Source organism: Schistocerca piceifrons, chromosome X (assembly GCF_021461385.2).
Source record: "Schistocerca piceifrons isolate TAMUIC-IGC-003096 chromosome X, iqSchPice1.1, whole genome shotgun sequence".
Taxonomy (NCBI): domain Eukaryota; kingdom Metazoa; phylum Arthropoda; class Insecta; order Orthoptera; family Acrididae; genus Schistocerca; species Schistocerca piceifrons.
Genome location: NC_060149.1, coordinates 688,829,781 through 688,901,869, shown reverse-complemented (window position 1 = coordinate 688,901,869; position 72,089 = coordinate 688,829,781).

The following is a 72,089-nucleotide window of genomic DNA, read 5'->3' as shown; positions in this document are numbered from 1 at the left end:
ATATCAGGAATTGAAGCTCTCATACGAAAAGCTGAGAAGGCAGCTGCAACAAGTAACGGAAGTGGTCCCACAAACGCTCGTTCGCAGGAAACGAGGGTGGTTGGATGCAGGAGGAAAATTGCTGTAAACAGTGTTTGGAACCGCAGACGAGGAAGATATAAGGAGCTTAAATAGTACGGTGGGGGAGATGCAGGAGTTGGCGGAGGAGACAAAGTCGAAAGTGGATTGGCACTCGACACGTATAGGTAACATGGAGCAGGGGATATTGAATGCCACTAGAACAGTGCGGGAGTTGACGTCAGACCTAGAACGGTATGCAGCAAATACCAGGAAAGTGTTGAATGGGGATATAGAGGCTATACAGGCGAGATTGAGCAGAATAGACGGGAAAATACAAGTAGCAGCTTTATTGAGGGCATTAGCAGACAGGGTGGATGATCGTGTGTCGAATTGGAAGCGTTATATGAAGCTATGCATCACACAGTGCATGGGAAATTGAGTGCCACTTTGTTACGTCCAGATCAGATGCTGAAGGCGTTGCTAAAAGCGCAGAAAGAATTCTCGGAAGGAGTGCGTCATATCGTGCGTCCGGCGAAGCGAAATTTACCGTTATTCTATCGCATGTCTAAAGTGAGAGTAATTACGGATCAGGCGAGCATACACGTAGAAGTGCAAATACCAGTGATGGGTATCAATTCGCGGTACCAGTGTCATACAGTACACCCGTATCCAATTAGATGGGGTGCACTTGGGAAGTGGGTGCAAGTGCAAACACGGGAAGTGTTGTGAGTGTCAAGACGGAGGAGTGCTCATGTGGTAATGTCTAAGGAAGACTCGACAGACTGTTTCAGGGGAAGCGTTTTTATTTGTCCAGCAAAGGAGGTGGCAACCCACAATCATTCGCGTGAGATGCAGTTGTTCTTGGGGAATATGGGAACCTTAGAATGCGAAAAGAAGGTGTTACTTCCAAGACCGAAATTTCAGAAATTGGGGGAACATTAGATTTATTCTGTGTTCGTAGTTGCCACTTGTTACAGAAATGGTAGATTGACAAATATATCAAAGCTTGAATTGCAGGGTAGTGGGTTATTGATTAATGACACTGGATGTGAAATAGTGGGGAAGTATTTTCACCTACCAGCTACTTTCACGGGTACAACAATTATTAACATGACACAACCTACCTCGTATTATCCAGAGGAACCACCACACATATTGCCTCGCCAAAACCTAACGTTTATTAACGAATCCTTGGATCCCACATTGCTACAATCTTTAGATAGCCTGATTATCTCAGAAAAAGAGCAGATCACAGTCAATCAACTACTGCAGCACGTGCAGCAATATCGGGAGAAACGTAAGCAAAACACAATTATATTTGGTGTGTCAACGACTAGCACAATCTTAGTTCTAGTATTTATTTGTGGAACTTACTTTTGTATACGGAAAAAGATGTCTCTTTCTGAAATAACAATTGTACATCAAATACCTGTGGGTTGGATCGGGAATAGTGGAACGTAATATAAATAGATAACCTATGATAAGATTGGAATCAGTATTAAGTGTAAACAGATTATTAGCGGATAAGAAAAGTTTGACAGTGTTAAAGGAGTAGTTGTAAGATACCTGTAGACTATAAGGAAGTATGGCGTGCATAACCAGTAAGACCATAATTTTAAAATTCGGGACGAATGTTCTCAAAGGAGGGGGATGTGTAGTGTCGCGGAATAGTAAAGAGTTGGAAACGTGGAATATTGTCAAAGTTTCGTTGCCTATGCCGAGAGCCAGAGGCAGTAGGTTAACCAAGAGGTAAGAGGATTGCACATGTACCAGAATGTGTCGTCACGCAGGGGCAATGGCCCGGTTACACACAACAGGTGAGAGAGAATTGCTTAGCACGTGGGTTTGTGTTAGACGGAGACTTTCATAGAGTGTAAGACAGAGGTATAGCGTCAGCTGTACTACATTTCACAACTTCGCATCAGGCTGCCATAATAACACGTAACTCTGTCGCAAGAACACCTAAGGGGCGAGTACGACAGATGAATCAACAGTGTAAGTGGAGCGAATGCATTCATTACAAACGAGCATGACGTCAGGACGTCACTCGTGCTGCCTTTAAATACGCCAGATTTGATAGCAACGAAGCACTAGCAGTTAGATGTGTACTGGGTCGCTGTGTAGCGCTCAGCTCGGTGATCGACATGTTAATCTTTATTAAGGAGATGTTGCAGTAAGGGCGGCCCTTCCAGCAGCAGACGTGAGGGGACAGTACCAGCTCTGGTCCTCTCTGCTGCCTCTGTCAATCATCAACCCAGGATTAGCAGACATCGCGGCAGACTCGCTCGCTGCCAATGCTGACCACATCAGTGAGCCATCATCGAGATAGTGCGGCGCCTAGGCCCTGTGCATCCGTCGTCACAACCAGGTGGGCCGGCGAGGCTGGGGGATTGCAGCCCGTTCTGCCTGTCCACCACGGACGAGCCACCAGGAGGAGCAGGGAAGAAGACGGGGTGGGATAGAGTACACTCCACACTATGAGAACGCCTCTCATGCCGGCAGCGCCGGGACTCTTACCCGGAGCCTCCTACACGCAGCGGCTTGCTGTCTGCCAGCAAGCCGGCTGGCCAGCCGGACACCACGATCCACGCACGGCTGAAGTAAGGGCTTTCCAACGCTACGTCACAGCACGCGGTGCTGCGCTAGCAAGACTGGTGCGGCCTAGAGCTGGTATCATCGCTACAAGTCAGCGAGGACTCGGGGAAGGTTGTTGATATCACCAAGCTCAGCCAGCCTGTGTTACGCGGGCTACATTGTACTCGGCAGGAATAAAGGTTTTATGAATTAATTATGTTTATTTGGCATTTCTGACCGGTCCACAGTCATTTCCTATAATCCTGACAACTGGAGAGGTCACCGCTCTGCCTCCAGTCCACCGTAGGCGACCGGGACCACTGGGATGTCTACAGTACATCAGCCTCATCATGAGTTCATTCAGTAAGTTTGTCATCAATGTATCTAAACCAAACCAGGGGCTGAAGACTTATGGATCCCAGGAAAGTCCCTCCAAGCGACTCATGAAAAGGTTGGCATAGGATGGAGCCATCCTGGTTCCCATGGCAATACCTCTGATCTGTTTGTATGTCTGCCCCCTCAAAGGTGAAGTAGTTGTTGGTAGGTATAAAGTTGATTAAGGTGAGTAGGAAGGATGTCATAGGTTTGGAATCAGGTGGGCTCTTAATGAGGAAATGTTCAGCAAGAGACAGACCATGTACATGGGAGATGTTGGTATAGAGGGAGGTGTTGCATCAATGGTGACAAGCAAGGTCTGTGGTGGTAGTGGGACAGGCATGGATTTCAGATGATCTCGGAAATGGTTGGTATCTTTGATGTAGGAGGGGAGTCTTTGTACTCTGTGTGTTGCAGGTGTTGATCAACTAAGGCAGATATATGTTTGGTAGGTGCTTTGAAGCCAGCAACTATAGGACAGCCAGGATGCTTGGATTTCTGGATATTAGGAATAAGGTAAAAGTAGGGGCGTGTGTGGTTTGGGTAGGGAGTGAAGTTCCATGGAGTGAGGTGTCAGTCCTTGTGAAGAGCCTGAGGTTTTAAGAATGGACTGCAGGTCAGTTAAAATCACAGGGATAGGATATTGATGCCAGACACTATATGATGAGGTGTCAGACAGCTGGTGTAGACCTTCACTAACATACTCCTTTTGGTCAAGTGCTACAGTGGTAGATCCTTTGTCTGCTGGGAGGATAATGATGGGGTCATCAGCTTTTAGGGAATGTAGAGCCTAGATTTCTTCAGAGGACAGGGCCATGTTGTAGGGACCTGAGGAAGGGTTGTGAAGCAATGTTTGATGTTAGGAATTCTTGGAAGGCTTGTAAGGGATGATTTTGAGGTAGTGGCAGTGGATCAAGTTGGGATCATGGACTGAACTGTTCAAGATAGGGATCAATGTCAGGTTTGCTGTTGGAAAGATTTAGGGATTGGGTTGCAAAGTGATATTTCCAATGAATATTACGTGTGAGGGAAAGTAGGTTGTTCACCAATGCAGCATGATCAAATACTGGTTTAGGGCTGAAAGTGAGGCCCTTAGATAATACAGTTAATTCAGGAGGGGAGCATGTTTTACATGAGAGGTTAAGGACACTGTACTGTTGTGACTGGGTCTTGAGATTATGGGTTATTCTTGGTCTGGGAGGCAGTGTTGAAGGGTGAGGGATGTTAAGGAGTTTGGCTAAGCTCAGTTTGTAGGAGAAGAGTAGTGGTTGATGGTGTGGCTGTTTTGGGATTTGCAGAGGGACAGGAATGGAAATACCACTGTTCAGGTAGCTTAGGAGTAGGTAGGATAGCTTTTGAGGTGAACTCTGGCATGTTGTTGCAGTGGGACCATGGTCATTATCCACCCACTAAACGAGAAGGGGGATAAGAGCAATCCGGACAACTACAGAGGACTCTGTCCTAGACTGCCCATACAAAATTTTATCCAAGATCCTAGATGGAAGAGTCAAGGAACATTTAGAACAGGAGTTAGGGAAAAACCAGGGAGGTTTCAGACCATGGAAAAGCTGTGCAGAGCAGATCATTACTTTAAAATTGATTATGGCTTACTTCCAGAAACAACAAAGAATCTTGGACTCCACAAAAATTAATTCAACTAATAGGACTTACTCTAACCAATACCAAATAGAAAGTGAAGCTTAGAAGAAATTTATGAACTATTCATCATACAAAAAGGCTTAAGACAAGCTGACTGTCTGTCACCACTGTTCTGCAACTGTGCATTGGAATACATAATGGGAAAATGGTACAATGATAACTCAAAGAACATAAGAATTGGAAATATAAAAAATGATGTAAGTTTAAATTGCCTGGGATTTGTTGATGATCTTGCTCTCTTAGCCCACAGTATTGAAGAAACCAGGTAACAAGTTAAATCACTACAAGAAATAGCACAGAAAATTGGCCTTAGAATATTATTTGAAAAAACAGAAGAACAGGAGATGAAGACTACTGATAAATTTAAATAATTAGGTGAAATTGTAACGTACAGACCAAATGAGAAACCAAAATGGCAAAACAGGATAAAAATTGAACAAAGCAAATTATTACAAAAAATAAAAAAAAAAACCCTATCCACAGGGGCAAAATTGAAATGTTGCAAAACTGCCACACAACCACAAATAACATATACAGCTGAAACAATATTCAAAACAACTAATACAGCAGAAATTGACTAAATACTAAAGACAGAAAGGAGAAAATTAGAACATGAATAAATAAACAATGTCAGGTACATGGGTGTTGGAGAATAGTTTCAAATTAGACATTATACAAGAAAATAAATGCAATAATGAGAAAAATCAGGAAGAAACATATCTCATTCTTTGGACATCTGATGACAACATCAGAAAACAGAATTAGTAACGGCATAATAAAAAATTGTGAAATAGTAAGAGCAACGTCATATGGCTCACATAAATTAAAGAAGTTATAAGAGAACTCTAAATTACAGTACATGACCTAAAAAACATGACAGAGAAAACATGAGTACTGCAAGTTGCACAAACCTGACAACAAACAAAGATCAGTAAAAGGACTGCAGGAAGATTGATCTCTGATGAGGGAAGAAAAAAAATCTAAAAGAATGAGGAAATATTTGGCAGAAAGAGGAGCAAAACAACCTTCATGTTATAATAAACTGAAATAATCCTTGTATAACAATTGTACTACTGAACTGTCTTAGTTAATTATTACTGAACTGAACTGCATTACTGATTAGCAACAACATGTATAAGCCTATGTATAACTGTTAAGTATGGTCCAACGAAGGCCATAAAATAAAAAATAAAAATAAATAAAACCTCGCACAAATGGAAACTGCTCCTAAGGTGACCAGTTATAGCACAGATTGAATATAACATTATTAAACCAAGTAAAGTCATGTTGAGAGCATTATGGATGGAAATATCAGCTGAATCCAACGGGCTAAACAGTCATCTGTGACGCAGGAAGAACTATGTCCGTTTTGGGATCGCAATGCAAGAATTATTCACCAGCTCAAATTATCTCAGAGTTCAGCATGATGATTTATACAATAACCCAAGAGAGTTAATGAGTTCGAACTCATACTCTAAGTAGCAAAAAGTAAATGGAAAAGTTTAAGTTCAGCAATGGGGCACATTCAGACTGTGCAAAAGCATTGTAGTGGCTCTTTGCTGCCCAGGAATCAATCATCCACATGACAGAATATCTTGCTAAACCCCAGGCACTTCTGTCTTCTTCAAGGACTCACATGAAAGTGTGCAAAGTCATTCCCTTGAGTGTGGCACTCAAAAAGTATCTGTCTCTACTTGACTCCAGTAGTGTTCTACCACTGCCTACTTCTCCACTAACTGAAGGCCATCACCACCAAAACTATGTTATTCTTATGTTCTACAGACATGGTTATGACTCAACTTGACTACTTTCTGTATTAAACTAATACATTGTAACAATATTCAAACAAAATAAATGTTATAAACATAAGATCATATGCAGACTATTTACAATCAATATAAATAAAGGTTTATTCATAAATAAATAAGCTACCATTCTAATGCAAGTGCACTCATGTTAAACAAGAACAAAACATATTTAAATATTGTTTCAACAATTATTTACACTGATCAGCCACAGTATTATGAGCACTGACCTACTATCAATATAAACCAATCCAGTCAATAGCAGCATCACCTGGTGAGGAATGACAGGAAGTCAGATACATGCACGGTGCATGTTATATCAGTGAGCCTGCTGTCTGTGTGTAGAATGGAGAAGGCACATGATCTGCCTGTGTCTGACCAAGGGCATAGTGTGATGGACTGGAGGACTGGCATGAAAATTTCAGAAACTGTATGACTTGTCAGCTGTTTGAGGAGTTCTGTGGTGGGTGTCTTCAACATGTGACAAAACCATGGTGAAACCATATCCAGACATCATGGGGTTGGATGGCCACACTTCATTACAGATTTCAGATGTTGTAACCTGGGCAGAATGGGAAAATAGAACCGTGGTGGAAGTAACATCAGCCTTCAATGCTGGGCAGAGTACAAGTGTGTCTGACCACAGAGTGCATTGAACATTCCTAATAATGGGCCTCTGCAGATGATGATCCATGGTTGTAATAAAGTTAACACATTGGTTCAGTGACAGAACATTACATGGTCTGATGAATCTTGATACCTTCATCATCATGTCGATGGGAGAGCACAAATCCATCATCATCCAGGGGAGCAGCTCCTTGACATCTGTACTGTGGGTCGGAGACAAGCTAGCAGTGGCTGCATTATGCTCTGTGGAACATTCACCTGGATACCCATGGGACCAGTGGAGCTTGTGCAAGGTGCCATGATGACCAAGGAGTATCAAACACTGGTTGCAGACCATGTACACCTCTTCATGGTAATCATGTTTCCAGGCAGTAGTGGCAGTTTTCAACAAGATAATGCACAATGTCACAAGGCCAGGAATGTGATGGAGTGGTTTGAGTAACACATTGGTGAGTTCGAGTTAATGTGCTGGTCCAGATCCGAACCTGATCGAACACATCTGGATGTTACTGAACATGGCATCAGAGCTCATCGCCCCCTCCTTCTCCCCAGAATATACAGGAATTAGGTGACCTGTGGGTGCAGATGTGGTGCCAACTCCCTCTAGTGACCTACCAAAGCCTCACTGTTTTCTTGTCATTATGTGTTACTGCTGTTATCTTTGTCAAAGTTGGGTATACTGGGTATTAGGTAGATGGTCATAATGTTCTGGCTGATCAGTGTATGTCTAGTCTACTTGATACAAGTGCCTTTTGGTGATCTTTTTAGTAGTGGTGTCCGTTAACATATGTGTCTGACCACTTCTTAAATTACTATGGTTTTCTAATATCAGTTGTAATCAATGTTTACATCAAGGCACTGGCAAGATTAGAAAAATTTTCATTAAATAACTACACAGGTTTGACATGTGTGACAAGATATGAGGTATTCCTGCTGTATTCAGTTGCTGTGATATTGAGGATGATATGATGTTCTGACAAATATTTTGCCTAAAGAAAAAGATAGAAAACATAATAAATGAATAAATAAAATAGGCACAGATACAAAGCTTCGTGGATGATATATCAAATGCAATCAAAATTTAAATAAATGTACTGGCAAAACTAGCAAAATATTTATTAAATAACTACACAAGTGTGCCAAGGCATGAGAAATTTATGCTGCATTCAACTTCTATGTTATTGTGGAAGATATGATATTCCGACAAACAGTTACAAAAAGAAAGAGATATAAAACTTAATATATCAATAAATGAGATACACACAGATATACAACTTTCAGGGATGATGGCTACAGTGTAATGATGTCATCTGAGATACCATTTGTTGACATCACATGATGCAAGATACCATTTGTTGATATCACATGAAACAATTAAAAACTTTTTATTCTAAGGTTCATTGTGAAAACATTTAGTTACTGTAAAACATTAAGTTCTGCACTTTTTAGGTTAGTGAAATTATTACTCATGACAACATGTTGTCACTATATCCCAACACGGACACAAATGGTACAAAAGTGTTGCCACAGTTTGTGACATGGCTATACATGCTAAGAATTCCTGATGTGGGACTTAGCCATTTTCCACGCAAACAGTTTAGTTATGTTGACTGTATGTTAGGGAGCTACTATATGAGATAGAGCAGTGATTAAGGCAGTGTCAACATATTCGGAAGGATGGTGTTTGTTCTGTCTGATCACTCTGGTTTAGGTTTTATGTGGTTTTCCTAAATAGTTTTTGGCAAATTGTGGGATGGTTTCTTGATGAATGCAATGTCTAACCACCTCTCCTATCCTCATGAAGTTTATGTATAAATTCTGTGTGTATGTATACTTTGAGCTATTTATTATCATTGTATCATAATGGCAAGTCCAATATCATTCTAAATTATCACTGGATGAATAAATACATAAATAAATATTTTGGAAATTGCTGTTAATATGGCCTTTCTTGGTTCCATTATCTCAGTAAAAATCTGAATAGGTATTTGGAATCCAACCTGTATCCATGTGGACTGAAAGTAGCAGTGCTAGCCATTTGACTGTGGAGGCAATGGTTTCAATTTTTACAATTTTATATAAATCTACTTTCACAGAAAATTCCAGAAAATTGGATTGATGTCAATTCCTGAAATCACATTCCAAAATTGTTTATTTTTGAAATGTCAGATGAATAATGTTCATGACTAAATCAATATTTAGAGTAAATGTTAATAATAAAATTATTTCCCATTTTAAAAGTAAATTAGAGTTTTCTAAAATTAACTGTTGAGGTAACACATCTGATAAAGTTCTACAAGGAAAACAAATTTAACAATGATTAAATTGATTTAAAGATTATTTTCATTTTCTGTAGGACATATTTGTGCACCTGGATTCATGCAAAATTATCATTTTTATTCAAAAGTTTAGTTAGTCATATGTAGTAATTATGGTGTGTGACATTGCGATTGCTATACCTTGTTTATAATAGAGTGGCAGAGCATGCCATGCAGCTTAACTTAGTCCAATACAGTCTATGCTGAAAGGTCGTTAGGTTTTGTTGGGCCTTCAGACCATTCTACTCTGAAATATGTCTGTGAAGACTGATCTACTTAATGACTTTTGTCAATACAGTGAAGACAAAACCAGAATAAAGTGCACATCATTAGATTAATTAGAGTGCTACTATAACAGGATGTCCCTGATAGCTCAGTGTGGGTTAGGATTCTCTGGTGAGGGACGATGATGAGCAGCTGAACAAGGTCCAATGACAGTTGCAATGAGGTCTTTATTCAGGTTTCACTACAATCATTAGTTGGAGGAGTGGAGAATATGACAGCATCTCCCAAGAGGTGACAGCCTCTGGCTGCTGACTGAATGTTCTGCTGCTGGGCAGCTGGTGGTATGTCATCAGGTTCACGAGTTTCCTGCGTGTACTGAGTGAGGGCAGCAGTGGCAGCTGTAGAGACGTTAGATTGCATTATGTTTCCTGGCTCTGAAGGTAGCAGTCATTTGTTGGTATCCCAGCTGGGGCAGAGATGACTGGACCCTGGTCTAGCTCTCTCAGGATGGTAGCAGAGTGTGGAGCTACCCCTGGTGCTCAGAGGCTTAGACGACAGGCTGCGGTTTGGGTCCAATCTGTGTCAATGGCATGACATTAAGTAACACAGGTTCAATGCCGTGTCACAGCCCAGCTGTTCAATGATGACAAGATAGTTTGAGTGTCTTTAAATACTACTTCTCCGTGCCGATTTCTGCTTTTTACCGTAGTTAGTGTGTCATAACAAACCATTTGGAAGGTGTTGGTCACCTCCAGGCTGTCATAACTGAGTGTCAATACTCTTGCAGGCTACATCACAAGTCGGCAGCAAGTATCATCTGTCATCACCATGTTGTTGTGAAGTCACTGACCATGCAGCTGTGATTAACTTGGTGATGCCATGATTTTGTCATGACACTCTTCTTCCAATACCAAGAATCATTTATACCTTTATCCCTTTACACTCCTCCGTGCCATGAAGGAAATTCACCCTCAGATTTTACTGAAATCGAAATACTAATCATTTACACCTGTGTACAGTTTGGGTTATTTCCTCCACTTATGGTGTCATATTGTACATGCAGGATAAGGGCAGTTATGAAATAAAACATGCACAAGCCACGGATCAACACACCTCATTCCCAGCTGCTCCAGAGTGCTGTGGAAGAAGTTTTGTACAGTATATAAGCATGTCATTTTACTGGTGTCCTATTCACTTTGTTATTTATCCCTTCTCCCAAATTTTTACTATTGTGGGGTTTTAATACCATCCTCTGTGATTGCTGACACTATGTTCTGGTGTAACCACAAGCACCAGAATGAAGATGCAGAATGCAAGCAAGGGTAGAGAAGGCAGTGGGGAAACGGCAGCCAATGGTGCGCGGAATGTGACTGTGCCACGCCAAGAGCAACAACTGGCAGGAGGGAATATAAGCGACACTCCTGCTAGCCTCAGCCACTCAGATTGGCACCGGATATCGGATATTAGTTATCAGTGATGTGACTACTTGCCTTCATTTATTCTTAAAATTTCCATAAAGGATGATAAAACATTTTATTTGACAATGACTTAGAGGTTTCACCAAGCAGAGATATAATCCCCTTACCTAGGAGTGCTGTATTTTGGCAAAGCACTAAGAAGCTGTCATGCTCTATTCTCTCTTCACCCTCCAAGGTCATTTTACACTCTTCTTCTTTCAGTCTGGATTCTGGCTGAGAAAGTGATCAGAAATGTACATGAGCAAATTTTTTGGGTCACAGTGATTATTACCGACATGGCTGTTGAAATAAATAGACCTGTTCTGTTCAACAGAGGACCCAGACAAATTTTTGGTAGTGCAAATGAAAGAATCGCCTTATGCTTTCCCTGATTTCCTCATTTAAGTATGCATCTGTGAATTTCTGCAATGTAAGAAAGACATTTTCTGCATTAAAGAATGTCCCAGCAGATGAGTGCATATGTCTAATTGAGGAGAAGATTTTGGACAAAAGTGGTAGATAGTAATGCAGGATAAAGTCAGGTCAGATGAACTCAAGCAGCCCACTGAAAAACTCTTTTACAAATGAACAAATTATGGAATGTGTTGTATCCTGTACCTCTTATGCACTCCACAAACTCCTCCCCATCCTTTTTTTATTGGAACTGGTTTTCTTAATTGACTACCACCCAAGTGACCTGACTGGGTAATATTTTGCCATTTGGGTGCTGGTGATAGAGCATTGCACAAATTTTTTAAAAAATTCAAGCATCACCATTTGGGCAATATTTTTGTTGCTCCACATAATTTCTGGACAACACATACATATGAAAGTTAGTTTTTATGCACTGATTTTATTTGATGTTATTTGTAATGATACTTATCACTCCACTGCCTTATGAAATACCAAAATATACTTCCACTAGGCTCCAAATAACGAATCCAGAGCTAACATGAGACCGCTATACACAGGCAAGTAGGCTATTATAGTAGTGCACACATATTTTTAACTGATCATGACGCTAGTGGATGAATCAAAATCAATTTTCCTCTTATTTCTTGTTACAAAGTTATCAATAATTAGAAGCTATCACAACAACAAACAACACAAAAACAATAAACTGGAGCACTTACATTAAATTCAACTGCAAATAACAACTGAACTGGTGAACGAAACAACAACTGATCTCAAACAAGACCAACAATTGGTCTTGGCTATAGTAGGGACGCATGACAGATGATAGTACTATGGATGTATAGATAATTTAAATCTATCATTGGCCTTGCTGATTACTGAAAGTGTATATCCCTTTATCATCATATAATTGAAAATCAAAACACCTATCAGTTTCACTACAGGGCAACTAGGTCACATATAATTTCATTTACTGTTGAGGGGGGTCTGGACCTTCTGGAACCCACCTACGGCAACGGACTTCTGTCTATGAGCTGTCTTCCACTAACTTGGTGCCAAAAGCCTCTCCTAGCTGTTGTAACATTATTCAAGAAGTGGAGATGGTTTTACTGTGTACTGGCCACAAAGCATACCATGCACTCAAAGACTGCACAATGATAACTTGTTAGTACATGAATTGGTAAGCTGTATTACTTATACTTGAAAGGAGAGACAGCATTGGTCGTATATTTTTGTTTATTATCGCAAAATCGATTTTCGGTCACTTAGTGACCATCTTCAGTGCTAGAAGTTAAAAATTTTTTCACATTACGATCAGAGAGTATAAAACAGAAAATCACAATTACAACTGCATATGAACATAACACTTGTTAGGAACATACCTGTAATATATAACTTAAATTAGTAAGCACTGGTGTCAATAAGCTTACGGCGATCACATAGACTGAGGTCGCTGTTTACATGCACTTGTTCAGCAGACCTCGGTGTGACGGGGCTTCACACGCCCTCTATGTGACATGTGTCACGTGAAGACAAAGTATTACTGGTTTTGCGAGATATTAACACTAAATAACTCTTGTGCATTTGTAAATCGTGCAGTAATTCAAATTTAAAATGTACGTACAACACATAGCAGACGAGGGGGAAGGAATTATCTAAAATACATTGGTGTATTGCTTTTTTTTTTTTTTTTTTTAAAAAAAACTTATAAAACATAAAACAGATCGATGATAAGTCGTCAGAGTGCAGGACATATAAAAGAGCAAAAGATAATGAAAAAGAATAATAAATGAATAACATGAAATGAGGTGTAACACAGGTTTTTTAAAAGAAAACATAATACCCACCATCTGGCGTGGGAAGTTAGAAGTACAACGTTCGTGATTTATGTAAAATGTTACGTTAAGACTAAGGAGTCAAATGTATAAAAACTAATAACAGTACGAAACTGCCATTACTTAATAATTAAAATGCCGTGTAATACAATGTTCATTACAAAAATGTTTGTAGGTGTGGATAAACAATTTTGTTATCATACTTAACCGACATGCTGATGTACGTCTCGTTTGTCCCTTTGGGCAAGCTAGCAGTGTTATAACAGTGATTATAGGCTTCCGCATAAGCACTGGGTCAGAACCCATATATACATGACATCAAATATACACGGTTGCTTACTGTAAAACATAGCCCCATCATTTGGCGTGGGAGATTAGAAGTACATCGCTCTTGATTTATGTAAATATTATGTTAAAACTGTGAAGTCAAATATATAAAATAGTAATAGTCTGAAAAAGCCACTAAGTAACAATTCATATGCCATTAAATAATACTAAAAAAAAGTTTTGAGGGTGTAGAGTATCAATTTTGTTATCATATTTAAAGGCGTGATAATGTACATATCATTTGTCCCATCACTGTTTGTACACTTCCGCATAAGCACTGGGTCAGAACCCATACGTACATTCACAGGTTGATAAAACAGTAATGAAGTTGCCAAGCAACCGGTTTTGAATATTAATAAACTAATTTGATTTTACATACTTATAGTAGTAGTGGGACCCATTGACACCAGTGCTTACTAATTTAAGTTATATATTACAGGTATGTTCCTAACAAGTGTTATGTTCATATGCAGTTGTAATTGTGATTTTCTGTTTTATATTTTCTGATCGTAATGTGAAAAAATTTTTAACTACTAGCACTGAAGATGGTCACTAAGTGACCGAAAATCGATTTTGCGATAATAAACAAAAATATACGACCAATGCTGTCTCTCCTTTCAAGTATACCTATTATCTGGTCGTAGTGCACAGGACACTATGGAGTAGCCAATCAATAACTGTATTACTTAGTTTAAATTCTTGCCACTTTGTGAAGCAGTTTCTCTGCTTTTTCTGTTGTGTGTCTCATTTGATTATTAAATGATAATTTCTGGACAATATTTTCTCCCAGGAATCTTATCATTATTAACATTATTTACATTTATGGCTGTATGTATTTCGAAATTCCCTTTGAGTAATATGTTTAACATCATATTGCTGGCTGTTGACAACTTATGTTGTCAGCACCATTGGTCCATGAAAAGTAGTGTGTAAGCAGTTTTGGGTGTTTCATGCATTCTAGAATCCTCAAAAAACTATGATGAACCAGTTGTTCACATAAAGAATGTCTAAATCAGGACAGTGGTCCCCACCCAGTAGATGTAGGAGAATCTCAATGGCGATGTCCTGAAAGATGTGTCTATAGATAGCATTCTTTTCTTTATTTGTTTGGTGAATTTTTATTTCACACTTGTTATTCACCCACTCTGCCTTTACATTAGCCCTGCAGGCCCAGGAAAGTGACCAAACGTCTGAGAGCACCAAATAATATCAAAAATGTCTGCAGTGAGTATCAGTATCACAACTGGATATTTTCATTTCAAGTTTTGGTTAATTCAGAAGGCCTGATTTATTGTATAATTTAATGATTTATTCTTCCTAAAGCTGAACTGATTTGGACTCAGTGTCAGGAGTTCCCTGTGAGACTATAGGTAGTTGGACAGGAGTAACCCTGAAGTTAAGCTAGATTGTTTAAAGGGCATGTTGGCGTGTCGCATTTTAGGTGGACTGAATTCGGTTTATGTAGTTTTTATCTCGAAATTTAAATGTTCCCACCTCCCACAATGATAATATTGAAAACAGTTAGTAAAAGAAAGCATTTTAGAACAGACATCTTGTCTTGAGGATGATTTCTTCTGTTGACCTGCAGTCAACAATGGTCCAGGGCTTTTTCAGTTGCTTGAATAAAATGCAAAGTTCCTTCATGGCTATTTATTCAGTCCAAGGAAAATCTCTTCATATACTGTGCCATAAATGGTACATTCCATTTTTATCACAATGTAGCGGCACCACCGTTTAGGATAGGAAAAGTTAGTTTTGTGCAATATTCAGAGCACAAGTTACAGCCAGATATGGGCCAGATTGCAGTGATTTACGCATACCAATGGCTGCAAGGTAGAATGGAGGCCACAGGGCCGTCAAACCGCTGAAAGGAGTAAACGCAGCAGTTTGCATGGCTCAAGTTACAGGCAGAAGGGTCCCACTGGCCCAAAGTAGGTGTCATGAGTACGTGACTCAGAGCAGTGTGTTAGCAAAACAGAGGTGCACAGCCGTGTATAAATATGTGTGGGTTTCTAACAAGATTCATACAAGTGTGGCAGCTCTCCTGGACGGTGGGGCGTTTGACACCACCAGCTACATGCAGCAGCGGATAGGGTGCCAGTATTCCAGTCGATGGTGGGTCACTGGTTTGACCCTGTGAGTCTGATGCGGGGTCCGAAGTCAGCCAGCCAACGACGGGCCACTCTTCGACTCGCTACCACAGGCAGTTGTCTTGGCTCCCAACCCATGCCAGAGGCATCCCAGGGCGAGGGCAGCAGATTCAGACATAGGATCACAGGCAATTGTGGTCACCACGATCTCAGCTATGGCAGGAAGGAAGGATGCGGCAGGCTGCTCCCAGCGGAGCAGTGCTGAGTCAGTGGGGAAGAAGACCACTGAGTCGGCTGCTGGCACAGCACTGACGACGCAACCCTACAAGGCGGACACACTGTAATGCACTGCATTGCACTGGGTCGCAGGAGCGGTGGCCTCAGTATTGTGGGACCCTGTGACGCAGACCGAGGTGAAAGGGGCACTTTAGTGGAAACAAATAAATCATATGGAAAGCTCGGATGAATCTTAATACGGTGCCTTCTACCTCTTCCTGCTACATTTGGTCATCCTGATTCATTTAGTGGCAGAATATACCACTACATTTGGTGTCAGAATAGCAGACGTCGTCTATCCAGTATGACATTCAATCCCACTGCCTGCGTTACATTCACAAGATGTGGTGAGTTTTGATCAGTTTTCTTTTGAGTGTGGGACATTTTCTTTCTTGTTTATGTTTTGAGAATGGCCTGCCAGGAGCCACATTTTAGATGTTTTGTGTAGGCATTTTTTTTGTCAGAATAAGTGTTGGTGTATTTGGGACAGTAAAATTTATTATTTCCATCTTTTCGTGGCATTTAGTTACTTTTGTATTGGATTGAGTATGATGTTTCCCAGTATGATTATACTGAGATGTAGGGAGTTGTGTTATTCTTGATTCTTGTACTTAAATGTTTTGTTTCGGGACTAACTGGGAATGAAAGCAACACAATGGTAGAGTCAGGGATGCAAGGTGTGTCAGAACCAGAATCAGTACGGATTTTGTTGGAAAAAGTAGCACAATTGACAGCAGACAATACACAGTTGAGAAATCAATTAACTTATAGAAGTGAGCGGGAAACCACATCTGATCAGTCATTGCCTAGTGTGCAGGAGATCTATCCAGCTGTTGCGAGTTTGATTATTCAGTTTTGTGGCAAGGCATCTGAGGACGTGTGTTCGTTTGTGAAGGACTTGGAGACTTCTGCGGTGATAAATGGTTGGTCTGATGAGTGGTTGTTACATATAGCCAAGATTAGATTAACGGGTGAAGTGAAAACATATGTAAGGTGTTCTGAGACCTTAAGGAAGGCAGGACAGTTTAAGCAGTTAAAGGAAGGGCTTCTACAAAGGTACAAAAAACAGAATAGTGCTCGGTACTTTAGGGAGAGGTTAAGTATAATGACAAAGAGACAGGGCTAGACGGTAGAGAAATTTGCTGACAGAATAAAAGAAATTAATGTGTATACTTACGTTTTGGGTTAGAGCAATGAGGCAAATGGTGTTCTGTTGCAGGAGGCTGAGAAACGGGCACTTGATGTATTTTTGAGAGGGTTACCAGTGCATATGTCACAGAAAGTGAGTGAAGGGCCTCCAAAAGATTTGTATTCAGCCACTCAGCTGGCAATACAATGTGAGGAAGTAGACATGGCAACAGGGGTACGTGATAGGCAGACAGTGTTTACAGCGGGTATAAAATGTTGTAAGAGTGGTCGTATGGGCCATGTGCAGAGGCAATGTACCCAGTCACCAAGGAATAGAAGAAGGGGTGGATATGGACAAGCATTAAACAGCAGAGGAGGCCCAAGACCCACTTAAGGGAGCTCCCATTTAATTTGGATTCTATGAATATGTATGCAGAGGTGGAATGTTCAGTGGTAGGAGCCATAGGAACTAAAAAGTTTAAGATTTTGTTGGCTACAGGGGTGCAAGTGTCAGTGGCTACTAGGAATATAATGGGACGAAGAAAGCTAGACCCAGCACGTTATAGGTTGCGTGGAGTGGGGGATAAGGAGGTCATGACTTTGGGGTCAGTGACAGTTGACTTTCGAACAGAGAAAGTCCGATTTAATGCATGCATGGAGGTAGTACCATGGATAACCGAGGGCTACGACATGATCCTAGGAGTAGATTTCTTGCAGCAACATCATACCAAAATTTACCATGGACAACAAACTGTGGAACTTAGTGGAATGTTATTTCAGTTAGGGGAAACTGTTGTCAATGCAGAGCTGTCACGAGGAGCGTTCATCACAATGAACAAACCAATTGAACCGTGTACATTAGCATTAAGGCTTAATTCTCATGAGTGTGTGTCTAGTAGCACCGGGAAGTCGCTTTGTGTGGAGTCCAATCTACCTGTGGGTACAGTATGTGTTATTGAACCACTTCAGGATAATGAAGTTTTGGGTCCATTGGGTTGTTTTGTGAAATTAAACATTTGAAAGGAGGAGAAAGAGAGCACATGGAAGAATTATTTCGGGAATTTAAGGATTTATTTTTTGCACAAGGGCCATTACCATCAACTCTATTAGTTCAACATAGGATACCAACAGGGATGAAGCACCTGTTTACCATAAATCATACAGAATACCAAGGTATTTGCAGCTGATTGTGGAGGATTTCATTGATCAGCAGCTTGTGGACAGTATTATAGAGCATAGAAACAGTTGCTGGGGAGCGGGCATTGTCGTTGTGCCTAAAAAAATCTATGGATGTAACTAAGAAATATAGGTTCTGTTGTGACTACCGATACCTCAATAATAAAACAGTAATTGACACATACCCCATTCCAAACATATCAGAGACTTTGGATCACTTTGGACAGTGCCAGTACTTTTCTACGATTGATTTGACAAGTGGTTATCATCAGTTAGAGGTGACTCCAGACAATCGTCCAAAAACTGCGTTCTCTACATCTGGAGGCCATTAGAATGCCATTCGGTTTGAAAAATGCTCCCGCAATGTTTCAGAGGTTGCTAGACAGTGTCTTGAGGGGTTTGATACCACGATAGTGTCTGGTCTATTTGGATGAAATTATAGTGTTTTCAAGTAATATAGATCAACATAGACAGCGGTTAAGGGATGTCTTTATAAGGTTAAGAGCAGCTTGTTTGATGTTGAGCCTGGAGAACTGTCTTTTTGCATTAGAAAAAGTAAAATATTTGAGTCATATTATCAGTAAGGATGGAATTGGAAAGGATCCGAGGTTGGTACAGGCTCTAAGGGATTTCCGGGAACTGAAAATAGTTAAGGAAGTGCAGTCATTCATCAGAATTTGCAATTTCGTGTAGGGTTTTGCAGCTTTAGCACAGCCATTGATACGATTGTTAAGGAAGGATATGAAATTTGAGTGGACAGAAGAGTGTCAGAAAGCGTTTGACAAACTGAAAGAAGAGTTAATATCAAGTTCGGTTCTTGTTTTCCCAGATTTTGAAAATGAGTTTATACTAGCATGCGATGCATTCAATCAAGCATTAGTGTGTGTTCTTAGTTAGGAAATTGACGGGAAAGAACATCCTGTAGCATATGTGTCTAGGCAGTTGAATGCAGCAGAGAGGAATTACTCAACAACTGAGAGGGAGCTGCTTAGCATAACCTATGGAATCATGAATTTTAAATGTTATTTCTATGGGAGAAGATTTTGGGTAGTGACAGATCATGCTGCATTGAAGTGGTTGTTGTGGTTGAAGGATCCGTCCACTAGACTAGCTACATGGGCTGTGAGGCTTAATGAATTTGACCACGAGGTAGTGCACAAGCCTGGGAAGAGGCACGGTAATGTGGATGCACTAAGTAGGAAGGTGGTAAATGTAGAAGTCATAGGTTATGACCTAGCAGTATGGCAAGAATTACATGATGCAGACAACGATCGTAAATTGTATCGGACACAGCCACAATTTAGTATGCTCAGTGAAGCTGAGGGATGAGGTTTTAAAGACATGATCACATGTTATATGTTCATATAGGGTGTAGAGCAATGAGTAGGAGAGTGGTGGAGAGGTATTGCTGGAGAGGTAGGAAAGTGGATATGGATCAGTATGTGAAGAATTGTATACCATGTCCACAGAGAGCAAATTTGATCCGGAAACAGATACAGCTACAACGATTGCCAGAAGTGACATGTCCATTTTATTTGTTGGGTTCAAATAGTTCAAATGGCTCTGAGCACTATGAGACTTAACATCTGTGGTCATCAGTCCCCAAGAACTTAGAAGTACTTAAACCTAAATAACCTAAGGACATCACACACATCCATGCCCGAGGCAGGATTTGAACCTGCGACCGTAGCGGTCATGCGGTTCCAGACTGTAGGGCCTAGAACCGCTCGGCCACTACTGCCGGCTTCTTTGTTGGGGACTGATGTCTTAGGACCTTTTAGGTGAACACCATCAGGGATCAGAGTCGTTCTGAGAATAATAGACCATTTTTTGAGGTATGTGGAGATGGTGGCTATGCCAAAATCAACAGGCAGCAATGGTCGTGCAAGCGTTAGTAAACAACTGTATTTTGAAGTTTGGTGTACCGGAGACAATGATTACTGACCAAAAGACCAACTTCATGTCAGATTTAATAAAGGAACTCTGTAAATTGTTGTATGTGGTGTCACCGCCAGACACCACACTTGCTAGGTGGTAGCTTTAAATCGGCCACGGTCCATTAGTACATATCGGACCCGCGTGTCGCCACTGTGTGATCGCAGACCGAGCGCCACCACAAGGCAGGTCTCGAGACACGGAATAGCACTCGCCCCAGTTGTACGGACGACGTAGCTAGCGACTATACTGACGAAGCCTCGCTCCTTTGCCGAGCCGATAGTTAGAATAGTCTTCAGCTAAGTCAATGGCTAAGACCTAGCAAGGCGCCATTAGTAACATTGCATGTATCTGAAGAGTCTCACTTGTATCGCTACAATCTCCAGATGTACTAAAAGGATGGATTACAGTTAAGTATTCCAGAAGCTACGTACTTTTCTTTATAGGATTCATTACGTATCCTGTTTCAGACCTCACGTCCATCTGCGTGAGCATAGCGCGTGCCTTTCGGCTTCCTCTCATTGTGTCTAGGCTGTCTTGTCTAGACACAACATTTTTGGCGACGAGTCAACGGAAAGGGTCTTGTTCTTTCTAATTGCTTACATTTACTTGTGTCATGGCTTCGCCAGATGTACTGTCCGAATTTTATCGCTTGCAGAATCAGCAGATGCAGGCGTTATTGGATGCCCTTGGACAGGTCGTCCAGGGTGAACGTGCACTGCAAAACGATGCGGCAGCCGCCGCTCCACCGCTACCGCAGCCACAACATGCTGTTGCACCAACGTTCCGGCAATATGAACCAGCTAAGGTATCATGGACGGAATGGTCACGCCAGTTTGGATTTCATCTCGCCGCCTATAGAATTCAAGGTAACGAGCGGCAGCCTCATTTGTCGGCGTGTGTAGGGGTGCAAACGTACCGTGTGATAGTGAAATTATTTCCCCGACGCAACGTAGCAACTCTGTCCTACGAAGAAATTTTGTTGGCGTTAGATGCCTATTTCAAGGAAACAGTTAATGTAGTTGCAAAACGGTATACTTTCTTTCGTACCAAACGTACGGCTGGTCAAACTAATAGGGAGTGGGTTGCAACATTGCAAGGCCTTACAAGGGATTGTGCTTTTAAGTGTGAATGTGGACTCCCTTATTCAGATACTATGGTACGTGATGCAATAGCACAGAACGTTTCTGATGTTCGTATATGGGAACAGATTTTGAAACTGGTTAATCCCTCCCTTCAACAAGTGATAGACATATTGGATAGACAAGACACGCTTGACTTTGCTCAGGAATCATTTGCAACTTCGCCAGCCATGTGTAACATTAACCGGCCCACCAGGCCCGGTAAACTGCCCTCGCGCATGTCCACGCAGCTGCCGCCATGCTCTAACCCAGGTGTGCCGCGCCAGCATACAAATGCAGTGAAATCATGCCCACGGTGTGCTACTAGACATTCGCGTGAAAATTGCCCGTCACGCCAAGCTATTTGCTTTTTCTGTAATAAGAAAGGACATGTTCAAAGTGTTTGCCAGAAAAAGCTCAGATCAGACAATCACAATCATTCCAGGCCCTTTGCTTCGCGCTGGAATCGAACCAAGGACACTCAGGCTCGTGAACCTTCGCCCATGGACATTCATGTAGTTAATTCCACTTCGTCCAGTGCCACTGTCTCTAACAGTGACTGTGTTCGTCCCACAAATACTGTGCGTCGACGTCGCCGGAAATCGCGTCAAGTCGCAAGTGCTTCTGTACCAGTGTCAGTTCAAATTGCACGAGACAGTCGCTCTTGTCGTCAGCAGGACAATAAACTTTTTGTAGATTTGGACTCTAATGGCAAGGTCATACCTTTCCAGCTCGATACCGGAGCTGCAGTTTCATTGATCAATCACGACACGTACAAACAACTGGGCAAACCTCCGTTGCGTGCCGCAAATGTTAAGCTCACTACATATTCAGGACAGAATATCCCTGTGTTCGGACGGTGCAGCCTTCTTGCAACATACAAGGGACAAACAAAACTTGTGTCATTTTACGTACTTCGTTCTTCTGCTGCAGTGAACTTGTTTGGTTTAGATTTATTTCAATTGTTTAACTTGTCTATAGTAAATCAGGTCCTATCAGTGAATCAGACTGTGCCTTCAGACAGTGTTTCTCGGCAATGTGAAGAATTTGCAGACATTTTTGCACCGGGCCTTGGTTGCGCTAAGAACTATGAAGCACATTTGGAACTGAAAGTCAACGCGCAACCGAAATTTTTTAGAGCGCGCAATGTTCCTCACGCATTGCGTGATGAGGTCGCATGAACATTACACGATTTAGAATCCACAACTAGTGATTGCAACTTTTCCCTTACCCCACCCGGAAGATCTTTTTGATAAACTGTGCCCGGGTAAATACTTTTCGAAGTTGGACCTAGCAGATGCGTACTTGCAAATCCCAGTGGACGCCGAATCCCAGCGCGTCTTGGTGGTTAACACGCATCTTGGCTTTACCGATACAAAAGACTGCCATTCGGGTGTGCGTCCGCCCCTGCATTGTTTCAGCAATATTTACAAACTGTTTGTGCGTCGGTCCCTACTGCAGCGAACTATCTGGACGATATTGTGATCTCCGGAAAGACAGCAGACGAGCATTTAGCACACCTACGAACATTATTTCAGGTATTGCGACAACATGGTCTTCGCTTGCAGAAGGAAAAATGTGTGTTTTTTGCTCGTGACTTACCATACCTGAGACATGTAATCAATGCCCAAGGCATACATCCGAGTCCAGAGCACCTCCGTGCCATACAAGACTTGCCTTCGCCGCAGAATTTGAAGCAGCTACAGAGTGTGTTGGGTAAAATTAACTATTATCATCGCTTTCTGCGCAATGCCTCTTCCATTTCAGCTCCGCTTCATAGCTTACGCCGTAAGGGTGTTCCGTTCGTCTGGACGACGGAATGCGAACGCGCCTTTCGCCAATTGAAATCGGCGTTGCTGTCAAATACTTGCCTTACGCCATTCAATCCCCAGAAACCCCTTTTGTTGATGGTAGATGCATCGGATTTCGGGATCGGTGCTGTGCTTGTGCACAAAGATGGATCGCATGATCGCCCTATTGCCTTTGCGTCCAAATTGCTTTCATCTGCGCAAAGAAATTATTCACAGATAGAGAAAGAAGCTTTGGCTCTCGTGTTTGGTGTTACTAAGTTCCATTATTTCTTGTATGGTCGTCACTTTACCATCATCACAGACCACAAACCTTTGACGTCGCTTTTTCATCCGAACAAGCCTGTACCTCCGCGTACAGAGCAGAAATTCATTCGCTGGTCTATTTTCCTCTCGCAGTACCGCTACGATATCTTGTATCGGTCCACTGCTAAGCACGGAAACGCCGATGCGTTGTCCCGTTTGCCTGTTGCTGAGGATAGAGCATTCGATTCTTCCGAACTTGCTTGCATGTTCATTGATGCGGAAACCAATAACGTGGTCGACTCGTTTCCGATTGATTTTTGTCGTGTAGCTACAGCCACAGCTGCTGACCCGGTCCTTGCTACCGTTTTGCATTTTGTTGCTACACAATGGCCTTTGTCAAAGTCTCGGATCGAGGATCCGTTGGTTCGCCGATTTTTTGCTCAAAAGGAGAGACTTTTTCTTCGACATGGTGTTTTGTTGTTGTGTTCTGATAATGATCAGTCCAGAGTCGTGGTCCCACGTTCGTTACAGTCCTCTGTTTTACGGCTTCTTCACCAAGGACATTGGGGTATAGTGCGAATGAAACAACTTGCTCGTCAGCACTGTACTTGGTTCGGAATCGATGCTGTGATTACGAATATGTGTTCTTCTTGCATGGCGTGTGCTGAACAACAATCCGCGCCGCCGCGGAAAGTCTTTGCATGGCCGTAAGCCACTTCCTCTTGGCAACCCTTGCACATCGATTTTGCTGGTCCATTCTGGAATGCTCGATGGTTGGTTGTGGTAGATTCATTCAGTAATTTTCCTTTTGTTGTCCGGATGTCTTCCACGACGTCAACTGCCACCATCCAAGCGTTGTCTGCTATCTTTTGCATTGAAGGTCTTCCGCAGACTATTGTTTCCGACAATGGCCCACAATTCATGTCTGCAGAATTTCAGTCTTTCTGCATGGCCAATGGTATTCAACATCTGACATCCGCGCCGTTTTCGCCTCAGTCAAACGGTGCCGCTGAACGATTGGTCCAGACTTTCAAGTCACAGATGTTGAAGTTGAAAGAGTCGCATTTTCGGGAGGACGTGTTGTTGCCCTTTTTGTCCTCGTATCGCTCTCAGCCCTGGGATGGTCGCTCGCCGGCTGAGTTGCTCCACGGTCGTCCTCATCGAACCTTGATGTCTTTGCTGCATCCGCCGCATCAGGTTCCTGTGCAGCGGCAGACTCCTGCTTTTGCTCCAGGCGACGTTGTATTCTATCGCAACTTTCGCGGTTCACGGCGTTGGCTCGCAGGGCGCATACTTCGCTGCCTCGGCCGCGCGATGTATTTGGTTTGGGGGCCTCTGATGAGGTGCGTCGGCATCTCAATCAGCTGCGCCTCTGTCGTCGCACGGGTTCTGCCGCTCCCCGTCTGCTTTCAGCGACGGTGCCGTCCAGTCAGCACCCTGGGGACCCATCTACTGGCTCGCCTCATCCCCAGGTGTTACCGACGATGCCTTCCATTTTGCCCCATGGCGACGCGCCGCTGCCGCCTCTGCCGCCGCAGCCTGTCCTCCAGCCGGCGCCGCCCGCAGTGGACGCTTCGCTGCAGCCGCCAAGCGCCTCCCTGGGTCACGCGCCGCCGATTGCTTCCCGTGACCAGCTGTCCTCCGCCATGGAACTCTTGCCTGCTCCGGACCACATGGCGTCTTCGCGCGTCGGGTACCCCGACGCAATGGAGGTCGACCCTTCGGCCCCTCCTGTCTCTTTACGGGTGCATACACCGCATGTTGACGTGCACCCTGGACTAGGTTTTCAGGCGTTTCCTAGCTCCCCTCGGACCGAATGGCCGGGTGCGGGTGGCACAGCCTCGCCTGTTGTTAGGCTCCTCACCTCATCGCATACGTCAACATGGGGTCCTCCCCACGGCGGGCGGAAGCCTTATAACACGACCGTTCGCCGATTTGCGGGGGAGGAATGTGGTGTCACCGCCAGACACCACACTTGCTAGGTGGTAGCTTTAAATCGGCCGCGGTCCATTAGTACATATCGGACCTGCGTGACGCCACTGTGTGATCGCAGACCGAGCGCCACCACAAGGCAGGTCTCGAGATACGGAATAGCACTCGCCCCAGTTGTACGGACGACGTAGCTAGCGACTATACTGACGAAGCCTCGCTCCTTTGCCAAGCCGATAGTTAGAATAGCCTTCAGCTAAGTCAATGGCTACGACCTAGCAAGGCACCATTAGTAACATTGCATGTATCTGAAGAGTCTCACTTGTATCGCCACAATCTCCAGATGTACCAAAAGGATGGATTACAGTTAAGTATTCCAGAAGCTACGTACTTTTCTTTATAGCATTCATTACGTATCCTGTTTCAGACCTCACGCCCATCTGCGTGAGTGTAGCGCGTGCCTTTCGGCTTCCTCCCATTGTGTCTAGGCTGTCTTGTCTAGACACAACATTGTACATAAAGAAGTTGAGGATGAGTGCATTGCATCCACAGGCCAATGGAAGGACAGAACGGGTACACAGAACAGTTGAGAAGATGCTGAGTTTTTCTTTGGATTCTCATCACTGTTAGTGGGACGAGTATTTGAAGCATACTGTATGTGCATACAATGCAAAAGTCCATACAAATACTGGTTTGTCTCCATATGAGGTGGTGTACAAGCGAAAAATGCCATCACCGTTTGATTTGGTGAGGCTACAGAAAGGAATGAAGGACCGGTGTATCTGTACGTCAGTTCGCAAGGACAGTTCGGGATATTTGGAAATGGGTACAAAAGGTGAATACAAATGGTTTGGAAAGGCAGGAAGACGCAGTAAAGCGGAAAGGAAGTTTACCGCAGTATAGAGTGGTGCAGTGGGTAACACTGTCCAGCCTTTATATGCAAAAAGGGAAAAAGAAGAAGTCACTCTCGAGGTATCAAGGGCCATACAAAGTGGTTGAAACCACATCCTCAGTTAATGTTAAGCTTCTGTTGCCAACTAGAACAACGATAGTACACATTGGGCGGTTATGGCCGTTTAAGGATTGCCTCAATGTGATTCCAGGCATGTCACAAGACGGAAAGAAGAAGAAATAGAGAGTGAAGAGAGGTGCTAAGCACAGAGAAAACCAGGAAGACAGAGTACACCATGAAGTATCATATGCTTTGCGATCTAGAAAGTAGTAGAGTATTTGAAGTTTTTTCTCGTTTTCTTATCATGTATAATTGGGTTTGCGTAGAGTACTTAGGCATTGTATTTTCATATGTTGTATGTTTTTTTGAATATAGCCTGCTGCAGACAGCAGTCGTTTGAAAGAGGGAGGAAGGGTGATGGTGATCCCTGTCCTCAGGTAACTGAAAAGGGAAGTGTGGCATCTGACATTTGTGAAGTGTTGTTGGAGGAGAAATAAATGCAGTTCTGGAGAAATAAATGGGTCGGAGTAAATTCTGTGGCAAAGCCATAATAAATATGTGTTGAACGATGTCAGAGTCATACGATTTCCTGTTTAAATTTTTAGTTGTCGACAGTGGTCTGGGAAGTCGTGCCTTTGCACCAGTTCATATAACGTACATTTAAGGATGAAAGTAGTCACACAATCAGTGTTGAGTTTGGATCAAAAACAGTGAATGTTGGAGAAAAATCTGTGAAGCTACAAATATGGGACACATGCACGGTGCAGTTATTTTTAGCCAGGGGGAAAGGAATAGACTGTCCAAGGGACATCGTGGAGCCAAAAATGAGCATGCAACGGGTCAGGATGCATTGGATCTTCTCCACATATGAGAACTGGGTAGTAGTAGCAAGTTGTTTTGAGCAAGGAGTATTTGCAGAGGCGACACATATAGAGCTGGAGGGGAGCAGAATTTTAGTCAGTGGAACTAAGTGTAACATAATAGGACCAACCTTCCAGCTGTGAGCGTCAATTTCAGGAGTCACGTAATTGAATGTTACGCAGCTACAGCAGTACTGGCCAGAAGCCACTTTAGAGTTTTTGCCAAGGCAGAATCTGACCTTGTTAAATCAAACTCTGGAGCCAGTCTTGAGATCCATAAACCAGTTCGTTTTAGAACAAGAGGGGCGCATATCAGCCGAACAGCTTGTGCAACATGTCACTCAGTATAGGGAAAGACAACGTCAAACAACGATTATTTTGAGCACCTCTGTGCCAAGTGTCATCACAGCCTTAGCTTTGTTATGTGTTGTTTTCTTTCTGATCAGGTGGAGAGCTAATTCCAAGAGGGAACCAAGGGTAGTCCAAGTCCCAGTGGATTGGATACCGAGGATGTGAGATGAGTAGATAGGGGGCTGATCGAGCAGTGGTCATCCAGTAAGAAATTCTTACGTTTTGTTTCATGTCATGGTTTTAAGGGGCACTAAACTACATTTCAGTTTTCCAATAGTAAGGAAATATGCCATAGGTGCCGACCTAACCAAGTTAAGAGCTAGTTAAGGGTCAACACAGGGACCGGGTTTTTCCGAAGGGGGAATAACGTCGTGGCACCACCGCTTAGGATAGGGAAAGTTAGTTCTGTGCAATATTCTGAGCACAAGTTACAGCCAGGTGTGGGAGGGATTGCAGTGAGTTATGCACACCAATGGTTGTGAAGTAGAATGGAGGCCACAGTGCTGTCAAACCACTGAAAGGAGTAAACGCAGCAGCTTGCATGGCGCAAGTTATAGGCAGAAGGGGCCCACTGGTGCAACATTGCTGATTTGACTACATGACTCAGAGCAGCGTGTTAGCAAAACAGAGGCTCACAGCTTCATATAAATAGGTGCGGGTTTCTAACGAGATTCATTCAAGTGTGGCAACTCTTCTGGATGGTGGGGCATATGACACCAACAGCCACACACAGCAGCACATGGGGCGCCAGTGCTCCAGTCCACAGCAGGTCGCTGGTTCGACCCTATGAGGCTGATGCGGGGTCCGTAGTCAGCCAGCCAGCGATGGGTCACTCTTGGGCTCACTACTGCAAGCAGTCATCTTGGCTCCCAATGCACGCTGGAGGCAACCTGGGGCGAGGGCGGTAGATTCGGACACTGGATCGTGGGTGCTTGTGGTTGTCGTGATCTCAGCTATGGCAGTGAGGAAGGACAGAGCAGGCCACTCGGCGGCTCCCAGCGGAGCAGCGCTGAGGCAACGGCGAAGAAGACCACTGAGCTGGCTGCCGGTGCAACCCTGACAATACAGCCCTAGAAGGCCAAGCACTTGGGCACTGGGGTAGTGGCCTCAGCATTGCGAGATACTGTGATGTGGACCGAGGTGAACAGGGCACTGTAGTGGAAACAAATAAATCATTTGGAAAGCTCTTCCCGCTACATTTTGTTATCCTGATACATTCGGTGGCAGTAGTCGCCACTACAATAATAATACTGACATCAAACTTCCTTTCGCATAATCCAAATAACCATAAATTTTCCACAGCAGATAATAAACTAGTCCTGCACTACAAGCATGCTAAGGCAGTTACAATTGTCTGGTGTACATTTTTGTTCAAAATGGTTCAAATGGCTCTGAGCACTATGCGACTTAACTTCTGAGGTCATCAGTCGCCTAGAACTTAGAACTAATTAAACCTAATGACATCACACACATCCATGCCCAAGGCAGGATTCGAACCTGCGACCGTAGCGGTCGCTCGGTTCCAGTCTGTAGCGCCTAGAACCGCGCGGCCACTCTGGCCGGCTACATTTTTGTATGTCTGTAGATACCCTGCACCAGAAAACTTTTTGTTTTCATTCTGCATTGGTCACTGAGATTTCTTGCTGTTTGGTTCTTTGTACACTCCTGGAAATTGAAAAAAGAACACACTGACACCGGTGTGTCAGACCCACCATACTTGCTCCGGACACTGCGAGACGACTGTACAAGCAATGATCACACGCCCGGCACAGCGGACACACCAGGAACCACGGTGTTGGCCGTCGAATGGCGCTAGCTGCGCAGCATTTGTGCACCGCCGCCGTCAGTGTCAGCCAGTTTGCCGTGGCATATGGAGCTCCATCGCAGTCTTTAACACTGGTAGCATGCCGCGACAGCGTGGACGTGAACCGTATGTGCAGTTGACGGACTTTGAGCGAGGGCGTATAGTGGGCATGCGGGAGGCCGGGTGGACGTACCGCCGAATTGCTCAACACGTGGGGCGTGAGGTCTCCACAGTACATCGATGTTGTCGCCAGTGGTCGGCGAAAGGTGCACGTGCCCGTCGACCTGGGACCGGACCGCAGCGACGCACGGATGCACGCCAAGACCGTAGGATCCTACGCAATGCCGTAGGGGACCGCACCGCCACTTCCCAGCAAATTAGGGACACTGTTGCTCCTGGGGTATCGGCGAGGACCATTCGCAACCGTCTCCATGAAGCTGGGCTACGGTCCCGCACACCGTTAGGCCGTCTTCCGCTCACGCCCCAACATCGTGCAGCCCGCCTCCAGTGGTGTCGCGACAGGCGTGAAAGGAGGGACGAATGGAGACGTGTCGTCTTCAGCGATGAGAGTCGCTTCTGCCTTGGTGCCAATGATGGTCGTATGCGTGTTTGGCGCCGTGCAGGTGAGCGCCACAATCAGGACTGCATACGACCGAGGCACACAGGGCCAACACCCGGCATCATGGTGTGGGGAGCGATCTCCTACACTGGCCGTACACCACTGGTGATCGTCGAGGGGACACTGAATAGTGCACGGTACATCCAAACCGTCATCGAACCCATCGTTCTACCATTCCTAGACCGGCAAGGGAACTTGCTGTTCCAACAGGACAATGCACGTCCGCATGTATCCCGTGCCACCCAACGTGCTCTAGAAGGTGTAAGTCAACTACCCTGGCCAGCAAGATCTCCGGATCTGTCCCCCATTGAGCATGTTTGGGACTGGATGAAGCGTCGTCTCACGCGGTCTGCACGTCCAGCACGAACGCTGGTCCAACTGAGGCGCCAGGTGGAAATGGCATGGCAAGCCGTTCCACAGGACTACATCCAGCATCTCTACGATCGTCTCCATGGGAGAATAGCAGCCTGCATTGCTGCGAAAGGTGGATATACACTGTACTAGTGCCGACATTGTGCATGCTCTGTTGCCTGTGTCTATGTGCCTGTGGTTCTGTCAGTGTGATCATGTGATGTATCTGACCCCAGGAATGTGTCAATAAAGTTTCCCCTTCCTGGGACAATGAATTCACGGTGTTGTTATTTCAATTTCCAGGAGTGTATGTGTGTCAGTCAGTGCATGGATTTCTATGTCTATGCTTCCATGTATGTTGCCTAGCTGGAACTGTTCATTTATGCTGCTGCATTTGTCCAGTTTGCTTCACATTGCAGGATACATGTATCCATGGTTTTTTGTGACTCTCTGTGATCTGCTGTTCACGTGAATTTCATGTTGATCACTGTTATGATAGATCCTGTTTGTAACATGTCCCTAGACTCTAATTTGCTGGGTTGTAGATTTGTCTCTGTGTATTGTCCAGTATAATAGCAGGGTTTAGAGTCTTCATGTTCAGCACTGGACTATGTTTCACATCCAAGATTAGCATTTGCATGTCACACATGAGAATATTCTGATCACTGCTGTGTTAGTATGCAAGGGCTATTTCATTGGATGCTATATCTTTCTGTACTTCTTGCATTCCACTGATTGCCACATGTCTTGGAGCATTAGTTCTGGTAGGCAAAGATCTAGGTGGAGGGGCTGCTTTGTTGGATGTGTGCATTTAATACATATCCTTAGGTACTTTGATATCTTGGAAGTGAAGTATCGTGCTCAATGTGACAGACACTGGCACAATGTTTGACCCTCTTTTAATGTCATCAGATGACAACTTTTCTGATATTTGAAATGTTCTCAGAACTCTTTCCTCGGCAGAGGTTCAAGTCCTCCCTCGGGCATGGGTGTGTGTGTTTGTCCTTAGGATAACTTAGGTTAATCAGTGTGTAAGCTTAGGGACTGATGACCTTAGCAGTTAAGTCCCATAAGATTTCACACACATTTGAACATTTTTTCAACACTTTCCTCTCTGCACTCTGTTTTTCATATTTCTGTATATATTGCAGAACTCGTAGGTTTTATGTCGCACTTCTTACACAAAGAAACACCCTCACATGTAATTCATAGTATCAAATTGAGGAGCAAATGTGCAAGGTTATGGAACATGTCAGTATGTGAAATCACAACATAAAAGTAATAACAGATCAAATAAAATGGTATGAACCCAAAAAAGACAAGCTAAGTTTACATAAATGCAACCAACAACATAACAGAGGAATCAGCTTAATTTTTAAGGCACTCATTGACAGAATAAAAGGAGTGACCCACGACAAAACTCTTCAGTTTTGATTTGAAAGCATAAGTTTTACTGCTTAGATTTTTGGGTTCTTATGGTAGCGTATTGAAAATGGATGCAGCAGAATACTGCATGCCTTTCTGCACAAGCATGAAGGAGGTTTGATCCAAATGCAGACTGGGTTTCTGCCTGGTGTTAACTGGGTGACAGCTGCTAATTCTTGGGAATAAGCTGATATTGTTAACAAGAAATGACAGTAAACAATATACATATATTGAGAGGTCAATGTCATAATACCCAGACTAATGAACAGGGGTCGACAAGATGTTTGCAAACTTACCAATTGTGAGCTACTCCCTGTATTCCATAATGGTTCTGCTTCAGGAGCCATATTTAGTGATCAACACAATCAAACACCTTAGTTACATCAAAAAAGAAGCCTAGCATTCAAAATATTTTGTTGAAACCATCCTGCACTTCATAGAGAGAAGAGAATATAGCATTTTAGTTGATAAATCACCTCTAAAACTGAACTGGACATTTGATAGCAAATCATGTGAAATAAAATGATCTATTATCCTTATATTCAAAGCCTTCCCAATAACTTTAGACAACACTGATGGCATAGAAATGGGTCTAATATTGTCTACATTATCCCTTTCTCTCTTTTTATAAAGTGGCTTTGATACTAAGTACTTTAATCATTTAGGAAACTGACCAGTCTTACAGGAGAAATTACAGGCATAGCTAAATAGAGGGCTAACATGTTCAGCATAGTTCTTCAGTACTCTTCTGGGTACTCTATCATATCCATGAGAATTCTTAGTCTTCAATGATTTAATTATTGACTCAATCTCCCCCTTGTCAGTAACACAGAGGAGTGTTTCAGACATCAGTCTCAGACAGGCATTTTCCAAGAAAGTTATATGATTCCCTGTGGAAGCTAAGTTTTTATTTAATTCATCAGCAATGCTCAGAAAATGATTGTTAATTACTTCACATATATCTGACTTACCAGTAACAGAAATGTTTTTACTAGGAACTGACATTATATCATTGACCTTTTGCTGCTGACCAGACACTTCCTTTGCGACTGACTCTATGGTTTTAATATTATGCTGTGAATTAGCTATTCTATTTGCATACCACATATTATTTCTTACCTAATAACATTTTAAGTGCCTTACAATAATGTTTATAATGGGTTACTGTAGCTTGATTACTACTTCTAACACTTTGATATAATTCCCACTTTAGTCTATGTGATATCCTTATCCCACTAGTCTCCTGCCCAGGCTGCTGTTTACTGCTAGTACCCTGTTTAGAATCCTCTAACGGAAAGCAACTTTCGAGAGCATAAGAAATGTGTTAAGGGAATCATTTTATTTGTCTATGTTATTGGCAAAGGGGCTGATACAGCCTACTATTAGTGCAAGTCTCAGAGCATCAAAGTGTGTCATATCTATTATTTACAATCTAGATGTATGAAGTAGGTGAACAAAAAACAGACCTGTCGACAAGTTGTTTGTTCACCATGTAGGAAGGTGCTGGTGCACATGAGGAGACAAACTAAGTTGAAAAAACAGCATGTCAATATTCCTTAAACTACCAAGTTCATACAACAAATAAGCAAAGCAAATACAATAAATATTACCTCATGGAAAGACACATACAAAATTCTGTTTTGATTGGCTGATGCCAACAAATACTGTCTATAACTGGATTAAAATAAGTATGCAAAATACATCAGCAACTGAGTAACACTAAGTCATTTGCAAAACTTAACCAAGTTGTAGGTTTTGCAAGTCTTATGAAAATGATTAATAGTCCTATTTCAACACATGTGGATGACATATTTGTAGTAAACCACATATCATACTGTACCATCAGCTGCGACACTTGATTCACATCTTACTAACTAAATGCAAAGTTTATAGTAGGATTCTTCCCAATTCATAAATGTGTCAGGTACAAGAAATAAACAACATAATCCTGCAGCAGATGAAAATTAATGGGGTTCGAATGTTACTAAGTTGTGGTCAGCATGGTTATATGTTTCTACAGAAGTTTGTTAAGTGGACATCTGTAAACCCCATGTGAGTAGGTGATACTTAATCAATGTTTTTCATAAGTTACTGCTCAAGACTCAATATTCCAAAATACTTTACAACTGCAAAATGAGGATGTGGCATGACCATAAATGTGAAGCTATTGCACCAAGTGTAAGAGTTTCCCAGACATCATGCAGTTTCAACTTGAGATACTCAGTAATTGCAGAAAACACATACTCAGTTGGTCACTCATCAAAATCTCTGTACCACCAAGTAAAATTAGCAAGCTGTATCACCTCATTACATCACACTTACAGAAAAAACATGAAGCAAAAAGTAATTCAGGGGACACATCTGGGACAAACCATTAATATCCATCAAATGACAAACTGTGACACTTATTCCATATCAACTATCCTATGTAAGAACACTGCACATGTCATCGTCAACAGCACTCTAAGACCTTTTGCCAGGAAAACACATAACAAATTACTAATTCCATTAACCTAAGGAGGTACAAAGTGAAAATACACCAGGAGTTTATGATCTTACCTCAATGTATTTGTATATTTACATAAGATTTGGTGCTTAGGATAACACACAGAGTTAATATTTTTCCCAGCAGCGTCAACCAACACACAACATTTTATAGATCTGTTACAATAATCACCAACAAACTGTCCTCAGTAACTAACACTTATAAGTATAAAAATTTAAGGTCAAAACCAAAAACAGCACTTGTTGGATTATCAATGAAAATGAGGACTGGTTACAACCTTATTTCTTTTCTCCCTAAGACAGTAAGGTTTTAGAAAAATATGTGTGTTGTTGGTTGTCCTTCACATATCCAGTTTTCAAATTATAAGGGAACCATCATATGGCGCTAAATAAGGATTTCACTCAGAAACCTCAACTGATATTGTGCCTGTTATGAAACCAACAACATACATCAGGATAGTACAGAATGTAAAGTTAGAAGCATAGACAATTATTTCAGTCCAATTCATAAAACTTCATGTAATGTTGTTGTTGTTGTTGTTGTGGTCTTCAGTCCTGAGACTGGTTTGATGCAGCTCTCCATGCTAATCTATCCTGTGCAAGCTCCTTCATCTCCCAGTACCTACTGCAACCTACATCCTTCTGAATCTGCTTAGTGTATTCATCTCTTGGCCTCCCTCTACGATTTTTACCCTCCACGCTGCCCTCCAGTGCTAAATTTGTGATCCCTTGATGCCTCAGGATATGTCCTACCAGCCGATCCCTTCTTCTAGTCAAGTTGTGCCACAAACTTCAAACCTTCATGTAAAGGAAGTGAAAAAATGCATTAATTATTTGATCAGTTCACAAGACACAAAAAGAGCTATGTCCAGAATGGAGCTTGGAATGACAGTAATGCACAAATAATATATAAATAAATTGTCAAACTGGGGGCAAAAGAATGTAAGCACATTTGGATGGTGTGGTGGGGAAGGAGAGAGGAACAAAAACAATATGGCCACTTCTCTTGTAGACTGATAAATGGAGGGGGGTATATTCTTCATGGCAGTGAAGGGTGGTTGGGGGGGGGGGCAGGTGGAGGGGAGACAAGTTGTTGTTGTTGTTGTTGTTGTGGTCTTCAGTCCTGAGACTGGTTTGATGCAGCTCTCCATGCTACTCTATCCTGTGGAACCTTCTTCATTTCCCAGTACTTACTGCAGCCTACATCCTTCTGAATCTGCTTAGTGTATTCATCTCTTGGTCTCCCTCTACGATTTTTACCCTCCACGCTGCCCTCCAATACTAAACTGGTGATCCCTTGATGCCTCAGAACATGTCCTACCAACCGATCCCTTCTTCTAGTCAAGTTCTGCCACAAACTTCTCTTCTCCCCAATCCTATTCAATACTTCCTCATTAGTTATTTGATCTACCCATCTAATCTTCAGCATTCTTCTGTAGCACCACATTACAAAAGCTTCTATTCTCTTCTTGTCCAAACTATTTATCGTCTGTGTTTCACTTCCATACATGGCTATACTCCATACAAATACTTTCAGAAACTACTTCCTGACACTTAAACCTATACTCGATGTTAACAAATTTCTCTTCTTCAGAAATGATTTCCTTGCCATTGCCAGTCTACATTTTATATCCTCTCTACTTTGACCATCATCAGTTATTTTGCTCCCCAAATAGCAGAACTACTTTAGTACTTTAAGTGTCTCATTTCCTAATCTAATTCCCTCAGCATCACCCGACTTAATTTGACTACATTCCATCATCCTTGTTTTGCTTTTGTTGATGTTCATCTTATATCCTCCTTTCAAGACACTGTCCATTCCATTCATCTGCTCTTCTAAGTCCTTTGCTGTCTCTGACAGAATTACAATGTCATCGGCGAACTTCAAAATTTTTATTTCTTCTCCATGGATTTTAATACCTACTGTAAATTTTTCTTTTGTTTCCTTTACTGCTTGCTCAATATACAGATTGAATAACATCGGGGAGAGGCTACAGCCCTGTCTTACTCCCTTCCCAACCACTGCTTCCCTTTCATGTCCCTCGACTCTTATAACTGCCATCTGGTTTCTGTACAAATTGTAAATAGCTTTTCACTCCCTGTATTTTACCCCTGCCACCTTCAGAATATGAAAGAGAGTATTCTAGTCAACTATGTCAAAAGCTTTCTCTAAGTCTACAAATGCTAGGAACATAGGTTTGCCTTTCCTTAATCTAGCTTCTAAGATAAGTCGTAGGGTCAATATTGCCTCACGTGTTCCAATATTTCTATGGAATCCAAACTGATCTTCCCCAAGGTCGGCTTCTACTAGTTTTTCCATTGGTCTGTAAAGAATTCGTGTTAGTATTTTGCAGCCGTGACTTATTAAACTGATAGTTCGGTAATTTTCACATCTGTCAACACCTGCTCTCTTTGGGATTGGAATTATTATATTCTTCTTGAAGTCTGAGGGTATTTCGCCTGTCTCATATATCTTGCTCACCAGATGGTAGAGTTTTGTCAGGACTGTCTCTCCCAAGGCTGTCAGTAGTTCTAATGGAATGTTGTCTACTCCCGGGGCCTTGTTTCGACTCAGGTCTTTCAGTGCTCTGTCAAACTCTTCACGCAGTATCGTATCTCCCATTTCATCTTCATCTACATCCTCTTCCATTTCCATAATATTGTCCTCAAGTACATCGCCCTTGTATAGATCCTCTATATACTCCTTCCACCTTTCTGCTTTCCCTTCTTTGCTTAGAGTCAAGCTAAGATGCAGTTATGCAGTAGAAGTGGAAGGTGAGATATTGTTGCTAGTGGTAAAAATGGACAGCAGACTCATGAGGTCTGATGTAGAGGCATATAGAGTAGAAGGAGGAAGTGTAGTAGAGTGGACAGGAGTAAGAAAGTGTCCCAGTGCTCATAATGCACCACTCTGAAAAGCATATGTTTTTGAACACATAGGTGGTAGCACATACTAGCTGCATGGTGTTAAATACCTTTAAAACAGAGTAAAACAACGCCATTTAACAGAAAATCCCACACTGATAGAGATAAGACAATGGCAGAGGACAGGTCAGCACCAGTTTTGTGTATGAATTAAATGTTCTTAACTATTATAAGACAGAAGAACAAAAAGATCTTGACTCTTATAATATACAAGTACACATTCTGGCATCTGTTTGTACAGGTGTACTTGATCACTGTAATAAGGCAAAGAATAGTGAATTTTGCACCAAAACAAATTATAGGAAGGCTTCATTCAGTGGAGTAAGTACAGAAAACAATGTTTAGGGAGTCTTAGTTCAGATATTTAATACAAACCTTGTATTAATTTGCAAAACCAATACCAGGATGAGAATGTATCTTGGTTTTAAGATGTTTACATAGGTATACTCACATTGACGGTAAAGTCATTATGTCAGTTTGAAATGTAAATATCAGGGAAAGGGAAAAAAATGTATGAAGTTTAAAGTTTCGACTCTGTCTTAACAAGTTTCTGTGTCAACACAGCAACCTGAAACTCAGAAAATGTTGACCACCGTTAATAGAATTTACTGTTTGCATTGAAACACAATATCACCCAGATGATTAATGTTTCAATATGAAATGAGTAGTGTGTGGTAAGGGTCATTGTAATTAGGACTTCCGTTGCTATGTAAAACAAGTAGGTAAGGAAAGAGTGCATATTACTTTCACTGGTCACAGGGCAAGTGAATACTGTGGAGAAATTCAGAAGATGAGAGTTCAACATAAATAAGAATTTAATTTTTTTTAAACTCGTATCAATGATCCTTTCAAAGAAAATAACAGAAATAAGTGCTTCTAAACAGAAGACAAATATAGCTCATCTGCAGAGCTGGGCAACATTAGTTACAAAGAATAAATTTCAAATTCCAAGTATAATGGTCCATTAAACTATAAAAAGTGAACAGACTCCACAAGGAGTGACTGCATATTCTGGACTTGCCATCAAGATGATACATTCAACAAATCAGAAGTGTAATATGTAGCATTGCAGAAAAACTTAGGTAGCAAGATGAACTTGATGCACTCTTTCAAAAGAAACTCTGAAATAGCCAAAGCAAAACCGTTGTCAACAAGTGTAATATGATAGAGAGTCCACATCTTAGCTTCTACAAGGGGAATACAGTACAACATCAAAATTTTAAAAGAAGATTAAATAATGGAATTTGCTTAATACAATCAGAAGTGAAAGACCTACACAACAAATTAGCCTAAAATGCACTCTTTTACTTATGAATTGGTTCATCACATGAAACCTGTACTTAAACCTCCACTGCTCTTGATGAAATTTGGTTTGTGCGGTGCTCAACTGCACGGTCATCAGTGCCCATACAAAGTCCCAATTTTAACACAGTCCAATTTTTACACAAACCCATCTAGCCACTGTCATAAATGATGATGATGACAATGAGATGATGGGGGCAACACAAATGCTCTTGAGGATGACACTTGTAATCTACATGACTTTTCTGCTCTATTACGTCTGACTGGGCCAGATTGAGTTTACGACATTTTCAGTGTGTTTCCATTAACTCTCCATCTGTTAGCTTAAACTATTTTTGGCTTTCAGTTATGGAAGTTATATTGCGTAGGAAACATTATAGCCTCGATGACACTGATCATCCACATGAGCTCTGCTGTCACAATCTCAAACAAAGGAAGTGTGTGTTACTTTATTTCTTTTTTATATTAAATCCAGCTTTCATGTACAACATTTCAGGTGGTTTGAAACTGATTGTAGTTAATTTCCTTCTTATCTAGTTTACTATTAGTTTGTGGAAGAAATGTCCATGGCAAAACATCCTGTACAGAGTTTAATAGAGATCCTAATGTATGGCTAGAGCAGTTGCATGAGCTGAGTGATGAAGATCCAGACAGTGACAATGCTGACTCAGAGATGAGGATTCTGTACATGAAAGTGGTCATAATCCAGAAATGGAGAAAGAATAAATTTGATACACAGAAAGAAGTAATTCAAGGGGACACTTTTTTTGGGTGGTGGTGGGAGAGGGGGGGCGGAGTGGGGGGGGGGGGGGGGGGGTGAAATGACTAAATGGAGCAAAGTAAATACCCTACTGATGTAAGAACAAGATCTTTGAACATTATTATGTATTTACCTGTATCCAAAATTGAAGCCTGGCTAAAAATTTAATACACATTATGGCAACATGCACTAATATATGTATCAATGAAGTTAATGGTAACTTTTCTAGGGAAAGGGATTCTAAAGAAACAGATGCTACAGACATCAAAGCTTTCAAAGGTTTGTTGTATCTGGATGGGTTTTTGAGATTTTCTAGACAGGACATATCAAAGTTGTGAGATAATTGAAAGGGCAATGGATTTAAATCATATTATTTATACTTGACTGAAAACCAATTTAGGTTTATCTTGAGATGTCTGAGGCTAGATAGTATCTGTCATAAACATGTTTCCACAGAGACTGACAGGTTGTTTGCTGTCAGAGAAGCACTGGAACTATTTATGAATATCTGTAAGAATATTTCTCACCCACTGAATACCTTAAAGCTGATGAACAGCTTTTGATATTCAGAGGAAAATGCCTATTCAGGCAATATATTTGTAGCAAACTTGAAAAGTGTAGATTAAAAGTGTGTGCTTTGAATTTATAACCACATGTCAGTAAGCAACCAGAGGTGTTGCACAATGCCAAAAATGTAGTTGAAGATATTGTTCTTTGAGTTGTCAAACCAGTACACAGTACAAACAGAAATATTACGTGTCACAAAAGGTTTACCTGTTTTCCTATAGTCAAGAAATTCCAGGACAAGATACCAATATACATCAGAACTGTACAAAAAAACATGAGAAAAGTGCCAAAACATTTTCTCCCAAAACAAGCAATGGAGCCAAAATCATCTATCTGTGGATTTCAACAAGATTTTACATTGGTGTCACACTGTCCTAATAAAAACTAGACAGTGTTGGTGCTGTCAAGGCAGCATCTTAGTGATGCTATAGACACCCCCCCCCCCCCCCCTGTCCTCTTCTATAACATGTCAAAAGTGGAGGTACACTATGTCATCAAAAGTATCCAGAAACCTGGCTGTAAATTACTTACAAGTTTTTGGCGCCCTCCATCGGTAAAGCTAGAATTCAATTAGGTGTTGGGCCACCCTCAGCCTTGATGACAGCTTCCACTCTCAGAAGTGTATGTTCAATGAGGTGCTGGAAGGTTTCTTGCGGAATGGCGGCCCATCCTTCCTGAAGTGCTGCACTGAGGAGAGGTATTGATGTTGGTCAATGAGGCCTGGCATGAAGTTAGCGTTCCAAAACATCCCAAAGGTGATCTGTAGGATTCAGGTCAGGACTCTGTGCAGGCCAGTCCATTACAGGGATGTGATTGTCATGTAACCACTCTGCCACAGGCTGTGCATTCTGAACAGGTGCTTGATCATGTTGAAAGATGCAATCACCATCCCCAAATTGCTCTTCAATAGTAAGAAGCAAGAAAGTGCTTAAAACATCAATGTACGCCTGTGCTGCGAGAGTGCCACACAAAACAACAAGGGGTGCAAGCCCCATCCATGAAAAACACAACCACACCATAACACCACCACCTCCGAATTTTACTGTTGGCACTAAACACACTGGCAGCTGATGTTCACTGGGAGTTCACCATATCCACACTCTGTCATTGGATTGCTGCATTGTGTACCATGATTCATCAATCAACACAACATTTTTGCCACTGTTCAATCATCCAATGTTTACATTCCTTACACAAAACGAGGCATTGTTTGGCATTTACCGGCATGAAATGTGGCTTATGAAGGGCAGCTTGACCATGAAATCTGAGTTTTCTCACCTCCTGCCTAAACGTCATAGTACCTGCAGTGGATCCCGATGCAGTTTGGAATTCCTGTGTGTTGGTCTGGATAGATGTCTGCCTATTACACATTAGAACCCTCTTCAACTGTCGGTGGTCTCTGTCAGTCAACAGCCAAGGTCAGCTTGTACGCTTTTGTGCTGTGCACGTCCCTTCAAGTTTCCACTTCACTACAACATCCAAAATACTGAGGTCACTGATATGGAGTACCTGGCAGTAGGTGACAGCACAACGCACCTAATATGAAAAACATATGTTTTAGGGGGTGTCCAGATACTTTCGATCACACAGTGTAAATCTACTGGATCAACTATGTCAGTAAAAGTATGTGTCATCTAATACAAGAAGGTTGTTCATGGGACTGTTTTACAATATTTGGAACATTACAGCCAAAAATGCTGTATACATATACAAATACCATGCCACTGTTTCAAATCAATTTGTAAAGAGTGTTGATGTTATAGAACAAATCAGTTTGGAACTAACAAAGCCTCAACAGAGGAACATTTCCTTATTGAACACCTACCATAAGAAGTTTGAAGATGGACTAAATTACTGTTAGGAAATCAAGAAATAGTGGAACAGCCACAAAAAGCAACTGGAACACGTGACAGGTGCTAAGTATGAGGAAGAGCATGAAATAAAACAAAACATGTAACAATCAGACATGTGTGGATCATCTGAAAGACATATGTAATCTGTGTTTTCAAATAATATGTTTCTTATTTAAATACTGTTTGCTCTTACTGTTTGTGTACACTTATTAGTTTTGTTTCAAAATAAACATTTTCATGTTCTTTTGATAAATGTGAACATTGTTACACATGCCTCAACATTGATGTGGAAAAAGATGTAAATTTGTTATTTTGAAATATAAGATTATTAAAATCTTGCACAAAATCTTTCAAATGTTAGAGTGTATTCCACTCCATCCATATAAAACAATCCTAAAAATCATTCAAATACACCATTCAGTGTATCCAAATAGACCGCTTATTTTGTGAATGACACATAAGATCTGTGTGAGCGACCATGTCAAGAGTTATTGCACAAATAATGAGAGTTCAATTATAGCAGAAAAGATGAATTAAAGAAAGAGAACTGATAGCAAATCTGTGTGTGGCAGGCTTATTGGTAAACAATAGTTGTTTTCTCCATGCAGTCTGCTGCTTATGGCAAGAGTTCACGTGTGACACATACTGTGTCTCAAAATGACTCCAAAAGAACATTGTTGCCTGAAACGGAAACTCACTATGCAGTAAGATATAATGTGTATAGTTGCTCCACTCTGACCTCTAGGTGTCACAGCATACAAAAGTCAATTAATATCACTTAATCATCTTCATATTATTGAAAACGGTAACTCATGTGTTACTGCACTTACATCTGTCATAGGTTATATACACTAATCAGCCATAACATTATGACCACCAATCTACTAGTGATATACACCCATCCAGGCAATAGCAGCATCACTTGGCATGGAATGACTGCTAGTCAGACACACGCATAGTGCATGTAGTATCAGTGAGCCTGGAGCCCGTATGTAGAACAGGGAAGGTGCATGGTCTATCTGAGTTTGAGCAAGGGTAAATTGTGATGGCCAGAGTTTCAGAAACTGCATGATTTGTTGCAGGGTGTCTTAACACACAGTACACTGAATGCTCGTAACAATGGGCCTCCTCAGCCAACAACCCACGCATGTGTCAATGGTAACTAGAGCATTGTATGGTCTTATGAGTTCTATTACCTTCTCCATCATGCCAATGGGAGTGTGTGAATCTGTTGTCTTCCAGGGAAACAGCTCCTTGACACCTGTACTGCAGAATGGTGGTGGCTCCATTAGAATCTGGCGAACATGCATGTGGGTATACATGGGTTCAGTGGAGCACATGAAAGGCACCATGACAGCAAAGGAGTACTGTACACTGGTTGCTGATCACATACACCCCTTCATGACAATCAAGTTTCTTGAAGACAGTGACATTTTTTAATAAGATAATGAGCCATGTCACAAGGCCAGAAGTGAGATGTAGTGGTTAGAGGAACAGAGCGGCAAGTTGCAAATGATGTGCTGGCCTCCCAATTTGCCAGATCTGAACCTGATCAAAGACATCTGGAATGTGACTGAACATGGCATCAGAGCTCATCATCCCCTCTCCCCGGAATTTATGTAAATTAGGTGACTTTTATGTGTAGATGTGGTGCCAACTCCCTCCAGTGATGCATCAAGGCCTCACTGCTTCCATGCCATGAAGTGTCACCTGTTACCTACACTAAAGGTGAACATACGGTCTATTAGATAGGAGGTCATAATGTTCTGCCTGACCAGTGAAATCACTTTAATGTATGGTAGTGGAGGTGTGCTCCATAGAAAAATACTGTTTTCCAACTAAACATACTCTTCTCTATATGTTCAAAGCTGTTTATTTGATCTAAGGCTAAGCATTGGACTCTGACATGGTGGTGGGTGCAATCAGCACAATCTGGCTTTTGTGCCTCACAATGATACTCAGACATATAGTGTGATCATTTCTACATAAAATATTTTCAGTTTGTTTCATACATCATTACTCTTGATAAAATTCAACTTAAGGGGGTGTTGTACATAAAATTCGTTCAAATCTGACATTTTATATTTTCTGCTCCACAATGTACTTTGGTCTTTCCTCAATATTTTGCTACATAATAGCCGGCCGGAGTGGCCGAGTGGTTCTAGGCGCTACAGTCTGGATCCGCGCGACCGTTACGGTCACAGGTTCGAATCCTGCCTCAGGCATGGATGTGTGTGATGTTGTTAGGTTAGTTAGGTTTAAGTAGTTCTAAGTTCTAGGGGCTGATGACCTCAGAAGTTAAGTCCCATAGTACTCAGAGCCATTTGAACCATTTTTGCTACATAATACATTAGAATCAGACAATTGTGAAACCTAGAAGTAATATTTTGAATGTTGATGAGTGACTGTCAAATTTTTGTGGCTACACATGTGATGCCACAATTTTGGCAATTATATCTTGGGAACTACACAGTCAAGAAGGCTGTGAATAGCTTTGTTTTGTGACTACTGCTACGTCTCAGAAGTTCGCATTATGAATAAACAAATCATTCCTTTGTTTTTGATGCTTGTTTTTGATGATAGTAGTGTGATTATCGGCTATTTTTGGAGTAAGCTAACTTCTATTGCTTTTTATACATAAATAAAATGACTAAACGTAAAAGTAACTTCAAGAAAGGCAAATTTGTGAGTAACAGATATGTGACACCTGCATTTGAAAACACGTGAATGACACACTTGGCGTAAACTTAGGCAAGCTGAATTTTTTGGCACCCTGCATGAATTTACACATAAACATTTTCTTCCTTTAGCAGTAATGGAGGTGTGGCAACCATTGACTGCCAGTAACTGCCACCTATGAAGTGCAGAGTAAACAGTCTTTGGGGACTCATGAGTCTTTGGTTCGGTCTTGTGGACTGAGGTTACGATGTGCATGTTGTGAGTTTCTCTATTGTTCTTCTTGTGTTTGCGTAATTATACGAACCTTAATAAAAGTGCCTGATCATAGTAAGTTGGAGTTTTCTGTGTGCGATCAGTTGGTATAGCCAGGAAACACACATTGGTGACCCCGAGTCATGAAAACACATTGCATTTGCTCGCTGTGTACCACCAGTTTAGTGCCAATAGCCAATGTCACAACCTCCAGTTTTTCCGGCAGCGCAGGATGCCGTGACCACAGAATGGACATTCGACTGTGAAGCACAGCGCTTTACCCTGTGTGCTCCTAATACACCAGGAATGTTTGTATCTCTGGTGTGTGCTTCGACTGGCCAGACAGCCCTAACCTCTGCCGGCACACCACACCAGGTGCTATACACATTGATGCGGACACCTTCTACAGCATTCTATACTCAACAGAATTCTCCTCCAGCACAAGATCGTGGAAACCTCTTGCCTAAGTTTCTACTGCACAACATGGACCACGCAGCTGTCCAGTTTCGGGGTCCACACGCGTCGCCAACCCTTCCTCAGAGTGGTCCACCATTTAATGTGTCCCCCTCTGTGCCGGTCGAATTCAGCTGCCCTACATCCATCACCACTGACCAGGGAAGGTAATTTGGATCCCTGCTGTTTAACAAACTCTGCATACTCTGTGGGATGGATATATTGAGCACTACAGCTTACCACCCACAGAGCTACGGACTGGTCGACTGGTGGCTCAGGACTCTGAAGCCAGCCTTCATGTGCCATGGTGGTGAGTTGCCTGATGCTCTTCCCTGGGTTAAGTTAGAAATGTTCTCGGCTTACAAGACATATCTCGAGGCTTCACTTGCGGAGCTCCTGTATGGTGAAACCCTAGTTCATCAATGAAAAATCAGTCGTTAATCTGTCTGACCTCCCCGCTCAAGTTGAGCGTGTGCTGACACATATAGCTGTGATCTGCATGCCCCCTCCATGACCACACACCCATCCTCGGGTCTTTCTGCATTCGACACTGGACTCTTGCGAGTTCATTATGTTACAGGATGACACAATCAAACCAACATTACAGCCACCCTAGTCTGTCCCACATCGAGTAGTGGCTCACATAGACAATGCTATGGACATTCTCATCAGTGGCCATCAACAGACAGTTTCCTTCAATGCATGAAGCCAGCCTGGACGATCATGGAATCTATACCATAACCTCTTGACTTGAGTGTTCCTCCGTCAGGTGATGATACCAATCTCACATGGACTGCCCACCCTCCTGCAACCCACCATGATCATATGTGCACGAAGCCTGCACCTGTGGGCAACTCAGTTGTTGCGTGTGATGATACTCTACCCTCATTTCACTCAGGCAATGTGTGTGACAATCCACAACCTCAGGCTCAACCACATGTTGTGTGTGACATTACCCCAACACAAGTGGCAGCTCCCAATGCCTCCACAGAGTGTTCCAGTGTTTCTCCTGAACTACGTTATTTTTCCCTATCACCAACCATAATGCCCCCTATGTCCACTGTCGACGAAATTTGCATCTTGATCAATGCCTCTGAGTGCCCACAAGACGAGCTTTTCTTGCAGCTCCATGCGGGATCCATCTTCGTCCTCTGCATAGGGGACACTTCACACCAGTTCACTCCCACGTCACATTTCACCATCCTGCGCACAGTCCCCATCCCAAATGGGGTGGACACAGCTGGCATAGCTGCAATGTTCAGCACTGACGAGATGCTGAAGATTTGCATCCTCATCTCCACCTGTACTGCAACGCCGACATCTTCCATGCCAGTCCAGTTCATGCGTGCAGGTCGACCACTCCATTCCCCCCACTGGAAGGCAGACTATACCAGTGCTAGTCCACCCTGCACTGACAGCATGAATTATTTGCTCATGCCTCTCTCAACCAGCAAGCATCCCACAACAGCACTACACAGGAATATGCCCACATCCTTTCCCCAGTGCTCTGCAGTCCTGGCTCTGTGGCGACCATCAACTGCCGGTAACTGCCACCTACGAAGTGCAGAGTAAATGGTCTTTAGGGACTTGTGGTTCTTTGGTTTGATCTCATAGAATGAGGTTACTATGTGCACATTGTGAGTTTCTGTATTGTTTTTCTTGTGTTTTGTGTAATTATATGAACCTTAATAAAAGTGCCTGATCGTAGTAAGTTGGAGTTTTCTGTGTGCGGTCAGTTGCTATAGCCAGAAAACCCACAGAGGCAATCAAAACTATTTACAGAGATTTGGCAAATCCTAAGCCACTAAAGAAGTGTTTACATGGGAAGCCCCAGAATATGAATGAGTCCTTCAATAATGTTGTGTGGTGTCCTGTGCCTAAAAATGTATTTGTCAACCTTATGACTCTAAAGTTAGCAGTGTCTGATGCTGTAATAACTTTTAATGGTGAGAACTGTGAAAGACTTATGGTTCTGGAGAGGTTAGGGGTAATATTTGGACAGAACACAGCTAAAGGGCTGCGGGAACTGGATAAACTTTGTGTACATGAAGCAGAGATACCTGCTCTGTAAATGACAAAAGAAGCAAGAAAGAAAAGGAGGAGGCCACCACTGGGCTGTTGTGACATTGAAGAAGACACAGACCATGGGCAAGAGCAATTCTAGTGCATAAAAGATGCAGAAATGTAAGTCTATATAAGAATTTTTAACAAAAAGAAGTTTTCAACCTCAATATCTCTGAACTACAATTTTTACAATAAATGACCCGTTTTCTAAAAAGTACTGATGGTAGAGACATGAAATTTTCAAAGCATGCCAAGTGTGAGATTCAACACATATGAAACTAGAATAATTCAAGTGTCCTGAGTTGTTTTATTTTTATGTTCATTTATTTATAAAATTCTGTCAGAAAAATAGAGTGTTTGAAAAAAAAAAGATAACATGTCCACAATACAATTTTAGTAACAATTCTAGTTCAGTGTATCTAGAAAGGTGCATTCAATAATTATGAATAATTGTAAGTTGGTGTCTTAAGAAGTTTCCAAGATAATGGGTCATTTCTATAATTTAACATTGGCGGCATAGGACATACAATGTCCCCTTAAGCTTACTAAGTTCGCTCATTATTAATCATTTCAACATATTGATTAACCTTCACTGTGCTCTGGGGACAACAGCCAAAAGTCATCATGCCTCACCCAGCCACTTACAGGGGGTATAGCAGATCAGTTCTCCTTAATCATCCATTATAACTCACATTACATCACTTAGCACGTCATGGCTATGTGCAGTGAGTTAATCAATTAAGCAGCTTCACCTTACAAAAAGTAATGCATATGGACAGAGAAGAAATTCAAGGAGGAGAGAGAGAGAATGTCAGGAGATGGAGAAAGAAGTAATGCAGGAGGCACAGAAAGTTTTTCATTCTACAACCAGGCAGGTGAAACAGCATTCCAGTGGTTTTGGTGGCAGCAGATGCTAATCGCTGATGGTGACTGTATGGGCATCCACAGTCACATAGCCACTTAATCATATCAGCAGTCAGATACACACAAATGTGATTGAAAAATTCTGTCGTTTGTGGCTTTCCCTTCAAAACTAAGATGTGGATGTGATGTTGTGGATGTGGTATCTTTGTGTGGTCATGAAACAACAATACACTCCCATGAGGGTTCAAAGGATTCAGTGCAACAATAATTTAGTATACCTTGCAGATATGGTGTGGAACCACAGAGGGATACAAAGCCCGTAAGTCACTTGCTCTTTGGAGCAAGGACAAGGAACCTACTTTCAACAGAGATACAGAATAGGCAAGATGAAAGAAAATGGAATTGAATCATGACACAAAAGATAAATGGAAGAAAATGCTATGACTGACTGGGAGACTCTATGGGTGACAATGACATTTTTCCAGCTGAAAATTCCTGGAGATTAATGAAAATCTTCCACAGTTCATAAAAAATTGTGATTAAACATTCTACAATTAAATTCAAATGCTTCCCTTACATCATAAGTTCATGGCATTGCGGAAGAAGGGGATCATCAAGTCAGATAGTATTCAAAAAATGGTTCAAATGGCTCTGAGCACTATGGGACTTAACATCTATGATCATCAGTCCCCTTAGTATTCAAAAATATACACCAACATACTTCTCACATTTTCACACTTGAACCATCAACTAAGGGTGAAGAGTAGATATCAGAAATCAACTTACGAGCAGTACTTCAACAGCAGTAAAGCTTAAAAGCTGGGCCAAGAAACCCTCTGTCATACACAATACATACTAAACTATTCTAGTCGAAAATTACAACATATTGTATTTGACTTAGCAAAACTGACCTAACATTAACTTCAAGATCCCCAGCATCTAAGAAAATTTAAAAAGTAACACATAGCAAACACATACCTATCACAGAATAAAAATATACGCCAGTCCGTTCTCAATTATTTTTTACTTTACCAAGATCTGTTTTTAGTCAACACATAAATTGCCTCTACAAATTACAACTGAAGGCAAAGACAGGAAATTCTAATTGAACATTGCCCATTTAGAACTATAATTTCTGAATCTGAAAGTCCAAAGGTACATGGCTAATCATGGATTGACATGGTTCAGTGCGAGGCAAAGCACATTGGGCAACAGAGAGGAGGCACAGTGGCCTGCAGAGTATGTCTGCTAGTGCAGGCAGCCAAGGGCCATATGTAAGCAATGACTACATGGCAGCAATATCCACAAGAGGACCATCAGGCTGGGCAGCCATGCATGTCGTGGTCAGCTACACTCATGGTTGGGCAGCATGGGCTGCATTGGTTGATATGGCCCTGGTGAGTTGCAAGGTGTCAGCCACTTGGATGCAGGTAGCAACAGGACTGGTGGTGAAAATGGGGCAGTATCGGGGGGGGGGGGGGGGGGGGGGGAATGCTGGAGGCCAGGAACAATCAATGTGTCCTAATATGTGAGTAGCTCATCCCACAGACCAAGCTACAGTGCAATGTGGCCCAGTGATGTAGTTGGGCAGGCCGACAAGATGGCTGGCAGGCATGTAGGTGGACAGCAGGTGGATGATGGTTTTTGGGTGGCAGCAGTGACAGGTGAGCAATGCCAAATAACGGGAAACACACCCGTATTCTTGATGAGGCTGCAGGAGTGCCACGAGTGCAGTGCATATTTTTTCAGGTAGGTTAGTGGCTGCCCTGCCTGGCACACAAAAGGCTGGACTTCACCCATGGTGCCATTGGAATGTGTGGATGCAGCATTTATCCAGTAGCAAAGGTGGCATACTACAGCACTTTGCTTTGGCACAGAGCATAATAAGTGACAAGTACTTCTGACCAACAAAATAGATTTAGCAGGCATCCCATGGAATGAATGGTGTGTTGCCTCATGCATCTGATACAACTTTGTAAAGGATGTGGAACAAGGTTGGTTGTGATAAATGGAATGGTTGTTGCAAAATAGAAGGGTTACCCAGAAAAATTAGGGATTTTTTTCAAAATTATGGTACACAGAAAGGACTTGCTGTGTGTGGTGGACGTTACAAGATGGCTTTTGGTCTAGGATTGGGACCTAACTACAAGAACAGGGAGCAGCAAAGGAGGTGGATCTCTTTTATGCAGCTTGTGGCTGATACCAAGGAGCAGAGAGAGCTGACATCTCTGCAGAACAGCTGGTTCCCAAATGGGTCTATTCTGTCTGAAGGAAGGATATGAAGAGAGTGAAGTGACTGAGTGTTGTTCCTCAGGACCTTCCAGTGGCCACACATATAATCCATTTCCTATTGATGGACTGGATTTGCGAGCAAATTCAGCAGAGGCATGAAGGACACTCTTGTCAGCACCTCTACCCATAGAGAACTACCTAGGTTCTGGAAAGCTGGCTGCTTGAGTCATGTAGATATGACTAAAGTTTCACTGGAAGAATACTTATAAAGAATTTAGTGGGACCTCTGAAATAAAAATTTATAAACAAATTCCCAAAATATTTCCTGACTGACTGGTCACCCTGAACAGCTGTGATTATAGGAGGCAGAGCTGTTATGGTTATATGTCCCTCAACCTAGATGGTAAGTGTCTATGGCATGCTATGAGAGAACACTTGTCTTAGTTAAATTATGAGACCTTGCATTAAACTGTTATGAATAATTGGACTACAAAAGAACACAAGAAATTATGACTACCATAAACTTTCATGCAATGAAGGCTTTCTTTGACACATATGAGTAATCCCAGAACATATGTGTGGATCAGTTAACAATATGAGAAATCAGCCTTGTTTATTAACCATTCCAAAGTAATGAAATTATCATCTAGGTGGAGACTTCACTGCAAAGAAATGAATTTGCTAGCATTCTTATTTTTCTTACTATAACTGATACAATATGCCAAACACCAGCTGCCAATCTTTTAACACTTATTATTTTTAAATTATATTCTTCCTGTATAACAACTAGTATAGAAAATAGTATTCTTTCTAAGTGGAGGGTCATAGTAGTAGTACTCATAGTAGTTATAAAAGGTTCAGTCATCTGTAGGTCAGTTTTACCAGGCTGGTGTACATTTCTTGGTATTAAAATTCAGAATATTACAAAAACAAACATAATTCATACATACAGTTATTTACATACATACAGGTCTAGTTTGACATGGATGGGATGTGGACTTATAGCAGCAACCATCCCATAATTTGTCTAAAGTAAGTTAGGGAAACCACAGAAAACATAAATAAGGATGGCCAGATGAAGACTGTAGCCTCCATATTCATGATAAAAAGGCCAGTCTGTTTAAAACAGTGCTTATTTGGCTCACCCATAGTGTACAATACTCTTTTGAAAAGAAGGTATCTAACAATATAAAATGCTACAGCCACACTTTTCTTTTCATTTCTCATACCTAGCCATGGTCCACACTATGCATATTGCTTCATCATAACATGGCACTGCACACCCTATCAGTTGATGTCAGGACCATAGTGATGATGCTCGGTTTCCACTTTGAGTGCCATTTGCTAGCCTGAAAACTTAGTCAGCATCCTTCTGTAATGTGTGAGATGCTGAGTTCAGTAAAAGGATGAGCTGTAAGTATTAGACATTGCATAGCTTTGGAAGTAAGTTTTTCCAGAAAAGAAAAAAAGGAGAAAAAACATAGTGTGAAAGTGTTACGTAAATTAATGTCCTTTTATTACTGTTGTTATTGCTATTTATATATGTCACATTTTTTGCTAAACCTCTGCTCTGTGTTACCTAAGTAGTCCTTCAATGAACAGACTGTACTGCCTAAAATGTATTTTCCTATTGCACTTTTAAAAAAGTTTGTTTTAATAATTTCTTCAATCTACAGTCTCTTCTAGGAATCAGGGACTACGAGGAAGGGGTTTATGAGTAGGTGTCTCTACATCAGAAGTGAGTAACAGGCTGGAAATTTGGGTTTGAGGGGAAGCATGCTCAGATGGCTGAGGCCATTAAGACAACCACTCATGTAAAGTGGGAAATGCGGGTTCGAGTTCCGGTCTGGCTCAAATTTGCACCTGTTACCACTAATACCCTTCAATGCCTTCACAGCTAATACGAGTAAAACCTTTACAGGTGTCTCTTCTTTCAGACATATATACCAAAATATGTGATGTAAATGACTGCATCTTCTGACTGCATTTGCTTAGAACCGTAAATTGTTTACACTGTCAAGGACCGAGCACGGTGGCGCAGTGGCTAGCACACTGGACTCGCATTCGGGATGACGACTGTTCAATCCCACGTCTGGCCATCCTGATTTAGGTTTTCCATGGTTTCCCTAAATTGCTCCAGGCAAATGCCGGGATGGTTCCTTTGAAAGGGCATGGCCGACTTCCCAACCCACCCTTCCCTAATCCGATGAGACCGATGACCTCACAATTTGGTCTCTTCCCCCAAAAACAACCCAACCCACTGTCAAAGAACCATAGACCTTAGTATGTGACATGAAGTTTGACTAGATATGCTTTCCTGTTCCAGAGAAAATTGTTTCTAATCAGTCAGACAGACATACAGATGAATGGACAACAAAGAATCACATATGGGTTCCATTTCTACTGACTGAGGTACAGAACCCTAAAAACAATAGTTTCAAAGCAAAATCTTCTATAGAGAAGATAAGGCTTTTCCATTATGTATAATGACAAGCTGTAGTGATGCAGAACGAGGTGCTCACTTAGTGTAAGAAAAAGTGATTGGGGGAGAAGTTGAACATAAATCCATAGCTTTCACAAGTAAGGTATTGAAAACACATGAAAGGTTTACACCATGATAGAGAGGGAACTTATGGCTATTCATTGGGCATTTAACAAATTTAAAAATTATCTATGGGGCTATAAGGTAATTATTTATGCTCATCGTAAGGTATTGCGTTATAATGATCTTTATTATCTATGTCAAACATTGCAGAGATGTATTTAAAAATGTTGTCAAAACTATCTAAATAATATCAAATAATATGTTCATTTTAGGGTATAATAATAAGTCTAAGGCACTATGGTCTGTTACTAAATCCAAATTAGGCACAGCACTTAACCTCTAAGAAATTTCAAAAATTAAACAAGACAACAACACTGTTTTCAATCCTGTACAAATATCTCAATGCCGTAATAAATTTCTCATAAAAGTATAAATATCTAATCTTGACGTGGTTATTTATCAAATCAGTGTACATCTCTTAATGCAGATGTTAACCACTACACAGAAAAGTATCAAGGGATGATAACGAAAGTTACCATTCTATCTCTATCCTCCCAGTGTTATCCAAGGTATAGGAAAAAATAGCTGTGGTGCTGACAACAAATTTTATCACAAAACATTATGTTATTCTCAAACACCAATATGGATTCCAAAAAGGGAAAAGCATCATGAATGCAATCAATGAATTCCTTGAAAACAAATCAGTTCATCCCTGGACAAAAGCAATAAAGCAGCAGGTATCGTCTATTAGCTCACACTGGCGCGAATCACTCCATGCTGCTTCATAAACTAGGCAGGTATGCCTCAGACAAAATGTTTTACAGTGGCTTTGGTCTTATCTGATAAACAGGAAGCAAAGGGGAATCATAATATCTAATACCACAAATTATGCATCTCAGTGGGATACAACATCTAAAGGAGTCCCTCAAGTCTCAAACATAGGGCAAATTTTGTTTTTCCTGTACATAAATGATTTACTTCTCAGTATCAGAGCTGAACTAGTCATGTTTGCTGATGATACTTCAGTACTTATTGAAACAGAAAATGTGAGGGAACTTCTGGAAGCTCTAATAAACAGGAAAACAGAGTCCTTGCGAGAGACCCGCAAAGAGGAGCACCACGCACCAGTAGCCTCCTTGATGGCCCGAAGTTTGTTGGGTGAAGGAAGGGTGCACCATTCTTCACCCCAGGTGCGAAGTATCTTCTGCCGCAAAACTGACCTGAGGTCACTCTCGGAAAGGCTAGTTTGCAAGGCTGGTGCACCTACAATCTGTTTGGCCAGCGTATCAACACATTCATTTCCCGGGATGCCGACATTACCCAGAGTCCACACAAAGACCACAGAGCGGCCACAACAGGCAAGAGTATGGAGGGGCTCCTGGATAGCCATCACCAGACGAGAGCAAGGGAAACACTGGCCGATAGCTTGTAAATCGCTCAGGGAGTCACTACAGATAAGGAAGACTCAATTAACCAACTCAACCTCTGGCTCATCATGTGTTCGACCAACTTGCAAAGAACGTTGGTGAGGCTAATGGGCTGGTAGCTATCCACCTCCTGTGGGTTCTTGCCAGGTTTCAACACAGGGATTATGATGCTTTCCCGCCACTGTGACGGGAACTCACCCCCAGCCCAGATACGGTTGAAAAGGTCTAGGAGGCATGGCTGACAGTCCACTGAGAAGTGTTTGAGCATCTGACAGTGGATGTGATCTGGCCTGGGAGCCGTATCAGGGCAAGCGCCTAGGGCCTTTTGGAATTACCACTCACTGAACATAGCATTGTACGATTCAGGGTGGTGCATGTGAAAGGGATGGCTCTGACGTTCCAACGACTCTTTCAGGGAGTGGAAGGCCAGTGGGTAATTCACAGAAGCGGAACTCTGAGCAAAAAGCTCCGCTAAGCAGTTTGCAATTGTGTCGGACTCAGTACAGACTACACCATTCAGTGGAAACGCGGGTACACTGACAGGGTTCCGATAGCCATAGAGTTACCTAATCTTGGCCCAAACCTGTGATGGAGAGGTACGGAGGCCAATGGTGGAGCCATACCTTCCCCAACAGTCCTGTTTGCATTGGCGAATGAGGAGGTGGGCTCGCACACCAAGCCGTTTAAAGACAATGAGGTGTTCAAATCAGGGATGCCGCTTGTGATGCTGGAGTGCCCGCATGCGATCTTTAATCACCTCAGTGATCTCGGGCGAGCATCAGGGCACATTTCTCTGCTGAGGGGACCCAGAAGAACAGGGAATGGCAGATTTTGTGGCAGTAATTATGCCGGTGGTGACCGAGTGAACCACTGCATAAATGGCGTCATTGGAAAGAGGTTCAATAGTGGCAATGTAGGTGAACAAGTCCCAGTCAGCCTTATTCATAGCCCATTTGCAGGGGCGCTCAGGGCACTGATGCTGTGGCAATGACAGAAAGATCAGAAAGTCGTCATCCACACTCCACTGGACAGATGGTAATAGGCTAGGACTGCAGATTGAAATGTTGATGACTGAGTACGTGTCATGCGCCACACTGAAATGTGTGAAGGCACCATTATTTAAAATAGAAAGGTCGAGCTGTGCCAATACTTGCTCAATAATGCTGCATCGCCTTCTTGCCACTGATCCACCCCACAGAGGGTTATGGGTGTTAAAGTCGACCAGTAACAGAAGAGGTGGTCGCAATTGGGGTATCAGCGCAGCCAGGACTTTAACAGCCTGGGGCATCCACACCCGAACAGCGACAGCCTCTAAAGGTGTTTGTAGAGGGACTGACTCGCTGTAAACAGAGTGAAGGACTTAGATGCAGATGCCACCAGATACCCTCTCATAAGCTGCTGGGTTCTTATAATAACCCTGATAGCCATGGAGGGCGGGGGTTTGCATCACCAGAAACCAAGTTTCCTGAAGAGCAATGCAGAGGAAAGGGTGAAGACTAAGAAGTTGTCGAAGCTCAGCAATATGGTGGAAAAAACCGCTGCAGTTCCACTGGAGGATGACATTGTCCATGGCTAAGAAAGGCGTGAAGGGACCGAGGAGGCAGATTATACCGCTGGGACACTTACTGCCACAAATTGAGTACCGATGGGAGTGACATCTGTCATGTCTGAGTGACTGGCGAGATCTAGGTCCTCAGCGGGAGCCAGAATCTCTACCCTATCCTCAGACGCAGAGCTTGTAAGTAGCAGCGGAGTTGGTGCCACTGCAGTTTCCTTTGTCTTAGGGATCTTTGATTTCGATTTCTCATGCTGTTCCTGTAGTTGCCCTTGCTGGGAGGGCTTCTTTGATTCAGTCCCAGGGACTGAAAAGGACCGCAAAGCCCTACAACCAGCTACCTGGCGGATGTTTGGTTTGCCACTGGTAGGAACCTGGGAAGGGAGTGATCCAAGGGATCCCTTTCTAGCGTGAGAAGCCAAAGAAGACTTACGATTCTCCAGCTTAGAAGTGGGGACTAGTGTCCCCTACGGTTGGCGGAGGGGAGTGCTGCTTCCGAGGTAGGTGGTACAGGAGTAACAGGGAGGGAAGTGCCCCCAACCATCAAGGGGGCAGGTGTGGTCCTTCGGCTCTGAGAGCTGACTGTGTGTAGTGCAATGGATGGAGATGTAACAGGAGTGACAATGGCGGCATAAGATGACGTCATCTGCATGGGATGAAGCCGTTCAAATTCCCGTTTAGCCTCAGTGTAGGTCAGTCGGTCCAGGGTCTTGTATTCCATGATTTTCCTTTCCTTCTATAGAATCTTACGGTCTGGCGAGCAAGGTAAATGGTGTTCTCTGCAGTTGACACAGATGGAAGGTGGGGCACATGGGGTATTGGGACGGGATGGACGACCACAATCATGACATATGAGGCTGGAAACTCAGCGGGAAAACATATGGCCAAACTTCCAAGACTTGAAGTACCGTATCGGCAGGCGAGCGGGGAGGGGGATATATGGCTGGACATCACAGCAGTGGACTATCACCTTCAGCTTCTCTGGTGATGTGTCACCTACGAAGGCCAAGATGAAGGCACCGGTGGCAACCAGATTATCCCTCAGACCTCGGTGGACGTGCCAGATAAAGTGAACACCTCGTCGCTCTAAGTTGGCGTGCAGTTTGTCATCGGACTGTAAAAGAAGATTCCTGTGGAAGATAATGCCCTGGACCATATTTAAGCTTTTATGAGGCGTGATAGTAACAGAAACATCATCAAGCTTCGTACAAGTGAGTAATGCCCGTGACTGGGCAGGGGATGTTGTTTTTATCTAGACTGAACCGGACGGCATTTTTGAAAAGCCCTCCACCTCCCCGAACTTGTCCTCTAAATGCTCTACAAAGAAATGAGGCTTCCTGGACACAATGGATTCCCCATCAGCTCTCATACAGACTAGATACCGGGGCATATACATCTCGCTGTCATTCATAGCCTTTTGTTCCTCCCATGATGTGGCTAGGGAGGGGAACGATTTGGAGTCATACATGTTTGCATTAAAGTGAGCCTTCGAACACTTAGAGAATGCTGGTGGTTGGCCAGAAGCAAGAGAAGATGTGCTATGCTTCATTGTGTGTCATCCGCCCTGATACCACCTACTCCGACCAAGGGCCCTAACCACCGGCGCCACCCAGCCACAGCAAGGGCCACATGGCAGGATGGCCATTGCCTGGAGTCCTGATGCCCCAGGGAGATAGGCATCTACTCCTTGGTATACGTAATGTGCATGTGCATGTTGGAAATTGCACCCTGGAATGTATCCTCACCCAAGAGTTGGAGAGCGACCGGGACTGCAATGCAACAACGAATAAGCTGGCTAAAGGTCTCAATGCATTATAGACACAATGCACCAAGTATGGCACCCTTCCCCAATTGACTCACTCTTCAAAATAATTTTGAGATATGGTGGTCAAACCGAAGAGGGGATCATCACATAAGGGCCAAAACGTTTGAGACTCCTTTTAGTTGCCTCTTACGACAGGCAGGAATAGCGCAGGCCTATTCTACCCCCGAACCCACAGGGGGCAGAACAAGAATGTCCTTATTTGTAATAGACTAAGTATCTATTATATTAATGCTGGAAAGTTTTGGTTACAGCATGTAATGAAACCTATTAAATAATGCAGCTATAACAGGTTTTAGGACCCTGATGTTTAGTAGCAACCAATAGCAGGTCTCTTAAAGTTGGAGTTCAGAGGTCATGTTCTACTATCAGTTCCGTTCTAAAAATTCTAGAAGGCAAAGATTTAATGCAGGCAACTTAAAACTATTACTGTGATTTTAACCAACTTACCTACATGCATGCAAAAATTGTGAAGATTTTACATTGATTCACAACAATGTCATTAATTATTGTGTGTCCAAGAAAGCGGCCGTTTAGAGACTGCTACCATGGGCATAGGGCAGATAACAGAAAGTGTTCCCTTGGCCGTCTGTTGCACAACATATATAAATACAGCCCTCAAGAAGCAAGACTAGGCTTCATTTTGCACCCAGCCACTGTAAGATCCACGTCATTATATGCCAGAGTGCACGCTGCCTCAGATGATGTGAGAGACAGGCTGTTACAAAACGCTTATTTCCAGTAATAATAGAAAGTGAACTCCCAAGGACTGTACACCATCCTGGATTGCTTAGATTTTCCCAAAGTAACTGTCAGTGTGCTGCCCATAATGTTAACAAATCCATATGGCAAGTAGTGACAATAATATTCCACTTTTGTGGCTGGCATTTATTGTGATAATCAGTAGTCAGGGGGAAAGACAATTTAGTAGGAACTTCCCATAGAGGCTGCCTCTGAACTGCTTATAGTGCTGTTTAGGATAAAAAGATTTCATGTGTGTGTGAAACTTTACCAAATATATGTATCAAATAGAACTCAAATATTCATTTATAATTATTGTTCTGATCCTGCTGAGCAAATTGAGGATAGAAACAGTTTTTTCAGCGGGCTGGACAAGAATGTGGACTTTCAGACAGGGAACTATGGCCAGTATGTTCTCCAGCGCTTTCTGGCTGACCACAGAAATAGTTGCTAGTGTCTTGTAACAGACGGAAACAATATTTACAACAGTTCCAATTTCCTCCTATGATTTATGATTATTACCACCATTTTCATCAACCCACCACCCCACATTGGATGCGTATAATCCGGGAAATCGAACAGTGAAAGCGATCAGTAGTAACCAATGAACTCGGTAGGTATTAACTGGATACTGCAGTTAAATAGGCAGAAACAAGTGGGAGAATAGTGCTAAGATTTATTCGTGATTGTGGTAAATGAACTGTGAATGTTAGCTACAGTAACCTTGATCATGTTGGAAAGAGGGAAGAAGACGACACTAGACCACAGCTGTCACTGGTGCTGAGGTTAGAGGAAGGCAGTGTGTCACCACAGAGCTGTGTGGACCTGCGAGACACCTGCAAGCTGCTGCGCATGCTCACCAGTGCCCAGCCCTACCTGGAGCTACTGCAGCAGGCGATACCCACTGCACCCTCACCACCACAGCTGCCGCTGCTGATGCCTGAATTATGGTGTGACGCGTCGCATCACGTTTGCTGGTACACCGCGCCAGCACCATTTCCTGAGGACAAGCAATAAAGTTAAGTGAAGAATATTTGAAGTATTGGTTTTTTGCTACTAACAGGTTACTAAAAATGGAGAACTGTGTGAAAATTAAGATGGAACGAGTCTCTAACAATGAATCCTCATAATCAAACTGAATTTAATGAGGATAAATAAAAAATCAGAGTGTGATTTGTCAAAAGTAAAATCTAATTTGCATTTCAATAATACTCCAAAGTTAGAGCCATTTTCTGATGATGACGTAATTGAAATGGAGGTCAAAAAGAAGAAGATAGAATTAATAACATTTTCAGATCATGAAACTGAGCTCAATATGTCTGAAATTGAGCCAGATCAGGAAATGCAGGGAACTACTTTAAAATCAGTGGAAATGCCAAGTACAAATATAGAGGCTCCAAATTGGATGCAATTACTGTTTGCTAAACATGAATCACATCATAAAGAGCTAAACAGTAACATTCAATACAGTAGTAAAGAATTAAAGGGTAATAATAAAGAACTAAACTGTAGGACTGAGTCTGGTAATAAAGCATTAAGGGATGAAATGACCTCAAAACTGTATAGTTTAAATTATAAAATTGATGCTATTCATCACGACAAACAAATCAAAGAAGGGCAACAGTTAAATAAACTGCATAGTACTTTCAAAAGCGAAATTGACAAAGTTTATATAGATATCAAAGACGCATATGAACTTCTGGAAGGGAGGTTGTCAGAAAGAATAGGTAATTAATCCAAACTTTGGTCTAATCGATTTGAAGAAGTAACTAGTAGAGTAAATGCTCGTCAAAAAGATATGAAGAAAGTAAAATCTGTGAGAAATTATGTGAGGATGTGAACAAAAGATGTTCTGGTAGAGTGGAAGCAGTAGAAATACAAGTCGAAGAACTAAGTGCTAGTATTACTAATATAGAAAGGTCTCTCACATCCATCAAAAACAGCTAGACTGATTCAGCTTTCTCAGAATTTTACAAAAATTACAGGAGAACTTATAGAAAGTTATTGCTATCTGCAACTTACAAACAGTAAAACAATACTGAAGGCAAATAACAAAAGCAAAGCAATGTGGTACATAAACAAACAGGAGACATCAAATGTTGAACAAAAACACTTGGAAACACAGATTAAAAGCAAAGATGTTGAAATCATCAAGCCAAAGGAACTATCATTCTTTGTGAATGAATACTAAGTGTCATTGCTATGAAATTGCAAGAGAAATTTCCAGACACATATGTTCCTCACCACCAGAACTAGTCACCACATTCAGTGGTGCTCTTTCCAAATACAGAGAAAGATATTGCACAGATAACGCACCAATGAAACAATAAAAAATTAAAGGGTTCAATGAGATTCAAGTCAGTGTACCTAAAAGTGTATAATAATCAATTAATCTTTCAGATCTGGCAGCTTTTCTGAATACTTGAAACAAGCAAAAGTAGTTCCAATAGAAGAAAATGATGATGCAGAAAAAGTAGAAAACCACAGACCAATTTTTTTTACCTCGTTGTTCAATGTCAACCGAAACCATATAGGAATACAGACCAGTGCAGTACTGAAATAAATACAACATGCTCTTCAAAGAACAATTCATTTTCAGGCCCAGAAGAGGTATATGGTCAGCTAAAACACTGTTTACCAAAATAGTAATAGAGGCACTAGACGAAGACAAGAATGCAACATGCATTTTTTTGGATCTATTGAAGGCATTTGACACAGCTGACCATAGAATTTTATGACACAAATTATACCTTTTAGGAATATGGGAATGGTAAAGAAGTGGTTTAAGTCATACTTGGAAAAGTTGGTGCAAGATATTAAAATCTCACATATTTCTAAAAGACTAGGAGTAAAACATTTATCAGATAAAAAATATATTAACATACACTGGTCAGCCAGAACATGATGACCACTGACTTACTATCGATATAAAGCCACCCACATGATAGCTGTGTCACATGGCAAACAATGACTGGTAATAAAGCACACCCATTGCGCTTACAGTAACAGTGAGTGTGCTGTCTGTGTGTAGAAAGGGAAAGGCCAGCAATCTATCTGAGTCTGAGTGATGGCAGATTTTGATGGCCCGGAAGCCTGGCTCAAGCATTTCAAAACTGCAAGAGTTGTTGAGTGTTAATGTAGTGTTGAGGTGAGTGTCTTCAGCACATGACAAAACCAAGGTGAAACCATGTCCAGACATCATAGGATTGGGTGGCCACCCTTCATTACAGATGCTGGATGTCATAGGCTGGGCAGACTGGTTAAACAGACAGGTAGCTGGGCAGGGTACAAGTGCGTCTGAACATGGAGTGCACCAAATGCTCGTAACGATTGGCCTCGACAGCTGATGGCCTATGCATGTGCCAGTGTTGATACCACGACATCTGCAGCTACTACTTATATGGTGCGCCAGCCTAGCGCCGAGCCAAGCGGGTTGCGTAACCAGCTGGCTAGGCACCCAGCAGGCAGTGCGGCACTATGCTTTGTAAATTTTTTCAAACTGTTGTTTCCTTGAGCCCCCGGTTCAAGATGTACCCTTTTCCGGTTAATGTACTGAGGGATGCAGACAAGCTGGCAGCAGGTCTGAAATACTCTGGGGAACATTCATGTCAACCTCCAAGGGTCCAGGGGACCGTATGTAATGCACCAATATAGCCAAAAAGTGTCATACACTGACTGCAGACCTCATGAGCTCATTGATGAAAGTCATGTTTCCTGATGACAGTGTAATTTTTAATGTGATAATGCACTATGTCACTAGGCCTGGAGTGTGATGGAGTGGTTCAATAAATCAGGAGCGACTTCAAGTTAATGTGCTGGCCCGCAACTCACCAGATCTGAACCCAATCAAACACATCTGGCATGTGACTGATTGTGGTGTGAATTAGGGTACTAAGGTGTTCAGACAGTCATTTTTCCCTTACCCAAGGGGGGGGGGGGCAAATATGACTTTGGCACATATAGTGCCCTCCGCCACACACCATGTGGTGGCTAGCAGAGTATATATATTTGTATAAATAGTATTTACACGTACAAAAAGAAAATAGCAACATAATTTTTCATCTGTTACACCTATTTTGTATAACTGTTTCCCACAATGTTATAAGGGGAAATGATCAATATGTAAACTATCCAAAACAAATCCTTGTATTTGTCCACTGAGAATACATAAATTAATAAATATGTAGATATAGACTTGTGTGTCAGATGTGGTCCCAGCTCCCTCCATTGATCTACCGAGACCTCATTGCCTCCATGTCACAATGCGTTGTTACTGTTATCTGTGCCAAAGAGGACACATCGGCTGCTAGGTAGGTGATCACATTTTTCTGGTTGATCTGTGTAAGTATCACCCAGTGAGGTGCATTGGGCCCAATCCTTCTCCTTTTAACTCTAAATAGTTCCCATGAGGTGTCAGGTAAGAGAAAAAAGACTGTTTGTTGATGACAACATCATAGTGATAACAGACAGAAATTCAACACAGTTAACACAAAAATCCAATGCAGCTCTCAGAGATGTTCACAACTGGTCATTAAAAAACAGAGTTATTTTAAATGTGAAAAAGACAAATTGCATAATCTTCTGACTAAATGAAAAACCCAGTGATACTAAATTTAAAGTAAATAATAATTTATTATATTGTGTAACTGATACTAAATTCTTGGTGATGAATGTAGACCGTTCATTGAAATGAACAGAATAGATGAGAATTTTGGCAAAGAGGCTACCCTCAGCATGTTATGCCCTGCTAAAAATCTTTGCACCATTGTGCATATTTCACGGCTCAAAGTAACCTACTTTGGATACATATATTTATTCCTCAGTAATGGAATAATGTATTGAGGAATAAGTGTTGGGAACATACATACTAGTTTCAATATACAGAAAAGTGCTAAACAAATAGTAATGAATAGTAAAGATTTATTTAAAAAGCTAGATATTCTGACTGTTCCAAGTGAATATATCTCTCGCAATATAATTTATACAAGAAAAGATTTTAATTTGAACTGCACAAACAGCACAATACATAACCATGGAAACAAATCCAGTCTCTGTTACATCTCAACTGAAGAAACAAGTTAAAATCTCAAAATAGTGTATCATTCCATGGAAAAAAATTACAATAGACTGCCACAAGAAATAAAAGATGTGAGTGATTTCACCACCTTTAGCCATCGGCTAAAAAATATTTAATAAATGATAGCAATTATAGTAATTTAATGTCCATTGACATTGTACTGTCTAAAAATTTATAACATGTTTAGAAAAGCAGGAGTAAGTATTACAGCTATAACTACTGTAAGAGGCATTTTTATTTTAATAAGACATATTGCCCAAACATTTGACAGCAACCATACAGTGAACATTGTTCCACTGATGAACCAATCAATCAGTCAATCAGTCATACCACTGTCATTTCCTGCCATCCCTGTAGCATTTTTGAATGGTACATGGGGTAATTCATTGTTGACTAAACTCCACATGGGCTCTGCACGTTTCATCATGGTGATGGAATTGGAAATCCCCGTCCATGAGGCACTAATCTCAAGGCAGATGGCATGTCTGGAGATTTTGCACTCTTTGCTTTTTTATTTAGTTTTTTGGTTTATCCTAAAGGTAAAAGCACATACACTTATTCAATCGAATTAATTCAAGTACGTATTATAATTAATTTAAAACCACTAACAAAGAGATGTATTAAGTTCATGAGAATGAAAGTCATTAACATACCTTTTAAATTTGTCATGCAGAAAAATCACTTGGGAGTATGATCTCTTTCTTCCCTCCAAATTCTACGTATACCAAAACTCAGGCACTTCTGCTGTCTTTTGCTCCATCTCCAAAGACTTCCAATACTCATTTGCAGCATGAATCTGGAGAATAGGACTTGTCCTTATCACCAGTTTCAACTCTGAACTATGCATGATAATTTTTCTCTCACAAGGAGCTATTTTTAACTTACTATGTGGCATGATGACACTACCACAAATACAGCAAAATCAGTCAGGCTGATTCTTGATTGTGGTTTCATTTTGTCATGATGTTGTTTTCACGCAGAAAGCTCAAGTCACACTGACTTGCAGGTTGCTACAACCTAGGAGCAAGGTCAGCTCCACCACAGCTCTGTGTCCTACAGGGTTCCCACCTCAATCTCCGTATACAAAGTTAACAGTCATGCCTGTACCTCTAGTCTCATTTTTACTGTTGTAAACAAAACTCAAATGCTTAGAAGTATCTTTTTGCTTGTTGTTAACCACATTTATTGGATATTTTATGTTTCACATACTTACATGATGTGTAGATAATTAATCTTTGTGAAAATACAACTAAAAATTACCAATATTTGAGTGGCTTATATACATAATAAGCTATTATCTCGATAATGAGGTTGTGAAAAAACATGACCTCCCTGAGCTAAATCAGCAACAATTTTTATATTCAGAATGCACTAATTAAAGAAGATCACCAGAAATACCCATGCCCTCAGAGGAAAAGCTTTGAACTGAATACCAGAGTAATGAGCTTTGAGGTTAAGAGATCAACTTGCTTCATGTTTAACAATGTTGATGAACATTAAAGAGCTACTTGGGTGTTTCACATATCACCTTAGATTGTGTAGTACGAGTAGTGCTTCTTTCAGTGTGTATTAGAGGGAAATTCTGACCACATTACCATCCTATCCCTGTTGGAAGAACCACTGTTGCATAAACTCCTCCATAGCTGTGATTACTTCATTATGGTAATAACTTCATTGATTTACATATTAGAGGTTGTAATAATTTGCCCAAATATTTTTGGAATGTATACTTCCATAACATGGACAGTTATTCATGTATGGGTATTAAACAGCTGACATATTTTTTGAATGTATGCTCTCATAATCTGGAGAGTTGTGTAAATATTTACTTCTGTTAAAGAACATTGAAAACATATATCTACATTTCACATGCCAGCCTAGTGCTGTGTAGATAATGGGATTTGAGGTTATCAGATCTATTTGCTTTATTGTTAGTAATGCTCATGAACATTACAGAGCTACATGGGTGCTCTGCACACCACCTTACAGTTTGTAGTAAAGGGCATTTCTGGTACCACTGTCAGTTCCTCTGAGTCCTGTTCCATCTGTGAATGGTGCATTGGAATAACCTCTGTTGATTAGTTTTTTGATTGTGGTCATCTGAGAACCCACATTGTGGAGGAAGTAAAATTTTGCAAAGGAATTCTAGGAATTGAAGCTCTCATAGTTTGAACATTTAGTCATGCATGGTAAATCCACTGTTGAGCAAAAGTTAATTTCATATGATATGCCACAGCCAAGTTACATGGCTCATTGATACTGTAACATTATGTAGAGAGAAATGCTATAGTATAATACTGATATTAATTGATAGAAACATGCAATGGGATGAACAGAAATGACACTTTTATACAAAGGCAATAATTAGACTGAAGTCACCATTATTCTTCATGTTCCCTTGCACTTTGAAAATGGTTGGTCATGGTTCTTAATAGTACATAAGCAGCCGTAATGAGATAGAAAGTTTGGGGGGAGGGCAAAATGCATGGGGCCCAAGCTTCACTGGTGCCTTTATGTCTTAAGGGATTGGGTTCTAATGGGTTCTCAGTTTGCAAATGCCAGAGTGCTAGACTGCTATTGTAAGAAAAATTTTGTATAGTATAATAAATAAAACAACATTATCCCAGCAGCAGTATAGCCATTTAAATCTTACTTTCCATTTCAATTTTCCACTTTTGTGGTTCTCACATGTCAACAATATACAATTCTATTTCATGTTTAATGTTGAATGTACAATATTCTCTTTAGACATCATGGACTAAAACCTCCTTGGGATAGGGTCAAAAACGTACTTTCTTTAAATGCTGTTGGGAGTCCTGCCAAAACATATCACCAAGTGAACATGACAGCAGCCATGAAACATCATTATGATTTTGTAGATTTGTTCAAACTGTTCAAACATAAGACACTTCTGAATCCATCGCATGGTGATTTTACATAAAACATACAAAAAACATTTAGCATTTGAGAGCAAGAACAAAATAAAACCTCTCATTTATATAATTGTCCTAGAACAACTGTAAACATGGAGAAATGAAATGATGCAATAGAGGTACATTGGCCACTCTGATGCTCAGAAGGAGAGAGGTAATGTTTTTCTTTTCTATGTCTGTAGGATAGCCAACTGACATGGGAACTCACGAGATACTTGATGTGGCATTGTTTCTCGGTCAGAGAGGTTAAGGTTTCAGAGCATAATCTCAGAAAATTGAAGATCCAAATAATGAAAATTTCCTTGGAATATTAGAACTCTTGAGTCACCTAGATCCAGTTCTTGCAAAACAACTTATCAAGGTCAAACAAGGCCAAGAACCTGGAACATGTTTAAATGCATTATCTGTCCAGTGATACTCAGAATATACTTCTAGTTGTGCCCATTATGTCAGGACTTTAAACTTGGAATAGAGAGAAAATGAAAAGCGTTATGCCATTATTGTTGATGGAACTCCTGATTCAAATTATGTTGCAGAGACAACAATCATGATGTGCTATATTTGCTTCAATAAGTAAACTGAAGAGTATAAAATGAACGAACTGTTTCTGGATTTCATTGAGTGAAATCAAAGGACTAGAGATGCTAGTCCACATTTAACTTGATCAATACTCATGAAGTACTGAATTACAATCAGTGAGTACCATGGACAAGGTTATGATAAATTTATGTGAAGCATGGATGAAGGGTAACAGACAGTTCCTCATTCCTAGTTTTCCAGAAAGTGCTTGACATGTTGTCCCACTGAAGACTGTTACCAAAGCATACAGAATAGATTCTCACACGTGTGACTGAGCTGTAGATTTCATAAGTAATAGAGCTTTCTCAAAATTTGTAGTGGGCATGGTGAATGAGATCTTGCTCTAAATGCAAAAAAACATAAGTTATTGCAGGTTAACAGGTAAAATGATCCTGTAATTTTTAAAATGGTGTTATTAGTGTATCTTTTCCCCAGTCATGTCTACTAAATATCTATGCGCAATATAGTAAAGCAAAATAAAATGGCATGAGCACATAAGAACAGTAGTAGGGAAGTCAAATTGTTAACTTTGGTTTATTAGGAGAAGTTTAGGAAAGTGTAGTTCTTCTGTAGAGGAGACCATCTATAGAACACTACTGCAATCCATTCTTTAGTATGACTTGAGTGCTTTAGTTCTCCACCAGGTTGGGTTAAAGGAAGACATCAAACCAGATCAGAATGGAGCTGCTAGAATTGTTACAAGTAGGTTTGATCAACGTGCAAGTATTATGGAATGCCTTGTGAACTGAAGAGGAAATCCCTGGGGGGAACATGATGTTCTTTTCACAAAACACTACTGAGAAATTTGGAAAACCAGCATTTGAAACTGAACGCAGAACAAGTCTGCTGCCAGTTAAAAGTATTCTGCATAAAGTCCACACAGATAAGATAAGAGAAATTGAATCTCTTATGGAGGCATATAGATAGCTTTTCTTTACTCTATTTGTGAGTGGAACAGGAAAGGAAATTACTACTAGTGGTACAAGGTACACTCTGCCATACACCGTACAGCAACTAGTAATATATGAATGTAGGCAGAGATGTAGAGAGGGTCTTGTAAAGGAGTGCAGACACATTTTCTTCAGTTAAATCCTCTTGGAAAATTTTCTCTGTGTGATTGTCATAGCCTTATGTGGAACACATGCAGCTGATACCTGTCATGAAGCAGGCACATTTTTCAGGGCAATTCAGTTTCCTTACAACCTCTTCAGTTGTAGTCTACAGTGATAGGAAATCCCAAAACAGTGTGGTGGAAATTCTTTTTGTTCCATGTCTGATACCTTTTAGAATGCATGTCTGCTACCTTTTGGAGTACTTGGGTTGACACTGCAAGGCCAATTGTAGGTCACTTGGATAAGGTTGTCATTGCTGTTCAAACTCTTGGTAAGTTTAATTTGTCAGCTCAAACACATTCTGTGGTACAGTATGTTTTGTATTGTGTGAGGTCTTTCAAGATTTTAATCATGGCATCAATTTGGTGTTGTTACCAATTGACTACAGAAGCAAATTATTACGAACTCGAAGTACTACTATTGATGTTGACGTAAGGCACTCTGAGTGCTTAATAAATGACTTAAAATATCTACATGAAAACTGGAAAACTATTCTCCCTGAATCGAAAGTTGTTGCTAGTGCAATGAATATCAGTCTTCAAGTTCCAGAGCCATGCATTAAGAAGAGAAATCATTTCATGGTGAAACCAGGAGTGAAGTGACACATGTGAATTCAGAAGACTTGTTCAAGATAAATGTTTTTCACATCATTGAAAGCCTGATGAAAAACAGTGAAGATTTTATGTGAAACATTTGGGTTTTTATGGAAATGCTTGATGAAATGATTGATGAATGGGTTGCTAAGGCGTGGAAGTTATCTATCAATGAATACCTTAATGGGGTCACGACAGATTTACAAGATGAAATTAAATATTTGAAAACAATTCATACTTTAAAGTGGGAATACATTACTTTACAGTCTTTTGATTGCTTGAATAATATGCATGATCTAAAAATTTCAAGCTTATTTTCCAATATATGTGCAGCTATGATCATCTTTTACAATCTTCCATTGGCTATAGCTGAAGCACCCAGACTTGCATTAAAAATTGTTTGAGATCAACTATGTGTTACATGGCAGTTTTCCCCAAGACTACCATGCAAGTTGTTACAGCATATTATATGCTGATACCTTCATTCAATATAGTTTCATTCTTATGGTGCACCATAATTGCAGGCAGTATTTGCTGCTACCAGTGACTGCCCAGCTAGTAGCTTATTTTCTTTGCTCCCTTTATTATGATGAGGATTGTTATTTTTTTGCAGACCTGAAAGCCTCCAAGCTGACTGGCATGAGATAAGAATTTAGTTAAAGGAACAGGAAGCAACATCATATACATGATACAACTAAAGGCTGAGTTTCAGCACAGGTAAGCATGAGCGGAATTCTCAATGCCTGCCCTCAGTGTCTGTGAGGTTGTCAGGACCAGCTATTTGTTAAGAAATGGAGTTGTTCACATGCGTGAAAAATCTTTTTATCAAGATAAAAATCTAAGCCAGGGGGAGCCTTTCAGAGACACTTCAGTGTGAGAAACACTGTTTGCCTCAGCAGCCACACTGTGGAAGAATGTTCCATTTAAACGTTTATTTTTTATTTGTTTATTTACTATCATCCCAATTATCACATTTGTGATATAGGATTTGTCAGGATACATTTCAACAACTATATAGTATCTGTACAAAAAAATTCTGTGCTGAATTCATATGACTTTATCTTATGTTTAATACAATATACAACTAATAAGTGTTTTTATAACATAATGTCTGATGTGATTGACTGAGCTATTCCTTGATGTTGTGATTTCATTTGTCACATTTGTGATATCATATATTCTTATAAAGTTGAGCAGAGCTATACACTTATACTGTAGTGACCTTTGTTGAGCATGTGGTTGTTAATGTTTTCATGTGCTTGGCAGACATCTTCATTGATGTAATTTCATTTGTCATATTAATTTAAACATATATTCTTATACAGTTGATCAGAGATATTCACTTATGCAGTAATAACATTTGTTAAGCATGTGGTTCTTTATATTCTAATACAGTTGAGCATAGAAATTCACTTACACTGTAATAACATTTGTCAAACATATGATTCTTTATAAGTGTTTTAAATTTATCCTCGTTTTCCTGTTCTTTGATATGTTTTGTTAGTTCATTAAAAAGTTTAAGGCCTTGATTATATACATGTTTCTGACTTCAGGTCCTTGTTACAGCTTGTAAGTAGAGATCTGTACATTGTATCGTAATTATGGTAGTCTGTATTGGTTTTCAATGTGTCCTGATTTCTTTTGATCACCAACAGACATTTCAGAATGTATAATCATAGAATTGTTAAGATTTTCAATGCTTTAAAAAGGGATCTACTATGTGTTTGAGGTGGGCTCTGGGTCGTTATCCGAATAGTGGGTTTTTGTAGTTTAAAAATATTATTTAGAACCACAATATGTTTTTCCCCAGAATACTATCCCATAGGATGCAATGGACGGAAAATAGCCAAAATATACTGATTTGGTACAGTCATTACTAGAAACTCTTGAAATTATTCTAAGTACAAAACATGCTGAATTTAGTTTTAGTGGTAAGGTCACCACATGGTCTTTCATCTTCTCATCAATTTGCATACACAATAATTTTGCACACTGTACTGTTTCAAATTGTTTGCCCTCCATGGTGGGATTTAGGTCATCATGTTCACTTATTTTTCCATATTGCACATAATTAGTGTTTTTTGCATTCAGTGTTACCTTTTTTGCACTAAACCATTTCTGTATAGCTTGTAGGACATGGTCCACAGTACTGTGCAACGACTGCTTCATATCACTAACTATTAAACTAGTATCATCAGCAAATAACATGATTCTAGCTTTTCTCTCTGACACCTGCATATCATTAATGTAAATGAGGAACAGCAAGGAGCCTAACATACTTCCTTGGGGTACTACTACTGTGGCCTCCCTTGCAACTAATTTTAGTTAATTGTTTGGTTAATACTTGGTGCTGTAATTTCACCCACTTCCATCCTCTTTTCAAGATACAGCTCAAACCACTTTTTTACCGGTCCTCTGATACCTATAGCTTCAAGCTTTTCCAAAAATATGCTGTGGTCAACAGCGTCAAAGGCTTTTGACAGACGTAGATTTATCCCGACTACACTTTTGCCCTCTTCCAATTTACTGATTATTTCTTTTTTTGTATTCCAATACAGCTGTTTCCGTACCTCTCCCAGCTTGAAATCAGATTGTGGATATTAAGATAATGTGTGACTCTATATTTCATTAGTACCTCTAAAACCTTAGAGAAAGTTGGGAGAAGTGAGACAGGTCTGTGGTTTTCTATTTAAAGCTTATCACCCCTTTTCTACAGGGGAACGACTTTCAGTTTCTGGGGAAACACGCCCTCAGCCATTGACAAGTTTGCTATGCGTTCCAATGGTTTCGCTATTTGATTAGCTGTTGTCATTACTAGTATTATTGGCACCTGATCTACTCCAGCTGACATCTTGGACTTCAGACTTTTAATCACAATTAAAACTTCCTTTTGGACTGCCATCATACTGCTGGCTGCCTAGGGGTGCTGCTTTCTTAATCTGCTCCCCAAAATTTCTGCTTAATGTCAGAGTATATTTAAAAAGTAATTATATATATAATTAGATATGGCATATTTATCTACCATTTTATTCTCCTCATCTTTTAGAATAATTTCCTTATTTTTGATAGGTACCCGTTTCTTTTCTCACAATTTCCCATGCTATTTTAGTTTTGTTACAGGACTGTTTTATTTCCATGTCATTACTCTGTAACTTCGCATTTGCAATTATTCTGCAGTATATTTTCCTCTATCTTTTTACATATTCTACAAAATCAGTACCTGCACACTCCCTCAACTCTGAATTGAGCTTTTTCATGTTTTCGCATGATTTCTTAATGCCAAGAGTCATCAAAGAACTTGACTTTATGTGTCCAGTAGACTTGATTCTGGTCTCTTTTTTTTGGAAAACACATCTCAAAGTTCATCATATAAATTGATGCAAATACACTACACGCCTCCCCTGTGCTTGTTTATTTCATAACATCTAACCAATTTTCATTTTCTAAGATACTTATGAACTGATGACAGCTGTCCACAGAGAAGTTTCTTTTGTAAATATTA